Below are 72,089 nucleotides of genomic sequence, written 5' to 3'. Positions count from 1 at the left end.
AGCATAACAATATCATTCATAAGATGCATGGTGAGAGCCTGAACGAGTGCGACTAGACAAAGGTGCATCCAATTTATTGTCACGCAAAGTGTGCACCAGCCATTTTGGAATACCTCTAGCCTGCTCATTATCAGCCCTTTCCTCATCAAGTACCTCATGTACATCTACATCAGTAATAGGCTGATCTGTAACATTTTCAGAAACCCCCATAGGCTGTACATTTGCCTCATTGATATTTGCATTCGTATTTCCACCACTAAAAAGAGGCATCAAGGTGTTACAAATGTCATGTGAGCTTACATTACTGTCTCTAGTACATGACAATAAGGGCTGAACAGAATCTTCCACAAACACAACATGCCGTGAAACCAGAATACGTTTTTTTTGTGGATGATAGAACCTGTAACCTTTGCTTTCAGCAGTATAACCATCGAAAATACATTTGAAAGCCTTATCATCCAATTTTTTGTGTTGTTTTTGTCGCACCAAAGCATATGCCAAACAGCCAGAAACACGCATGTGCTCAATAGAAGGCTTTCTATCATGCCATGCTTCATATGGAGTAATAAACTACAATTCTTTTGTAGGACACCTCTTGTGGATGATAGAACCTGTAACCTTTGCTTTCAGCAGTATAACCATCGAAAATACATTTGAAAGCCTTATCATCCAATTTTTTGTGTTGTGTTTGTCGCACCAAAGCATATGCCAAACAGCCAGAAACACGCATGTGCTCAATAAAAGGCTTTCTATCATGCCATGCTTCATATGGAGTAATAGACTACAATGCTTTTGTAGGACACCTCTTTAGTACATAAGTGGCACACATGATGGCCTCAAGCCAAAAAAATGCGGCAAAGCTTGACTTTTGACCATACATCGTTCCATTTCCATAAGTGACCTGTTTTTCCTCTCAGCAACACCATTTTGTTGAGGTGTGTAAGGCATTGTACATTGGTGTTTTATCCCACAACTAGCCAGAAATGCATTAAATTCATGAGACATATACTCCCTCCCTAGATCGGAACAGAGGGTGCCCATAGTACATTTCAAGACATTTTGAGCCATAGCCACAAATTGTTTGAAGCACAAAAAAACTTCAAACTTCACTTTAAGCGGAAATACACATGCATGCTTGGAGTAATCATCGATGAAAGTCACAAAGTAAAGGTAATTTCCCAAGGACGCAGTTTGCATGGGCCCACAAACATCACTATGCACAAGATGCAACCTACATGTGGCCCTAACTAAACCATCCTTTGGAAACTTAGAAAGTTACATTTTACCCAAGATACAGCCAACACAAACATGTTTGACAGATGCTTCAAGAGGCGGCAAAGAAGGAACCATATTAGATTTTTGCAAACATAGCAAACTGGCAAAATTCAGATGCCCGAAACGTGCATGCCACAGTTTTGCATCTGAAATAGCCCTTGAATCTGCAACTGCATTTGCAAAAAAAATTCCACACTTGTCATACAAAGTGAGCTTATACAGCCCAAGGTGCACAAAAGGCCAGCTGCAACAATTTCATCACCAAAACTGAGTCATGAATTGTACATCTGTCATGCACAAACTTGACTACAAGTCCAAGTCTAGCAAGTGCAATTACAAACAAAAGATTCTTCTTGATCCCTAGTATATAAAGTGCATCAACAAGTGTGAAAGAAATGCAATTTGCAGCAGTAAGCACAATCTTTCCAACTCCATGAACCGGATAAGAGGCATTGTTGGCACAAGTGACTGAATTCCCATGAGGGACAGACTCGAGAGGGGTGAACAATTCACGATGTGAGGTAATGTGCTTTGTAGCACCACTGTCAAAATACCACACATGTGAATCTGTAGCAATTGACATGCATGCATCATGGGGCAACAAGATTGTAAGTGCACTCTTCATTAAAAGACCCTTCTGCATCAATATCAGCATCAAAGTCTCCTTTCATAGAAGACTCAACAATGGTTGCATTTGTAGTGGAACCAACATTTGCAATGGAGCCACCCTTTTTCTTCATAACCTCTTTGGCCTTCAACTTAGGACACTGCTTGATCAAGTGATCATTAGCTTTACAATAATGACAATGCATCTTCTTTTTTCCCTTATCACCAAAATTTCCAAACGAATTGCTGCCAGCAAAAGCATTAGAAAGAGGTGATTTTCCACTCGCAGAATAACCATAAGAAGTGGCTGCATTGTTGCTACCACCCTTTCTTTGAGCAACAATAAAAGCATGTTCAACTGCACGGTGTCTAGTCTTCTTTCTTTTTGGAAACTTACTCTTGCAACAGCAATCTGCATAATGCATCAAATTTGACAACTTCAAGATTTCCTTGGGTCATAAGTCTCCAAGTACTAGAAAAAGTCTGGTAAGAATCTGGTGAGGCATCAAGAACAGTCTACACAAGGGAACTGTCTAAAATCACTTCACCTACATAAATAAGTTGCTCATTGATATCCTTGACACCAGCAAGCAAAGTGTCCATATCATCTTCCTCATGCATAATCTTTGACTCCAGCTCTTTACGCAGCAATGCAATTTTTGCCTCATTACGGCTTGCATAAAGACCAGCCAAAATATCTTAAGCGTGTCTTCTAGATTTCACTGAACTAATGTGAGTGGTAATGGTCTACTTCACAAACAATGAAATTAACGCATGTGCATGTGCATCCTTTACATCCCAACGAGCTTGTTCCATCGTAGGCAAAACAACTCTAACAACAGCAATCCTTGCAACAAGACTTGCAACATCCTGAACATCGCCTACATCCTCAGAACCAGGACGTACATCAATGCCTTAAACAATATTCCAGACGCCCTTTGACACAAGAACATGTTGCATCATGTAAGCCCACATAGGGTAATTGTCCCCATCCAATCTCTCCTCAGCAGCAACATCTTGAACGCATCTGTGTTGTTGTCGACCATTGTGAATGCCTGCACCTGGTGTAAAAACTGCCCAAAAAGAGGATAAACAAAGCGGGAACAACACTTGCTAAATAGCATAAACCTTAGAAGACTGTGAGGGACTTGTTATGCAGAAAGCGGCACTGACAAAAATTCTACACAAAATGATGAAATAGCCTGTGCAACACTGCTTGTAGTGGAAACGGAGGCCAAAATGAGCCCGAACCAAAATTTTGAGCAGACTTAGCTCTACGAGTTCTTCCGAAATTTATATTGGCCTACGAACTCTTGCCAAAGCTCACTGAAATTGGAAAAAGTGAGTAGGTGTGTGCTAGAGCTATTGGCGACTAAGATTGGGAGGACACAACCTACTCTAATATCAATTGTTGGAACTAGGGTTGCAGGAAAACACACACGGCTTGGAGAAGATGAAGGAAGCTCAAGGGACACAACAAAGAGTGTATTACTTAATGTGAAATGGAAAGATGGATAGCCCTAGAATGAATGGGCGTATATACAATGCACAGGGGGGGAAACCTTCTAAAGAGGGAAAAAATGCCCCGGCGGTCCTAAGTGTGTTCACACACATCACTACCACATGTATATGGTAACATAGCCCAACTTGGCTTTGTGCAACTTATCCCTTTTTGTCCCTGGTCAGGTGTCTCAAAAGGCAGGTCTTTGTACCTTCGATCTATGGAAACTGGTTTTGGGTACCCTAAAAGTTTGGTCTAGGTGTGTTCTTTTGATTGCAAGCTTTCTTCCTAGCTATACCTAACTCAATTTTTAGTTGTCTATCAAAAGTTAGAGCAATTTTGATAAATTGTACTTGAAACAACACTCAAAATAGTCTCCACAATAGGACACGAGAACTTTGGCTTATATCTTGATCTCCAAAGGGTTTTTGTAGCTCAAACTTGAGAATTGAGGTGTATTCAAGTATGTCGAGAAGCTCACCAAGTTAGATACTCCCACTATGAAGATTTACATGGATTGTGATCCATGTCCCTCTCTCAAATTCTGACAGTAAGCTAGACAAGGTCATATGCACGCTCTGTATCAATTTTCATTACTTTTTGAGGTTGGGGTACATGGATCACAATCATGTTCCTCCACCACATCTGGAGTTGATCTCTAGGGAGCTTTTTACACTCTATGTCCACAAGCTATATCTCAAATCTTTTTGTATTTGGACTTGTTTTGCTAGGTTAAATGTCAAACCCTAGGTCTGCATTGTGGTTTTGCATCTATCTCTTGTTTTGATGTCTTTTGACCCAAATTTGCTCAATTTTTTCTAAAACTGGACTTGGGGATATATTTCCTTGCATATGCACTACAGTTTGGGAAAGTTTCAGGTCAACCTATCACCATAGGAACATGGATCGCAAGCGTTTTGACCTCTGGATTGGAAATTAGGCCAATTCTTGCACTTCTCACGGTACTTGGGCAATTCTGGGATTTTGACTTGGGTTTTGATGTCCAAATGAGATAAAACTTTGAAATTAGGCTAGAAATAGTATGTAGACCACAATGGCTAAGTTTTGGTTTCAAAATTTGTAGAAAATGCGATCCATGTTTGGAGAGCATTTGAGCCCGAATTAGAACCACGCATAGATGAAGATGTTTCTAAGCTATCCCCAAATTATTTTTGGAATTGGATAAGTATTGGTCAGCCAAATGTGAAATCTTGAGTCTGTTGTGGCACTTTTTGACAATCATATGTTATGGGCTCTTTTGACCACTTTTCAATTTTTTTGCCAATGAGTCTTTTGGAAAAAGTGTTTCAAATAGTCTTAGGAACCTATTGCTCAAATCTCAGCCAAAAATCATGATAAGATACTTGGATCACAAGAAACTTGGTCAGCTTGTAATCCTTGCTATTTTGAAGCTATTCCCCAAAAAAATTTGGATTTGGATCACTTTTGCCTAATCAAAAGTAAATTTTATGCTTGCTTTGCGTTTTTTGACTAGTTTATGATTTGTGGCTATTTTGACCAAGTTTTTGCAATTTCTTGCTACTGTGCCTTTTGGGGAAGTTATTTCAATGGTATCAGCTGCCTACTACTCAAATCTTAGCCCCAAATGATGAAAAGGTACATGGATCGTGATCCATGTTTGACAGCATTTTGCCTTGAAATTTGGTCAGCAGGTTGTATATGCCTTGTAGAGACTAATGCCCAACTTTTAAAAAAAAAATTGGATCACGAAATCTCAAGATATGCCCAATTTTGTTTCTGAAAGTCCGTTTTTGCGTTTTTTGCACTATCAACCAATTTTGTTGTCATTTTTGAATTTGTCTTTCAAACAATATTTATCAAAGCAATATTCTGCTAATGCAAAGTGTCAATGACAACTTTGAGGTACATGGATCGTAATCCATGTTCCTCCACAAAATCTGATGAAACTTTCTAGTTTGCTTCAATTGAGTATTATAAGACCCTCTATCATCAAATTTTTGGTTTTGGGTCAGCTTCTATGTCTCTACCATTCAAAAATTAGAATTTCAAAGTGGTTGTTTTTGCCAAAATATGGTTTTCAACAGTTTTTGCCATGATTTAGTCCAAATTGATGGTATTGGTTACTACTTATCCTACTCCTATGTACTGAAAAGAATCTAGGAATTTAAAAAAAACAAGATGGTACAAAATAAAGTCGTAATGGAAAATGATACAGCACTCTCAAAGTAATGAGAAAATCAAAGTATCAAATTCTTTCGGCGATCTCACTCACAACTCTCTTTACCTCTCGAGAATAGATCTAGTAAGCCCCAACTTCTAGACTCTACCAAGCACTAAATCCTATGTCTAGTTGCTTTATTAGTAAGATGTAAATGGAATCAATAGACAAATCTTTGAAAAAGAACGCTCTAAATATGCACTAGGTCACTCACTATCTAAGGGTCACTCCCCGGTAACGACGCCAATGTGAGCAGATCGTTGCGATTAGGCATTTGCACTATAGCTATCCGCTAACATAATGCCAATACTTAGGGAAGCGACTCGAATGGGGCACGGAGACTCTTTGAGGTTGTCAATCCTCAAGAAGTGAACCTAACAAGCAAACGCAACAACTCAACAAGAAAACCACCACTCAATGATTGCAAAATTGGCCTATGTCCTTTCTCACCGCTCTAGGTCATCACGCCATTTTGTCGGCTAAACGGACTCCGATTGGACCAAAACTTTAAGGGAAGCTTCACTGAGCCTAAAGGGACACATCTACAAAGTCTGGTCGCATTCTAACAAGGTACATGGATTGCGATCCATCATGACTCAAGTCACAAAAACTACAACACAGCCCGAACAGGTTGCCCTAAAGTCGAATACACTCTCCTATGGTCAAAGTGTCAAAACATAGTCGTTAAAGCACTCAAATTTGCAATTAAGGCTCATAGACATGTAGTCATGAACCACAACAAAACTGGAAATGCTTATACTTAATTGAAAGAGCATGAAAAGAGGAACACAATGCAAGTTTCCAAATTGAAATTTGATTACCCAATCACAAGATATGTTGATTACAAGTTGGAGCTGAGAAGTCGCTTGAGTGTACGTACAATACATCTCTTCTTCTTTTTTTGAAGATAAGCTTCCTTTCACAATAAGGTTATTGACTTTTATACCTATGGCTTTTTAAATGGCCAGTGGCTAGCTCACATGGGCCTTTACAGATATCATGATAGAATTATAACACAGGAAATCAACCTGCTACTCTAGAATGAAAATTTACACACAATGTAGCTACACTAGCTCAAAGAAATACAGAGTATAATTTCATTAAAAATGTGTTTTTTGGCTAGGTGGGCACTTGTTTAGTGAATTCGCCAACACCGTGATGGAGCAATGTCTTGGTTGATATGTATACCAAATGTGGTGCTCCTATGGGGGTTGTCGTCTCTTGGAATGGACTGATTGCAGGATAGGGGCTCGACCAGGAAGCTCTGGGCTATTTTCAGTAGATCCAAAGCGAGGGCCTTTCTCTAGACGCTATCACCTTTGCATGCATCTTGAAGGCATGTGGCTCTATGCAAGATGCTATTGAAAAGAGATGCCATGCTTGGCGTTGCCTTGGTCGATATTTATGCAGAATGTGGTGCACTTAAGAAAGCACAAAAAGTGCTTGAGGATCTTACGGTTTAGAATGACGTGCATTGATTGTTGGATACACACAATAGGAGCAGGGCCAAAAAGCTATAGGCTATTTTTGGTGGATACAAAGTGAGGTAACCTATGACACATGGTAGGAAGTGATTGAGCTGCTAAATCAAGAGAAAAATGTGACCATGTCGAAGAGAGAGAGAGAGAGAGAGAGAGAGAGAGAGAGAGAGAGAGAGAACCTGAGATAGGTGCCTTGAGGACTCGCTATTGCCGATCATCAACCAAGCTGCAAACCCATGCATCATGGAGCTAGTGAGAGAGGTCGTGATGGAGCAATGCCTTGGTGAGTATGTATGCAGAATGTGGTGCTCTTGTGCGGACTGTTGTCTCTTGAAACCCATTAATCATAGAGCTTGTGAGAGAGGTCGTGATGGCGCAATGCCTTGGTTGATTTGTATGCCAAAGGTGGTCCTCCTCTGCGGGATATCGTCTCTTGGAACGCATTGATTGCAAGATAAAGATTGGGTGAAGAAGCTCTGGGCTATATTTAGCAGATGCAAAGCAAGGGCCTTTCTTCGGACGCTAACACCTACGCATGCATATTGACGGCATGTGGCTCTAATCGAGATGCTATTGAAAAGAGATGTCGTGCTTGGCACTACCTTGGTCAATATGTATGCCAAATGTGGTGCACTTTAGAAAGCACAAAAAGTGCTTGAGAAACTAACTGTCCAAAATGATGTGCACTGATTACAGGATACGCACAACAGGAGTGTTGAAGATGATGAAACAGGAAACAGAAGGAAGATAGCAACTCAGAGTAGGAAGAAGATGGAGCAGGAGAAGACACAGAGCTTGCGTACGAGATCTCTGTAGTCTATCTCTCTGTATTAGAATAATAGAGTATATACAAACTCAGAGCTACAAAGCTTATATGAGACCCTAAGAGATAAGGTGTCCTTTCACACCAGATGTCCAGGGGGAAAAACCCAGCGGGAGAAAAGTGCCCTTGGTGAAGCGCGTATACACACTAACACTACTACATGTCTACAAATCCCCCCTGTAGTGATAGTGTGAATCTTTACAAGGTAGCAGATCATCATGTGTATGAGAGTAAGCCCAAAGATTTTCGGAAAGCTTCAAACTTTTCTCATGATAACGCCTTCGTAAATAGATCTGCAATGTTATCCTGTGTAGGACAGTAAGTTAGTGTGATCTCCCCTGCATGTAGCCTTTCCCTGACATAGTGGTAGTGAACCTCTATGTGCTTTGTTCTTGCATGAAATACTGGATTCCTTGCAACTGCCATAGCACTCTGACTGTCAGTGAAAATGGTAGTGGGTGCCTGTTGACACTCACAATGATCTGCCAATAACCTGCGTATCCATACACAATCAACTGTTGCCGTGAAAGCTGCCCTGTACTCAGCTTCACAAGTTGATGTAGCCACTGTGGGTTGCTTCTTGCTTAGCCAAGATATACATGCATTTCCCAACAAAAAAACAATTCCCACTTGTGGAATGTCGTGTGTCAAAATCACCAGTCCAATCTGAATCGCTGTAACCAAGAAGCTGCATTGAATTGTGCTTTCCATACATATCTCCCCTTGGAAATAACATGGAAAGATTAGGGGTACCTGAAAGGTAACAAAGTATGCGCTTCACAGCCTTCCAATGATGCATACCTGGGCTGTTCATAAATCTGCTTGCTTGTGAAACCCCAAATTGAATGTCTGGACGAGTGTTGCCTGCCAAATATATCAAGCAATCAACCGCTGCTGCATAAGTATGTACAGGTTCTCCAGCATCGTGCATGCTCAACTTTGATCCAGTTTCTACGGGTGTAGAAATTGGTTTACAATTTTGCATACCAAACTTGTCCAAAATTTTATGCAAATATTTTGCCTGCAACATGTATATGCCATCCTCTGATTGCACAAACTGAATACCCAAGTAATAATGTAGCAAACCAAGATCAGACATCTCAAAGGTTTTTCTCAAAGCATCTTTAAACGCTTCAATTTCATCTACAGTATTGCCTGTAAGAAGCATATCATCCACATAAAGTGTTAGCATAATGAGAACTCCATCTCTCTTTTTGACATACAAAGTACTTTCTGTTGGACTATTCTGAAATCCCTGGCCAATCAAATAAGTATGTATCTTCTCATACCATGCTCTTGGAGCCTATTTGAGACCATACAAAGCTTTACGCAATCTACATACCTTTTTCTCTTGACCTTTTACAACAAAACCACTTGGTTGACTTACATAAACTTCTTCCTGCAAATCACCATTCAAAAAAGCAGTTTTGATATCCAACTGATGCACTTTTCAACCATGATGAGCAGCAATTGCAACTAGTGATCTAACTGTGGACGCACGAGAAGTAGGAGCAAAGGTTTCATCATAATCTATGCCTTTCTGTTGTGCATAGCCTTTTGCCACAAGCCTTGCTTTGTACCTGTCAACAGTACCATCTTGTTTCCTTTTTACCTTAAAAAACCACTTTGTACCAATAGGCTTTTTACCTGTAGGCAAGTCCACTAGATCCCATGTATGATTCTTATGAATAGAATCAATTTCTTGCTGCATAGCATCTTTCCACTGAACACACTCTAAAGCTTGTTCAAATGAATCAGGCTCATCTGCATCACAAAGAGTGCTAAAGCAAGCCAAATCTACTTGCTCTTTGCCAAAAGTAGTACCTGCACGTGTTTTTCGTGGCAACGGTGCATCCAACTTGCTATCCTGCAAAGTTTTTTTGAACCCATTTAGGCAAGGTTCTTTCTTCCCTGAGAACTTCTTGCTCTTCACGCACAATTTCCTCTACATCATGAGGTGTCACATGCTGATCAAAAGATTGATCAAGATTATCAACCTGTTGTGATTCTTGATTCTCCACAAAAGAAGGAAGCAAACCTTCAAATACATCATGTGTCTGCATATGAGGTACATCAAAAGCAACCATAGGTTGAGCAGTAGTTTCAACAAAAATTACATCACGACTTTCAAAAATCTTGTTTGTAGCAGGATTGTAAAGTCTATAACCTTTACTTCCACTACTGTACCCCACAAATATACATTTGATTGCCTTATCATCAAGCTTCCCACATAACTGTTGAGGGATGTGAGCATAAGCAAGACAACCAAAAACACGAAGATAACTGACTGAAGGTTTTTTGTCATACCAAGCTTCATATGGAGTAATGGTCTTCAAGGCACGAGTAGGACACCTGTTCAAAACATGTGCTGCACAAGCAACTGCCTCCATCCATAGCTTATGAGGCAAACTCTTAGCCTTGAGCATACATCTAGCCGTCTCCATTAAAGACCTATTCTTCCTTTCTGCAACACCATTCTGTTGTGGTGTGTATGGCATAGTGCATTGGTGTTTAATGCCTTTCTTTCCCAAAAAAATCCTTAAATGCACCTGACATGTATTCACCTCCTCGATCAGTACGAAGAGTCTGTACTTTGCAACCTATTTCATTTTCAACCATGGCGACATAATGTTGAAAAATTGCAAACACATCTGACTTTGCTTTGAGTGGATACACCCAACAAAACCTGGAAAAGTCATCAATGAAGGTCACAAAATAAAGGTTGTTTCCTATAGATGGCGTCCTCATAGGACCACATACATCAATGTGTACAAGCTGCAACTTTCGTGTCCCTCTAACTGAACCATCCTGCGAAAATGCAAATCTGTGCATCTTTCCAAGAACGCAACCTTCACATACATGTCTTGGTGGCATCTCCAATAAAGACAAATCATGCACCATATTATGACGTTGTAAAGTCATCAAAGGGCCATAACCAACATGCCCAAATCTAGCATGCCACAACTCAGCATCCTGCATGGCCTGAGTCTTTGTTTCTGCAATACATACCTGAATCTGCTTTTCATAACGATCTAGCACAAATAGTCCATTTTCCAGTGTACCTGTAGTGATAAGAGAATAACCATTCTCTCGATCTCGTACAACACATCTGTCATCCTCCAAAATGACCCGAAGACCATTTTTTGCAAGAGAGGATACAGACAACAAATTCTTCTTGATCCCTGGAACATATAAGACATCTGGCAAGCATAAATCTAAACCATCTGAAATGGTAATCAAAATCTTACCAACGCCTTTGATTGGATAAGAAGCATTATTTGCACATGTCACCTTCTTTCCTGCTGGAGCTGCATCCAATGAACAAAACAAATCCTTCCTTGAAGTAATATGCCTGGATGCACCACTATCAAAGTACCAAATCATTTGTGTCTCGTCAACACTGTAGGCAGAAAAATCTGAACATACTATGAAAGCATAAGAATCCTGCACAAAGTTTGCAGACTCTTCTTTAGCTGTAGAAAAATCACCAGAAGCTGAAACAACCAAACTTGACTCTTTCTTCTTTTCTTTAGCAATTCGCTTTTTACACTCACTAATGTAGTGACCAGGTTTCTTGCAGTAGTGACATTTACCTTTCTTCTTGGACTTGTCGGAATCACCTTTAGACTTCTCTGAAGACTGTCCAGCACCAGACTTGGAGTGATGAACACTCTCTTTACCCTTGTTTTTGTTATGTACAACAAGAGCATGATCCATACCATCCACCTGTAAAGACTTGTTCTTACGTGATTGATCCTCCTGCAATAGAAAAGCCACTAACTCTTCAAAATGAAGAGGCTCAGGATTAGCTCGCAAAGACAGAGTCAAAGACGTCTGAAAAGTCAAATAAGATGGTGGTAGTGAATTGAGTGTTTTAGAAACCAAGTCCTTCTCTGGAATCACTTCATCAATGCCAAGCAATTGCTCTTTAAGATCCCTGATTTTTGTAAGATGCTCGACGATATCGTCACCTTCGTCCATCTGTATTTTGTTAAGTTTTTTCTTCAAAAACTCTATTCTGGCAGCGTTTCTTCCTCCAAACATAGCTTGCAGAGTGTTCCAAGCATCCTCAGAAGTTCTGCAAGATCTGATATGTGGTGTGATTTTCCTCTTTATGGTTAAGGCAATCACAACCATAGCTTGTGCATCTTTAGTATCCCATTTCTTTTGCTCTGGAGTGACTTGTGAGAGTCCTGCACCAACAGCTACACCACGACCAGGCGTGGCAGGTGCAATGCTACCTGGACGAACTTCATCTCTAGATACATAATCCCACAATCCTTTACCAACCAAAACATTTTTGGCCATAAAAGACCAAAGAGAATAGTTGGTACCATCCAATTTGTCTTCGGATGTAAACGCACCAAAAATCTCTTTCTCCGTAGATTGAGCCATACTGAAGAAAATCTGTCAAAAAGCACACCCTCTTGATCCAAACGCCTCTGAAAAGTAACTTCTGCTACGCTGCTCAGAACAAAATTCTCAGGGCTCGAACGGCTTCAAAAGGGGGGTAAAACCCCAAGTCACCTACCGAGAATACTCCCGGAACGTCGAGAATGCTCCCACGAGCAAATTTTCCGAAAACTGCCTGAAAACTGCAATTGTGCGTGCGGACGCAAAAACGCAAGTAGAGGCTCTGGAAATCACCTTGCTCTGATACCAATTGTTGAAGATGATGAAATAGGAAACAGAAGGAAGATAGCAACTCAGAGTAGGAAGAAGATGGAGAAGGAGAAGACACAGAGCTTGCGTACGAGATCTCTGTAGTCTATCTCTCTGTATTAGAATAATAGAGTATATACAAACTCAAAGCTACAAAGCTTATATGAGACCCTAAGAGATAAGGTGTCCTTTCACACCAGATGTCCAGGGGGGAAAACCCAGCGGGAGAAAAGTGCCCCTGGTGAAGCGCGTATACACACTAACACTACTACATGTCTACAAGGAGCTAGGCCAAAAACGTACAGGTTGTTTTCACTGAATGCAAAGTGAGGGCCTCTGGCCAGATGTAATCACCTATGCATGCATCTTGAAGGCATGTGGTTCTATGCAAGAGGCTGATTCTTAAAAATTCACTGTGATATTTAGTCAAGGGCAGTGTTAGAAAAAAACCGAGGTCCTGTATATTTTAACCGGCTGAAATCCTAAAATCCCGGTTATATTTTGAGCTTGCCTTGAAGAAAATCGGGAAATTTTCACAAGTTTTAGTGTAATTACTGGCAAAAGCTTCAAATTTTGACCTAAAAATTGGGAGAGTTTCAAGTTTGCCCTTATTTTCTTCGGTTAGGAAAATTGTTTTTTTCTAGCCCTGGTCAAGGGATATCGCAAAAAATTGGTGTGCTTAGCAATTCCTTGGTTGATATGTATGTGCTCCTGTACGGGATGTCATCTTTTGGAATGCACTGATTGCAGGATATGCGCAATAGGGCCAGGGCCAGGAAGTAATTGCAAAGTGTCTGCCACCCAGAAATGAACGGGCACGTGCAAGTCTACGAGCGAGTGGGTTCTCTATGAGGAGGCGATGAAGCATGGTTAACTTCTTTACTGCATGGTATCTAGGGGCCAGACGATCCCATATGGGTGGCCTCACCCCTGCCTTCTGCCAACTCCCAGAATGGCTCCCTCTCTCGCTCCTGCTTGGAAGCGCTCGGCCTGTTGAAACGATTGCAGCAAATGAAGTAATTTTCGATGAGCACGCTGAAGCAATTGTAGAAGATGGCCAAGTGCATGCTCATAGTCCAACACACCCTTTGAGCCTCTCACACAAGAAGACGGCCAACGCGTGATGCAGAACACCACAACCTCTACGCGAGCGCATATAGACCTCTTGCAACTCGACATGGAAGAGGCATATAAAGACAATGAAGACAAAGATGAAGACACTCTTTTATGATCTACCGTAAAGGTCCTCTCTTCACTACAAACACGTCAAGCATCTAACTTCGTTTCCTTGCTTGACATTCATGAAGCCTATGATCATGTACACGTTCTCATCTATGATGATAATGCCAACAAGAAAGAAGAAGATGAAGTTGAACCTGAAGTCCAAGTCTTTGATCCTAGGGGCTCTTATAATTGGAGTTTTCTTCTAAGACTACCATGGCACAACCTCCTCAACACAAGCCTTCAAGAAAGTTCCCATTATCGCTCAATCTTGAAATCCAAGTCCGTCCAATCTATGCAACAGTCTTCCGTTTCTTTCCCTTGAGAAAGTTGATGTCTCCTTCTGAGAGCCTCTCCCTGACATAGTGGCAATGCACCTCAATGTGCTTTATGTGAGCATGAAAAACTAGGTTCCTCGCAACTGCCAATGCGCTATGACTGCCAATGTAGAAGTGTTGCAGTGTCCAGTCCAACATCAAAATCAGCCATAAGACGTCTAAGCCATACAGACTCAACCGTAGCTATGAAGATTGCCATGTACTCAGCCTCACAACTAGAAGTGGCCATAGTAGGTTGCTTCTTGCTCAACCATGATATACATGAACTGTCAAGCATGAAACAAAAACCACTTGTGGACACTCGCGTGTCAAAACAACCAGCCCAATCTGAGTCCAAAAAAGCATGTAAGTCTGGCGGCAATGATCCCCCCTTGGAATAAAACAAGCCAAGATGTAAAGTGTCACTCAAGTAGCAGAAAATCCTCTTGACATCCTACCAATGCTTAGACCCTGGGCTATGCATAAATCTGTTGACATGTGAGACTAAAAACTGAATATCCAGCCTCCTGTTGCATACATAAATGAGGCATCCAACAACAGTTTGGTAAAGAGTGACATCTTTACGATCAGCATCATAAAGACTCAATTTCAAACCTGTTTCCATGGGAGTGGCAATAGGTTTGCAATCCTCAAGTCCAAACTTACATAGCAATGTCTCTATATAACTTTTTGGACACAAGCCAATACCACCATCACACTGCTTAAATTGTATACCCAAGTAATGATGCAACAGTCCCAACTCTTTCATCTTGAAAGTAGCATTCAAATCAGCCTTATATTTAGCATATATCTCTCATTTGGTCCAGTGATCAGCAAATCATCAACATAAAGAACCACAATGAGAAGTACATCCCCCTCACGCTTTACATACAATGTGCATTCTGTTGGACCGTTACAAAAGTCTCATTTGACCAAATGAGTGTCAACCTTCTCATACCAAGCAAGAGGAGATTGCATTAATCCATACAAAGCTTTGTTACATTTGCACACCTTATCCTCTTGTCCTTTCTTGACAAAACCGCGAGGCTGTGTTACATAAACTTCCTCAAATATGTCACCATTCAAGAAAGCAGTAACAATGTGTGATTGATGTACATCCCAACCGAAATGAGCTGCCAATGCACATAGAAAACGCACAGTAGACATGCGACAAGTGGGAGCAAAAGTTTCTTCATAATCTATGCCTTTTTACAGTGCATAATCCTTTGCAACAAGTCGAGCCTTATAGCGATCAATCTCACCATCGGGTTTGCATTTCAACTTGTAAACCCACTACCAATGGCCTTTTTGCCAGGGCCCAGGAGGCAAATCACATATAAAGTCCATGTGTTATTTTCTATAAGTGCATCATATTCTGATTGCATGGCAGCCATCCAATTTTCTAAATTATGTGCTTCATCAAAAGATAGAGGTTCCTCAACATCATGTAAGCTAGACACAGCCAAAGCATAACAATCTCATTCATAAGATGCATGGCGAGAGCTCGAACGAGTGCGACTAAACAAAGGTATGACCAATTTATTGTCACGCAATATATACACCAGCCATTTTGGCATACCTCTAGCCTACCCATTTTTAACCCTTTCCTCATCAAGTACATCATGTACATCTACATCAGTAATAGGCTGATCTGTAACATTTTCAAAAACCCCCATAGGCTGTACATTTGCCTCATTGGAATTTACATTCATACTTCCACCACTGAAAAGAGGTAGCAAAGTGTCATAAATGTCATGTGAGCTTATATTACTGTCTCTAGTACATGATAGTGAACAGAATCTTCCACAAACACAACATCCCGCAAAACCAGAATACGCTTTGTTTGTGGATGATACAACGTGTAACCTTTGCTTTCAGCACTATAACCAACAAAAATACATTTGACAGCCTTATCATCCAATTTTTTGTGTTGTGTTTGTGGCAGCAAAGCATATGCCAAACAGTCAAAAACACGCATGTGTTCAATAGAAGGCTTTCTATCATGCCATGCTTCATATGGAGTAATAGACTATAAAGCTTTTGTAGTACACCTCTTTAGTACATAAGTGGCACACATGATAGCCTCAAGCCAAAAAGAATGCGGCAAAGCTTGACTTTTGACCATACATCGTGCCATTTTCATAAGTGACCTGTTTTTTCTCTCAGCAATACCATTTTGTTGAGGCGTATAAGGCATTGTACATTGGTGTTTTATCCCACGACTAGCCAAAAATGCATTGAATCCGTGGGACATATACTCCCCTCCTCGATCAGAACGGAGGGTGCCCATACTACATTTCGAGACATTTTCAGCCATAGCCAAAAATTGTCTGAAGCACATAAAAACTTTGGACTTTTCTTTAAGCGGAAATACCCATGTATGCCTGGAGTAATCATCAATGAAAGTCACAAAGTAAAGGTAATTGCCCAAGGATTGATTTTGCACGGGCCCACAAACATCACTATGCACAAGCTGCAAACTGCATGTGGCCCTAATTGAAGCATCTTTTGGAAACTTCGAACGTTGCATCTTACCCCAAATACAGCCTTCACAAACATGTTTGACAGGTCCTTCAAGAGGCGGTAAAGAAGCAACCATATCTAATTTCTGCAAACGTAGCAAACTAGCAAAATTCAGATGACCAAAACGTGCATGCCAAAGTATTGCATCTGAAATAGCCTTTGAATCCAAAACTACATTTGGAAAATTCTGCCCACACTTGAGCTTCTACAGCCCACGGTGCACAAAAGGCCAGCTGCAACAATTTCATCACCAAAACTGAGATCATGAATTGTACATATGTCATCCACAAATTTAACTACAAGTCCAAGTCTAGCAAGTACAGATACAGACAAAAGATTCTTCTTGATCCCTAGTACATAAAATGCATCAACAAGTGTGAAAGAAATGCCAATTGCAGCAGTAAGCACAATCTTTCCAACTCCCTGAACCTGATAAGAGGCATTGTTGGCACAAGTGACTGAATTCCCATGAGGGACAGACTCAAGAGAGGTGAACAATTCACGATCTTAGGTAATGTGCTTTGTAGCACCACTGTCAAAATACCACACATGTGAATCTGTAGCAACTAACATGCATGCATCATGGACAATAGGGTTATAGATAATTCTGCACTAAAAGCCCATTCCGCATCAACATCAGCATCACAGTCTCCTTTCACAGAAGAATCAAAAATAGCTGCATTTGTAGTGGAACCAGCATTTGCAGTGGAGCCACCCTCTTTCTTCTTAGCCTCTTTGGCCTTCAACTTAGGACACTGCTTTATCAAGTGATCATTAGCTTTACAATAATGGCAACACATCTTCTTTTTGCCCTTATCACCAAAATTTTCAAACGAATTGCTGTCGGTAGAAGCATTAGGAACATGAGATTTTCCACTTGCAGAAGAACCATAAGAAGTGGCTACATTGTTGTTATTACCCTTAAAAGCCTCTTCAACTGCACGCTGTCTAGTCCTGTTTTTCCTGGAAAGTGACTTTTGCAACAACAATGTGCATAATGCATTAAACTTGACAACTTTAGTATTTCCTTGGGTCATAATTCTCCAAGTACTAGCAAAATTCTGGTAAGAATCTGGTAAGGCATCAAGAACAGTCTGCACAAGGGAATTGTCTGAAATGACTTCACCTGCAGAAATAAGTTCCTCATTGATATCCTTGACACCAGCGAGGAAAGTGTCCATATCATCTTCCTCATGCATAATCTTCGACTCCATGTCTTTACGCAGCAATGCAATTTTTGCTTCATTGTGGCTTGCATAAAGACCAGCCAGAATATCCCAAGCTTGTTTTGCAGATTTTGTTGTACGAATGTGAGGAGTAATGGTGCGCTTCAGAGACAACACAATCAACACATGAGCCTACACATCCTTTACATCCCAACGAGCTTGTTCTATCCTAGGCAAAACAACTCTAACAGTAGCAATCCTTGCAGAAGGACCTGCAACATCCTCAACATCGCCTACATCCTCTCAGAACCAGGACGTACATCAATGCCCTACACAATATTCCAGACGCCCTTTGACACAAGAACATGATGCATCATGTAAGCCCACATAGGGTAATTGTTCCCATCCAATCTATCCTCAGCAGCAAACATCTTGAACACATCTGTGTTGTCGTCAACCATGGTAAATGTTGTACCTGATGTGAAAATTGCCAGAAAAGAGGAGAAACGAAGCGAAAACAACACGTTTGTGCTATATAGCACAAACCATAGAAGACTCTAAGGGACCTGTTATGCAAAAAACGGCACTGACAAAAATTCTACACAAGATGACAAAATAGCTTGTGCAGTACTACGTATAGTAAAAATGGAGGCCGAAATGATCTCAAATCATAAATTTGAGCAGACTAAGGTCTACGAGCTATCCCAAAAAATTTGTCGACCAAAAAATGCTCACCAAAGCTCACTGAAATCGGAGAAAGTGAGCAGGCGTGTGCTGGAGCTGCTGGCGATTAAGCCCGGGAGGACGCAACCTGCTCTGATACCAATTGTTGGAATTAGGGTTTTAGGAAAACACACACAACTTGGAGAAGATGAAGGAAGCTCAAGGCACACAACAGAGAGTGTATTACTTAGTGTGCAATGGAAATATTGATAGCCCTAGAATGAATGGGTGTATATACAATGCACGGGGGGAAAAACCTCCTAAAGAGGGAAAAAATGCCCCGGCAGTCCTAAGTGTGTTCACACACATCACTACCACATGTATATAATAACAATTCTCTAGTCACACTTAGGCACGTGCATGTTTCTCTCTTGAACCGTAATTGGTCTTGAGGGGGATGTTGTAAGAAGTGTTTCACATTGGTAGGGGTTGCAGTTAATAACCAACCCCCGCTCAGCATAATTTGTTTACCCCCACCAGCAGACCCAAGTGTGTGAGCCTTGGCAAGATGAATCAACTCCAATTTGGCAACTTCACCCATTTGGGCGAATTTTAGAAATGTATGGAGCCTTAACCCCAGCCAGTGTGTGTGAATGCATGCTCAATGCTCTATGCAGGGGTGAACCTCAGCCAGTACAAAACACCTCCAAGTTAATAGTAAATACCTATGTCTAAGCCTGGAGGCTAAGTAACACACAACATTAAATGAGGGGAGGGAAAGGGGATCGACTGCTCAGAAGTGGATTGCAGGATCTTGAGGTGGACTAAACCCATCTTGAGGCGGACTAAATTCAACTAGCACGAGAATTGAGGCGCGTTAAACCTAGGAAGTGCAAAAATCAAGGCGACTAGAGGGCTTGACCAACCGGTTTTGAATCGACAACCTCACACCCCAGGCTTTGAGACACATGGGCTAACCACCTCACCTACGCACACATGATGTACCCTCCCTATTTTTATGATCTTTTATTGTGACCCAACATGCTCTGCTCGGGCTTACGAAGTTCAATTTCTGCCCCAGTTTAGTTTTGATGTGACGGATGTGGTTGCAATTGCACTGATTTTTGTGTGTGAACTTGTGAGCCATGGATCCTCTCATCACTCCTCATTTAATGTCATGTGTTACTTACTCATGGCTAAGTGTCCACCGCGTAGAAATGAACAAGAACATTGTCGTGACGCTTTGTGTCCACAAGGTGAATCTCAAACCGGACATAGGATTTAGAATTTATCACCACCGCGGGAGAATTTAATGCATCTGTTATCAACTTGGTTATAGGCTCTTGGGGGAAAATATCATGATTATTGATGTTGTGATTGATTTGCATACCAATGTTGCAAATAGAAAAGCTTTGATCAATATTTATGCTAATTATCGGCTAGCTTCGTTGCTGTTGAAGAAGATTGTGGTGTTTTGATATGCCTTGGTTGATATTCATGCCAAATACAGTGCAATTTTCAAAGAAAAATCTGTGCTCGAAACTACCTTGGTCGATGTCTGGACTAAATAGGGTGATTGGCAATGCCAACTGCGATGTTTGGTGGTGACTGGATTGATGTGTAAGCCAAACATTAAGCTTTGTGGATGATTGGGTTAATATGTATGCTAAAATATGATGCTTTTATGAATGCATAAGGATTCTTGATGGGTTTCCCTCCGGAATGATGGTATTTGGAAAGCGTTGATAGCGGTATAATTCCAACATGGCTTGGCCTTGCGGCTATGGGGGAAACATGTTGTGCTAGGCAAAGCTTTCATTGATACGTATGTTAAACGTGGTGCCTTCAGTAAATCATTGCTTGTGCTTGCACCTTGAAAGAATGTGGCCTTATGCAAGGCCTTCACATGGGTTAGAGAATTCATGAGAAGCTCTTGGAGCTATGCTTGGCAATGCTTTGGTTGAGAAGTATGTTAAATGAGGTGCCTCCACGAATACAACCACTTAAGTTGGTCGGGAATGTCAAGAAAACATGTTCTACTTATCAATACTTTAGCAGATATTTATGCCGAATGAGTCACTTCAAGGAGCACAATAAGTGCTTGAGGAGCTTTTTGATTGTGGGATATGCCCAATATGGCAGTGGTAGAGAAGCTTGAGTTGTTTGAATTTTACCAAGGCTTTGGAGAAGACTGATGTATTTGGCAAGGAAGCTCTAGTTCTTTTAACCGGAACCGGATGCGCAGGGAAAGGACTTCTCCAAATGCTATCACTTGTGCTTGCACCTTGCCAGCATGTGGTTTTTTGCAAGACCTTTGCATGGATGATTGAACTCACAATGAGATTACGGGCTACTAGAGAAACATGTTGTGGAAGGCAATCCTTTCGTCGACATATAGCCAGAAGGGGGTTTGGCTGCCCAAAATCCCAAGAGAAGATTTCCCATCTAATAAACTAGGGCAATGTGTGAATGTGGGAGGGGAAAATACACAAAGAAAAAAAAATTGAGCATGGCAAGCAGCGAGAAGCAAAGGACGGCAATCAAGAGCTCACGATGGATGGTGGGGGGCTCGGGATAGGTCATCCATGAAGCAAAAAAGGCTCAGAAACCCCTTGCACTCCATTCTATAAAACTCACAATTGATTGGGTGTTGACCAAGGTCAAGACTACCACATCATTAGTGCCTTTTCCTGCACCACGCACTGTGACTGATGTGGGGGAAAAGGGGGTGAGCATAACAAAATGAAGGATCTATTGTGTGAAGAAGGATACAAAGAAGCATGATACAAAGCAGGAGATAGAGAGAAACTCGTTCTCTCTCTCTCTCTCTCTCTCTCTCTCTCTCTCTCTCTCTCTCTCTCTCTCTCTCTCTCTCTCTCTCTCTCTCTCTCTCTCTCTCTCTCTCTCTCTCTCTCTCTCTCTCTCTCTCTCTCTCTCTCTCTCTCTCTCTCTCTCTCTTCTCTCGATTGAAAGAAGAAGGCAAAGAAGAGTATCGAGGTAGTAGGGTGTTATAAAGGAGGGATGAGACAGCACAATACAAAGGGGATTCCAAGCCCCTCTCTCTCTCTCTCTCTCTCTCTCTCTCTCTCTCTCTCTCTCTCTCTCTCTCTCTCTCTCTCTCTCTCTCTCTCTCTCACACACACACACACACACACACACACACCTTGTCAAAGGAAGGGAAGGGTGAGCAGAGGAAGCGGATTAAAATCAAGGCAAAAAGCTCACTCTCTCTCAACCTTGTCAAGAGAATAGAATAAGGTGGAATTGGGGTTATCTTAGGGAGAAGAAAAGAGGAGTGGTAGAAGGAACTTAGGCAAGCTGCTACTAGGAAATCCTCATAAGCTTTCTCTCACTCTTGACCTTGGAATTTGAATTCAAAATGTGTCATAAGCCAGGAACGGGGCACTATGAAGCAAACTTCCTTTGCAAATTTATTGAAGGATATTCAAAGATGTGCCTTTGAGATGAACCAATGGATGTTGTATTATTCTAGAATTCAATAGTAGAGGCATTTGATCCAAAATAGTAGGACGTGTATGATTTCCTTCATAATGGAATATTTCTAGATGGTCCATCCCAAGAAACCAAGAAAGCAGTGATCATAAAAAGCATAAAGTTCACCACCATTGGGGGAGCCCTCTATAGACTGGACATTGATAGAGTTTTGAGTAGATATGTACCTATAGGAGGAGCATGCAAGTCATCACAGAAGCCCATAGTGGAGATGTTGGAGGACATTTTCTTCACTCATATCACGTATAATAAGATTTTATAGGCAAGCTTATGGTGGCAGAGTATGATGTCTAATATCAGAATCTCTATAAAACTTGTGTTATCTATCAAAGTATGGGAAGGACAACAACAATAGATATGACACCCTTAACTCCAGTACAGCCACTGGGAGTATTCATGAAATGAGGACTAGACTTCATGAGACCCTTTAAGAAAATCACTCCCAAAAACATCATTATGGCTACATGTTATGTGAGCAAGTGGGTAGAGGCAAAGGCACTACCAAACAACAGTCCTAAGTCAATGACATTTATGATATCATCTGTAGATATGGTTGTCCAATAGAGATTGTTTTCGATCAAAGGTCCCATTTCATCAATGATACTATATAGATACTGATGAAAGTATTATCACTTAAGCATAGGAAATCAATGCCACATTATCCAAGGTGCAATGGGCAGGCAGAGAGCAACAACAAGACAATCAAGACCATTCTCACAAAGATAGTCCAGAAAGAACCACATCAATGGGATACCAAGCTCCAAACAAAGTTATGGACTTTTCAAACTGCCCATAAAACACTAATGGAATGACACCCTTCAAGATGATATATGGCACAGAGGCAGTAGTTCCCATGGACTTTGTCATTCCCACTCTCAGACTGGAAATAGAGCATAATATAGACTATAATGCGAACTTGAAGCAACGGCTAGATGAATTATTAAAGCTAGATGAGATCAAACAACAGGCTATGCTGGAAGAGGAGGCAGTCCAGCAAAGAAGGAAACACTAGCATGATAGCAAAAAATCAAGGTCAGAGAGTTCAAAAAAGGTGATTTGGTACTATTATACCACTCAAAGCTAGGACCAAAGGAACCTAACTTGAAGTTAACATGTCTCCAATGACACAATGAAATTAAGATACTAAGCAAGGTTAGTGTTTCCTGGGGTGTACAATGGGGCCAAGATCAAATTGTATTATGCCAGGTCGGATGAGATTCTAGCAACACTAGTATCAAGAGAGACACATCCAGAATCAAAAGCCAAACCTCTTGACTTGTCTCATATCACACCCGTAGATGAAAAAGGACAAGGATTGCTCAAACTAGTAGAATGTTTGGTCCCAATTCTAGTTCAGACTTAGACACATATAGAACTAGTACAGTCTGACCCTTTCAACGATCACAGGCAAGAGTGAGTTCAGAAAGAGCCAGAGCCTAGGATCAGACAAGAGACGAACCAATCAGAACTGGGTAGATGTCTGAAGGCAAAGGCAAAGAACTAGCAATAGTAAGAGGGTGATGGCATGTATAGTTGGTACCAAAAAGGAGTGTCTTGGACACCTCTTTTGGGAGGAGAGAGAGGGGAATAAGGGGGGTTGTCAAAAGAGATTCTAAATTCAAATATAAGCAAATGGCTCAACCTCCTTTCATTAACTCCAACAGAACATTCTAATTTCATTATGCTCCACTCCTGGTACATGCCTCAGTAGTTATCAGTAGTGTGGTTCTCTCTCTCTCTCTCTCTCTCTCTCTCTCTCTCTCTCTCTCTCTCTCTCTCTCTCTCTCTCTCTCTCTCTCTCTCTCTCTCTCTCTCTCTCTCTCTCTCTCTCTCTCTCTCTCTCTCTCTCTCTCTCTCTCTCTCTCTCTCTCTCTCTCCATGAGTAGTATGGCTGTGTTTTGATGGTCTTCTATGCTATATCATCAGCATCATAACTTGTTCCACATGGAACCTCATAGTGTTCAGAATGGCATTACAGGCACTCATCTTCCTCCAGTGTCTATTACACAACACATCCTGCGGTATCTTCTGCCCTCGATCTATGAAACTACTAGGCTACAAAGAAGAGGGAACAAAGAATCATTGAGAAGAGGATGACACAAATGCATGAGGATGATGACATTGATGAGCGAGAGGCAAAGAAAATCTGTAGGATGGTTGCTAAGTGTTGGTGTAAACAAACAAACGGGCTTTCTGAGCCTCTTCAAATGAGGATTATACAGAAACTCGTCCTTCATCCAATGTTCTTAGTTTTGCATCACATGTTAGAGACAGTTGAGAGAGTCATTTTCTCTAACATTTTTTGTACGTTATGTGAGGTGAAGACACCCCATTCAAATAATAGTTGTTTTTGAAACAGGCTACTATCATGGTATGCATAAATGGAGTGGGTGGTGGTGATGATCAAATGAGCAATAGAGATGTTGCCAAGGCTTTAGGACTGCACCAAAGCAATGTCATTGCTGCAACTTTTTGGCTTCATCATGATGCGGAGGAAGGATCACTTCCCTTAGACGCTTGTCATTGTCAAGTGCATAGAGAAATCATCACAATGATTGAAGTTAGGGAAATTGAAGAAAGATGTTTTTTGAAAGAGAATAGGCAAGAGTACGCATGTAATGCATCCAGTGCATCTACTCGATTTGCCTCAGGTAAATACCCCAAACATGTGAGAGTGTGTCATAATGCTTTATTTTGTGCTTGTAATCCCTTCCAAATGCTTTATCAACCTTGAAGGTGCCTCCAATTCCTTACCTTCTTTCATGTGTATGTTAGTCCATTATATTTTGTTGTACTTTCAAGTGCTTTTGAGTCTTTGAGTGCTTCCAACTGCCTCCACATGGACCCAATGCTTGTTAGTGCATTTCAATACTTTACCAATCTTTATGGTTTTTTATAGAGATTTTTATGCTTGTCCGTGCATTAAAGTGCTTGACCTTGCTCTATGGTACTTGAGAGATGTTTGTAGGTGTTTACATGTGTCTCTCAGTGCTTGTAAGTGCTTTATGGTTCTTGAAGGTTTATAAGTGTTTACATGTGTCTCTAAGAGCTTGTAAGTGCTTTCGAGTGCCTCCAAGTGCTTTAAGTATACTCGTATTTCCAAATTCTTCTGAGTGCTTTCCACATCTGTCAAGTGCTTCAAAGTGCTTATAAATGCTTCTAAATGCTCTCAAGTGCTTCCAAAGGCTTGCTTCAATACTTATGAGTGCTTACAAGAGGTCATAAGTGATCCCATGTGCTTCAGAGTACTCATGGGTGATTTTGAGTCGGTCAAGTGCTTCAAAGTGCTTCAAAGTGATTCCAAGTGCTTTAGAATTCTTCAGATTGCTTCCACATGCTTTGTAATGTACTCCAAGTGTTTTCTAGTGCTTCCAAGTGATTCTAATTACTTTCAAGTGCTTGTTAAGGACTCTATGTGCTTCTAAGTTCCTTTGAGAGAATGTAAGTTCTGTCCAGTGCCTCAGAGTGTTTGAAGTATATGCATATTTCAAAATGCTTCTTAGTGCTTTCCACATCTATCAAGTGCTTTAAAATGCTTATAAGTGCTTCTGAGTGCTCTCAAGTTCTTCCAAAGGCATGCTTCAGAATACTAATGAGCGCTTTCAAGAGGTCACGAGTGATCCCAGGTGCTTCAGAGTGCTTGTTTGTGCTCATGGATAATTCTGAGTCGATTACAAGTGCTTCCAAGAGCTTCCAAGTGCTTTAGAATTTCAGACTGCTTCCACGTCCTTTGTAGTGAAATTCAAGTGTTTTCTAGTGCTTCCAAGTAATTCTTATCACTTTCAAGTGTTTGTGAGTGACTCTATGTGCTTCTAAGTGCCTTTGAGTGCTTGTAAGTGACTCTATATGCTTCTAAGTGCCTTTGAGTGCTTCTAATTACTCTAGGTGCTTTAAAAATACTCCTCTAAGTGCTTTGGAGTGCTTCTATGAGTGATTTTGAGTAATTTGAAGTGCTCTGAAGTGATTCCATGTTCTTCCAAGTGCTGTCAATTACTTTATGTGCTTGTGATTGACTTTGTGTGCTTTGACATGCTTCTGAGGGCTTTCAATTACTTCCAAAAGCATGTCAAAGGTACCTAAATGTGTCTTACTATGTTTGCATAGAGACTTCCACATGCAATCCCAGGAGGCTCATCCTAACTTTGGGATCTCCCTCAGATGCTTTGAGGGTTTGAAGCCATACTTCGTACGCAAGTTGAAGGACCGCAACACTTGCTGCTGTGAATACCATGTTCAGTTTTTCTACCTTAAGGAAACCTTCAATCAAATGCACCAGGGAAGATGTGGGTTACATGGAAAGTCATGTTTTGTAGGTGCCTTGTTTGCAACCCCCATGGTGAAACAGCACAGTGCATAGCATCAAGTGCCACATTTCCAAGTTTAACAGACCTATGGGAGGAGTCTGTATTGTGGCCCAAGCCCATTGACTGTGCTTATCACAATAGAAAATGTCTTTTGGGAACATGCCAACATTGTGGCATTGAAAGGCTCTCATTATGTCCAGGTGAACAGAGTGATGGCATCTCTTTGATGATTGTGAAGCTTTTTGAGGAGGTTACTATACAAGAAGTGGACAAGATACATATAAGAAAACCTTGAAAAGACCTCATGGTTTGCCAGATCAGTTTGATAAGTTTCATTTCCTTGCTTCAAAGCAAATTGGGGAACTTTTTCAAACACAAGTACAAGTACAAATGGCAAGCTCGGCAGTTCAAGGAGTGTTTGGATAACTTTCTTAACAACGTAGTGGTGTCTGTAGTGGATTTTTCAGAGAATTACTCCTTCAAGCTGTAGAATGGGATTCAATCAATGCATTGGTATTCAACTCAGGTCACAATTTTGGTTCACATTTCATACTTATGTGATGTGCTTGGTGCCATTCAAAAGACGACCCACTTCTACATTTTTTATGACAAGAGGCATGACACTTTGTTTGTGCAACATTGTTTTTTATCACACAATGACTGGTTGAAACCTCAAGGCTATAGTGTCAAGCGACATTAAGTTTGGTCTGATGGTGTTGCTTCATAGTTCAAAGCAAGACGGCCATTCTATTTTGTAGCCCTCTACTTCAATATGACTGGCATCAAGATGATGCACAACTTCTTTGCTTCTGGTCATGGGAAGGGTGAACACAATGGGGTTGGTGTAGTACTAAAAAGAGCACTCACACATGAGCAGCTGAAACTTGACGGATGGGTGTTGCATAATGCTTCAACTGTGGTTGCATTCCTCAATGCAACCCTTCAAAAACAAGAACCACAAACAATCAAGAAATTCGATCGTTTATTCTGGGAGGTCAAGCTTTGTGATGTAGACAGAGACACAGAGTGGGATTGCATGCAAAGGGTCTCGATCTTTTCATTGTGTCAATGGCTATAGCCAAGCAAATATGTACGGGCTAAGGTGTAGACTATTGTCTTGCTTTTGTCATGCATCCATGAAAGGTCAATGGAGGAGATGCACAAACAAAGACCATGTGGAGGGGTGGGAGTACTTGCGAATACAACCCATAGTCAAGGATGAAAACTATAGTGTAGCATCTAGCAATGATGAGGGTGAATATGCACCCATATATGTTGGCCACCACAATGACCTCACCGATGCTTTGATGGTTGGTGAGAAATTTGCAGTGGTTGCAGAGGAGCCAGACATAGACTTCTACATCCTCAAGTGCACTAACACAAAGCACTTGACGGAGAGTTGTGAAAGGGATGAATGGCACAACCATAATAAGAACAAATCATTTGTTGTTGAGGGACTATTTTATGACAAGGTAAATGGGTGAGACGATACCTATGTGCTTTCGGACAACAAGCCCACTTCTCTTATCTACTCCCACCTAGTGCGATGCATCAGGTTCCCAATGAGCCCAATGGAAGGGGAGCCTAGTATATATGAACTGCCAACTAATGTATTTGAACAAATCTATAATAGCATGCCCCTAGAGGAGAACTTGTAAGCTCTATCTATGTGATTCAATCATAGGCTCTCTACTAAGCCACTAAACCACTTGTTAGCGACTTTCCACCACTTTTCAGCACTTCAAATCCACTTGACAGGCACTGGCTAGCACTTGTTAGCGACTTTCCACCACTTTAGATCCACTTGATAGGAACTAGGCTAGCACTTGTTAGGGACTTTCCACCGCTTTCCAACACTTTAGATCCACTTGACAGGCACTGGGCTAGCAGGCACTTTCCACCTAGCACTTAAGACTTCATCAAAAATTCAAGAACCAGAGACCACAACATCCATTTCAACAAAGAGAGAAAAAATGGAGAGGGTAGAGGTCCAAACATGCACATTATTACCACTTGGCCATTGACATTTTTCAGAGCACTTGGCCAGCACTTCAAAGCACCTTAAAATAAGAAACAAATAGGCATCAACACAAGTATTCGTGTATATTACATACCAATTACATTCATGTATATTCGACACAAAAGCATTCGTTTATATGTATGAACAGTTTTTCAACCATTATGACAGGGAGATAATAACTAGCTACACAGGGTGTCTATTATGGCCACTTGTGACTACTTGGCATCTTTGGCAAGTCTGGACTATCAGTTCCTTCCTTGCACTATACATTTTTAGTGACAATGTCCCAATTTCATTTTGCAAGTGTCTCATTCCTTGCATCAAATGGACACTCACTGACAGCTTTCACTCTGTCATCACTTTTAACCCACTCGTAAACAAACGCCACCACATCCTCTTTCAAAAACTTCTCCCACTGCCTCTTGTCCTGATTCTTCAAGCCAGGAAAAATGACATGGCATGCAGTATCATTGAATTATATTTTATACAAAGAATCATCGAGCACTAGTGTGTTTGACTTATTGAACCTAGGAAAAAGATACCAAAATGTTTCTAACTTTTTGAAGTACATTGGCCTTAGAGGGTTATCAAACTTCTAACTACTAACATGGCAAGCATCATGTGAGATCCAGCCACTTAGGCATCTTTTGCCCTAGTTCAAGCACTTGTAAATAACTTTTTCCGGTGAGTGCACAAGGTCCACATAAACAACTTTGCTACCTGACTCACTGCAAGTAAGAATACCTCTACATCATTTTGCAGGTAATAGCTGATGTTATCATCTTCAGTTATTTTGTTAAAGTATAGCATTGACACATCCTGGGCAGAGTGGTTTTTTGCATATCATGCACGTATGCAAGCACCTTGTTGAAGTCAACAATGATTGCTAAATCCGAAGCGAGTAAACACTTTGCACTCAATTTTCTCTACCTCATATGTGGATGGTTGGGATTTTGAGCCAACTACGTGAATTTTAACTACATAGCACATGAAATGGTCAAAACAACTAAAATTAAGACATTGCACAGAAATTGAGAAAAAGAACTTATATATTATATCAACGAGTAACAATATGATGGCATGGTAAAAAAAGCTACAAAGCTACAAGAAGCTAAAGCTTCTTACATGCTCGTGTTTTGAATGGGAGTGTAGTAGTACTTTTTTTTGGGTTTGTAGGCCTGTCCATCCTCCACCTGCTTTTTTTTTCCTTTTGCGCAGTTCCCCGGCAACAAATTGGAGTGTTGCTTCCATTTTGGGCTCCAACAACACTTCTTCCTCAGACGGCACACCATGATTTGCATTGCTTGGCTCTACAGTTTGAGCATGAATAGGCTCTTCAATTTTCATGGGAGAACAGATCCCAACAGCAAAAGCCTCCCCCTTCCCGATATTAGTAACTTGATTTTCCATAATAAAGCATGTGAGAAGAGAAACCTAACCTTGGGTGGAGTCCTCTAAGTTCTTGTACTTCCTCAGCATGGCATCCAGGTCAAAGAGCTCATCCACATCATGTGTGAATGATGTGGAAGTTCTTGGGTGACAACCTTGGCCAACCACCACTCACTCACCTGGCACAATCCCGACATTCAGTATACATACCAAAGTAGCTTGGTTCCTATTCTATGAAATCATCAACTTACCTACGGGTTCTTGATACACATCTCCTTGTGCCCAACATTTTGCTATAGCAAGTATCTCCTATTGGCAGTTGGGTACAATGCATTTAATCTCAGTCACGCAGACAATTGAAAAGCAAAAGGGATGTTACTTGTGGCCACACGATAAGTAATAAACCCTGACCACATGCTCGCCTCATAGAACTTGGCCACATTCCACACAATTTCCTCCAATTTATCACAGTATGAGCACCCAACACAGTCTTGGATGATGGGGTAGGCACAAGCAGGGCCCTGCCCTCTCGCTTCACAAAGTTGCAGGCCTCCTTCATGAAAGAGGCCTGCCTTTTAAGATCACAATGCACCCTCTCCATTTCCTGAATGTTGTCTGTACAAAATGAAAAACATAAGATAATTATGGATTGCATAATCAACCATGAAGCACTCCCTGAGCACATCTAAGCACAATTGCACTCCAGAGCACTTTTGAGCACTTCAAAGTACTTAGAAATGCTTCAAAGTGCATGGAAGTGCTTGAGAGTGCATGACTACTAATAAAAAGCCAAGTAAATCACTTAGATGCTAGTACTTTGAAGCACTATACATCTTTTATAAGCACTTTGAAGCACCTGTAGGAACTTTTTAGCACTTCTTTGCATTTGAAAGCACCTCTAGGCATTTCCAAATTGCTTGGAAGTGTTTACAAGTGCTTCAAAGTTCTTTAATATTGATAAAAACTCTTGTAAATCACTTAAATTCTAGCAGTTACGAGCACTTCCAAGCATTTTATGTCATCTTTCAGCACTATAGTGCTTCAAAGTGCTTAACAAGGGCTTTTTGTAGCACTTTAGAGAAGTTAAAAGTGCCCTCAAGTGCTTAGAAGTCCTTATAAGCTTTAATAAGAACTTTGGAGTACTTCTTAGCACTTTGAGGCATTTTGAAGCACTTCTAAAACTATGAGTCTTTTCAATGTGTTTAGGGTGCTTCAAAGTGCCTGGAAGTGCTTTAAAATGCTCTTGTTAAGCACTTTAGAGCAATTAAATTTTCCCTCAAGCGATTAGAAGTGCTTATAAGCTTTAGCACTTCTAAGGGCTGGAGGACAATTTGAAACACTTATTAGCACTTTGAGAGTTTTGAAATCTGGACGTGTAGATTTCGACACGAGGGTGCAGCAAGAAAGAAAAATGAGAAGACCAGCACACCTGTAGATGCCAAGGATAGAATGGGTCTAGTACAATGGGTCTAAAAAAAGTTAAGGCAGTACGTACTATTCCAACTCATACTAGTACACAACAGATTGAAGGTAAAGATCATGCATCTGGTAGCATTGCAAATCAACCTCAACAACAAGCTAAATAAACATCAATGCAATTGGTCAGACTAGACATGTTACAACAACTACAAAAACAACCATTAAAGGATGACTAGTAATGAAAAAGCCAGGTGGAGCCCTACTACCCTACTCTTTTCCTATGACTATGTATGGAATCGATCAAACAGATCTTGATACCATTATGGAGGGGTGTAAAACTACCATCCAAGAATACAATTGTGAATTCCATAGGGAAAATGATGGAGGCCCAAGTGTCAGTTTCCAGTACATAATTGTCTGCTAGAAAAGAAGAACTGCAACAACAACTAAGGCAAAAGTTGAGGCTCTAAAGAAATAAAAAGTTGAATTGGGAAAAGAGATACTACGTTTTGAATTGACCAAAATCAGAGTGCTCGGACCATATCTACCCTCCAGAGGAAGGTAAATGGTCTCATAGCTGAAAATGCAGTCATGGAAGAGAATAAAAAGATTGCTCGGAAAATTTTTAAACAATGTTGAACCTAAAAAGGATTGACTACAGAACGCTTCACAAAATTCACAATCTAATGAAGAAGGCTATCCTTTAAAAGTATATTTATTAGTCCTTGGTACACATTGTGGATGTAGATGGAGACCTGACTTTAAATTTGGTTGATCTGCAAAAGGTCATAGAGTCTCTTCAGTCTAATCTCCAGCACAAGACAAATGAGTACAACATTGCACTAGTCAATGAATCCATGATGAAGTTCCTCAACAACCAAAAGGCTTCAGATGAAGACTATGACAAGGATGAGGAGGAGTAACCTGAGGATGAAGGGATAGATCTAACTAACTAGGATGATGATCATAAGGATGATGATAATCCACCATCTCCTCCACCATCAAGATTTGCTACAGGAGGATAAGAGGCCACTGAGCACCAGGAATTTAAGACCAATACAGAAAGGGAGGTTGGGGGACCAACACAAACAAAGAAACAAACTAACATGGATTCACCCCCAGCAGACACCACCGGCTAAACAGCAATCTAGCATAATCCAAATAATTGATAAAGATAGGACTTTTATTCCATACTCAGATTCTGATTTAGACCATAACTACTCCATTGAGTTGTTGATGCAGCGAGTGAGGAAGTAGAAAGCACTTCAAATCTAGGATTTTCTACATGATGAAACTGTTTACTCAGACCTAGAAATATTTCAGATGTTGTATGTGGTAAACGAATGGAAATCAATCAATTATCATAATTGAGAATTCTACCGGTTGCCTTTGCTTAGAGAGAGCACCAGAGTGGTGTCTTAGCACTGATGATATGGCAGTAAACCCCAACCTTAAGGACACCACTGATAATTTGAAAGCTCTAGATTGCAGCTTGAAATGATGTTAGGAACTAAGACAACCTACCAGTGCAAGAAGGGCATTTGCATTCAAATGAAAGAGATGACGGTTCAAATGCAAAGTGCCATAGGAGTCTTAGATCAGCGGATCAAGGCACTGCTGGAGAATAAGGTTATCAGTAGTAGAGGGCCAAAGACTTGAATGATATGAGAGAACAAGAACAAAATCTTAAGAGTCTCTCTATGATCTGGTCAGGATCATTATGAAGATGATGCATCAAGAAAATCAAATGGTAATGAATTTCCTAGAATTTGTTCTTAAGTCGCCAGTATTGCTATGCCATTCTTGCGAAAGAGGAAGAAATACCTTGGTTCTTTCCTGCATTGTACCCAAGGCATCTTGAGCCTACTCGCAGCCACAAATATATTTGCACTATCAATCAGCTTAGGGAATGGTATGAAACAAGCAAGGCTGAATGGAATGTTTGACGGGATGCTCTAAACAAGGTCCTCGATGAGCTAAAAGTAGATCTCAAGAATTCCTTAAAAGGCACTTGCAAACAAGGCAACCTCTGAGCCACAATTCAAAGAGATGGATTAGGTACTCGTTGAAGCAAGGATTAAAGATAATCAACTATTACCAGCAGGATGGCTACATACATCATCTTTTTGCCACAAATTGGCGAGGGCTTGACTAACCAAAGGGTCAAAAACTCTGTACGATGTTGATACAAAGACTTGGGAGCCCTTGACACCCTATGAGATCGAAATGAAGACTGAGAGCAAAGACAAACTAGAGCAAGAAGCCCTTTTATAGGTTGATTTAGAAAGAGAAGGTTGATTTTGTTAGAGTTCTGGCATCTCAAGTGAAGTACCCAAAGTGATCCCATTACTTAGTTTGGCTTTTAGGTATTTATTTTACTTATTTTTCAAAGTCTGCGTAGGGCAATTTACTAAGGTTGGTATATAAGCAACCCTCGGCCCCCATTGTATTGTACATTAATTATTCATTGCCAAGGTTGATTGGTTCAAGAGACTCTCTCTCTCTCTCTCTCTCTCTCTCTCTCTCTCTCTCTCTCTCTCTCTCTCTCTCTCTCTCTCTCTCTCTCTCTCTCTCTCTCTCTCTCTCATTCTCGTGCTTTCTCCCCTTGGTCTCTACACTTCCGCAGCGTCAACTTTGACATGATATCATAGCTTAATGCTATGTGACCTTGGTGGAGCAAGGTGATATCGTTGATGAGGAGTACCTGTGAGGAGAGTGGGTGGTGCCATCCCTATCCTATGAAAACTACATTCTAAAACGTTGGTGGTAAGTCTCCAATGGCACCACTTATCCCCTCTCCTTATTGTCCCTATTGATGATAGCCCAATGTTAGCGTTTTAAAATGATATTGGGTAGGGCGTCAATTGTGATGGTGGACATCATTGTAATCTTCACTGTGTTTTGAGATCCAACGCCACACAAGCTTGCAGTGGGGATCTCTAGGGAGCTGGAGGTCGTATGAGCAACATCTTTGACTATTTTCTGAAATGCATCCGATAGTGGATTCCCCCTCCTATTCCTTGACGACGACAAGTTGGCCCTGTTTGCAGACGACCCAAACACACCTTCTTGCCATAGTGTTTTGAAATGCAACTTGGATAAAGGTCTTGAGGTCCCTCTTGGGTGGGTCAAACTATCTTGGAGTCAGTGTGACGAGCAGGTTGGAAGGTCTTTGTGGAGCAGCTTGGTGATTTGTGCGACCCCTTTGCAGTGTGAGAAGGACAATGAGTTCTTTCCACGTCTTTTACCCGCAACATGCCCCCCTCCCCACTTGAGTTCCCACAACATTGACCAAAACCAACAAATGGCTATGGACGACAGATCAACCACTTCCAGTTAGGAGCCTATGCTCAACCACATTTTTTCTCAAGGAAATTAGCAAATTGTTTGGCTCAAGATTGTGAAGCCAAAAGCAATCGCACAAGTTTTCTAGAAGACAGAGGCAAAGGCAAGCTTGACAAGGACAATAGTACCAATACTCAATTAGTTGCCTCTGTGCCCACGAGGTCCGACCATAATTGTTATAAATGTGATATGAGGCTTTGTTTGCCTCAAGATTTTGAAGTCAAAGGAAAAATCAGGAACTCACAAAGAGACGAAGGCAAAGGCAAGTTGAACAAAGATAATGGTAATAAAGATTTGACAATGGAGATCGGCATGGCACACATGGTGGACACCACAGTGACCACGACACAAGGTTTCTAGTCAAAGTGTAGATGCCTCCACTAGATTCAACCAAAGAGAGGCTTGTGAGTGGTAGAGAGGGGCAAACAATGCTTCGTATAATTAATTTGGACCCTTGTGTTGGAGCTTAAGTTATTGGTGTTTCAACTAGTGGATCTGAGTTTAAGGCACATACATATGGCAGAGAACCAATCAGACGTATCTAAAACACTATGGATGAGTGCACCAATCCATTGTTGTTGGTCGGCTTATGGATAGGATGTTTTTCAAAGTTTATTGCTTGGAAATTTCTGAACGTGATGTGTTTACACTTCACGAATGGGGATTCTTGGATGTAGTGTGGTCTACATTTCAATTTTCTAAAAGGCAATCGATGCTCAAGCTAGCATTCTTCTAAGGAACAAAGTTGAGGAGGGTAGCAAATCTGAGGTGTATCCAATAGACGAATCCTCTGTTGGGGTGTCCATGGTAGCTCCTTCATCGACTTGGTCTCACTCTTTATGTTCACTATGAGATGCAAAGAGGGTGTTAGAGTTTTGCATCTCAAGTGAACTGCCCAAAGTGATCCCATTATTTCCTTTGGATAGGGTATTTTATGGAGTATAAGCAACCCTCATCCCCCATTGTATTGTACATCAGTTATTCATTGCCAAAGTTGATTAGTTCAAGAGACTCTCTCTCTCTCTCTCTCTCTCTCTCTCTCTCTCTCTCTCTCTCTCTCTCTCTCTCTCTCTCTCTCTCTCTCTCTCTCTCTCTCTCTCTCTCTCTCTCTCTCTCTCTCTCTCTCTCTCTCTCTCTCTCTCTCTCTCTCTCTCTCTCTCTCTCTCTCTCTCTCTTTCTCCCCTTGGTCTCTACGCTTTCACATCGTCAACTTTGATAGATTTCAATGCTCCAGTCAGTACCCCACCAAGAATCCTTTAGTAACCGCCCATGAATAAGGCTCCAGATAAAAGAAAGAAGGTTCAATGGATTGAAATTGCTTGACAACTATTGGAAACTTTGGCTTATACCAAAATTCAAAGAAAATGATGGAGGAATTTAGATAGTGGGAACAATCAAACAAGGGCACCTAGATTGGTAATTAGCAGCATAAGTTACTGTGGTAACTAGTACAGTATGCAGTCACTCAAGAGCTAGTCAAAAGACTATAAGTAGGGCCCATTACTCAGTATTACAGGCTATTGTTGGCTATTGATCTCCTCTCTCTTTTATAAGCTAGTGTTTGAGCTCTATACGCTCTTGCACCTTGTTATCTTAATTAAGCTTAGAGCATACTTGACTCACTTTGTTGTACTGTTTTACTCTAAATACATTCCAGCTCCAGCTCCAGTGTTCATACTCATTTCCAACTCAATTTGTATTCCAATTCTAGTCTTGTCTAATCTAAAGTCTAAATGGATATGAATTAACTCTAACTACCAATTTGGAATAGATGTCATCAGTGGTCAACTCATTCCACAAAAGTTCTCAAAGATGACCATCAACTTTTGTGCATCCTCTAAAGTATGTGATAGAAGCACTACATCATCCACATATAACAAAAGCATGATTACTGCATTGCAACTAGTAACCTCTTTAGTACCTTCTTGTTGCATAAAATCAATTATCATTTGTTTCAATTGATCAATGCATAGACCAAAGAGAGTTGGTGACAATGGACATCCTTTTTTTCAAAGTTCATCTTCCTATGTGTAATTGATATATCACCTTCTCATAAATTTGAGAAACTACAAGCATTAATTCACTTGGAGCTTGGAGTTCTTCCTTCCTTCTCCACAAATGGTACGTGTCCAATCAAATCAAAGGCTTTCTTGAAATCAACAAGGAAACAATACAATCATTTGCCTTTCAACCGACTTCCCTCCATGAGAACATGAAGAGTGACAAGATGATCAATGGTGTTATGAATTTGACAAAAATCCACTTGTCCTTGTGTACACTTGCCATACTTCTCAGCCCAATCACTCAATTTTGTCTCCATTACCTACCCAAAAAACTTGCCATAAGAGACCAAATAGATAGTTATTTACATTCTTTACATCCTCTTCTCTATGCAAAGGCTTGACCCAATTAGTGCTCCAATCACAAGGCAAGGTTGAACATAGCAAGCATCCAATCATATGATAAATCTATCATTCATTTCATCATTTCCAGCTTAATATCTTAAAGATCTCCCACTTTGCATCGGCCAAATTTTCACGCTTGTCATACGCATCCTCAATACTAAACAAAGAAGGCATACATGGGAGTGAACCATAAAAGGGCATCTATCCACTTTCTCTTCAAGTTTCTCCAAAATCTCCCGCATGCACATGCCTTTTCTTGGACTTGAAAAATTGACGCTTTACTTCCCATGTTCTTCTCCTATTTTGAATCAATGCCTTGTATGCACAAATGATTCGATAGTTATCTTTGTCCATAGTTTCATCTAGCTTTAAAGGACTTTTGAGCATCTTGGAATTCTTAGGAAACCACCTTTTTCATGATCTACATTTGTTGGTACCATGGACATGCTTTATGGAAAAGCATTCTTTAACACAATAACAAATAACTTTCTGGAAAGATTTCCATTTCGTTCCCAATGGTGCATCACATTGGTGGAGCTTTGTCATCCATAACTTTTTCTCAACCATTTCAATATCATTGGTGCCCATTTGAAATCCATACAAATAACTTTTTAGTTTGGCTGAGATTTTTATGATTAATTGTTTCCTCACATGTAAGGTCAATACATAAGGTCATATGGTTTGATTTTGGGGTCCATTGACCAAGTGTAAAACTCTTTATGCGATATATGATGGCTTAAGAGAGTAGAATATAGTCAATCACATTATCTCACTGTGTTTTCTACATGTAAATCCATTGGTTCTATTCCATAAAGATATACCATTGGCACATGTGTTAAAATAGCTTTCTATAGTGATCCTATTTTTTCTCATCCATTGAAGTACGATCATACAAGAGAGGTTCCTCTAGGTCCCTTGAAATTTATGGCATATCAAATTGTTGTGTATCATGTTGTAATGTTTTTGTGCGGGCCACCCTAAAGATGATAATATCACCATTTCCTTTAAAATAATCATTATCCTCCTTTAAATCAACAAATGATGAATCTCTATCCATGCAAACATAAAAGGGGACTCATGACGAGGAATGTAGCAACTAGTTACAAAAATGGGTGCTCTTATTGGTGTCATAATTTTTACCCATACGTGAAATTTCTACTTGTCATCTTTTACAATTGATACAAAATCATCCAACCCTTTCTTAATTATACATTCTACCCCTCCTTGCCCTCTTCATTACTTGAGATTCTTTGACCACATCAATGAATGTACATTGTATGTGTCGAGCCGCTAATCCTTTGTGCAGTATCACACTCCCAAGTTTCAATAGAAAGTACAACATTGGCTTTGCTAATTAGCTCATTTATGCCAATCACCGCATTCTATGGGTATCCACTGCAGTTTCAAAATTATACTTTCAATTGTAGCTCGGCCTCATAGGTCACGTGTTCCTATTTGCTCGAGCGACTTGTCTCCTCCTTAGGCAAGTTTCCTTCATGAGACATGTCTTTGTTTGTCTTATTCATATCCTCATATGTCTTGTGATGCACATTTTGTTGCATAATAGTGTGATTTTAACATTTTCTATCTCTCAAATAAGTCTGACTATTATTGAGGATAATGTTTTGCTTGGTCTCATCCAACATGGTGCCTATGATTGGTCATTCTCCTGAGTGAGGGGCCCTTGCTTACCCACTCCATGTGTCCCATAAGTTCCATAACTCTTGAGATTGCAAAGTGGATTTTCAAGAGATCTTCAATAACAATGGCGATAGAAGGAGGTGTCTCTGACTTCTATTCATGAATTCCATGAATAACAACAATGTTCTTGGAACGCCACCCCCATTGTTTCAACTCCTCTACATCCACATTCTTACCATTCTATGTTAGAGTTATAACTTGCATGAGAGAGGAATTAGAAATCACATTGCTACCACATACATAAGCCAACGACTTATTTGTGCATACATTCTTTATCTTGTATATATCACAACTCATGGTGTCAAATTTCTCCTCTTGCAATACACGATCATTCTCACTTTGCTCATGCACTCATTTAAATCATTCAACTCCACAAGAGAGAGAGTTTATATTCTTTGACTTCCTCTTCAAGTTGCATCAAATGTGTTGTTTGTATCTCAAGTTTCCTCTTGAGATTCTCATTCTCAACAACAAGAACCGTTACCATGCCATTCTCCATTATAAGTGCCTATAGATCTTTACCTTGCTTGTTTATGGTGTTGTGCAATGATACCTAGTATGCCATAATCATGGTCTCCAATGTTGTTGGTGGAGTGGTTGTGCTACTATCTCTATACTTAGGAGATTTTGGGAGATTATGCCATAATCATGATCTCTATGTTGTTGGTGGAGTGGTTGTGCTACTATCTCTACACTTAGGAGATTTTGGATCCTTTTCTACAATGGTCAAAGAAAAATAACCCTTGAGAGTTTTGAAAGACATTGTATGAAAAACAAGAGATCCAAGAGTCAACTTCTGCAAACCTATTCACTTCAAGAGATCCAATTGTCAAAGAAAAATAACCCTTGAGAGTTTTGAAAGACATTGTATGAAAAACAAGAGATCCAAGAGTCAACTTCTGCAAACCTATTCAGTTCAAAAATGCTACTATAGAAAATCCTTCCATTCCTCAAAATGTGTTGTTTTTACATCAATCCATAGAGGATATTGTGCTCTTAGATTGAGGCAATATATCACCCAAATTGGATCGCGGATGAAGAAGTTATGATCAAAATAGTGAATTGTTGTCTACTAGGCCAAAAAATGGATGCACTAGAGAGAGAGAGAGAGAGAGAGAGAGAGAGAGAGAGAGAGAGAGAGAGAGAGAGAGAGTATTCATCCTTAAACATCAAATTGACCTATGGGACTCAAATGAAACATGTCGCATACTTTATGTTGATTTGGTCATTGACTCGTGATGCTTGAAGAATACGGATAGAAGGATGGCAACTATCATTCCATGATGCTAGGAGAGAAAGATATGTTGGCAATGGAGGAACATAACGTGTATACATGAAAAGACTTTTCCACAATGCCTCAACATTACATCCTCTATTGAGGGGAGTGGGAGCTACTTTACATGGATAGGCAGTGTGGATAAAAGAATCGGCTCAATAATGTAAAGCAGGCTTCACTTGATGAGAATTTGAACACTCATGTAGGGTATGAAGCTCAGACTCTCAAATTTACAACAAATATAATGTGCAAACACAAAGAGACTTTTCTTAGCACCTCAACATTACATCTTGCATCTAAGAGAGTAGGAGCTAAGCTAAATGGCTCCTATTGTGCAGAGTCACAATTGTGGGTAAGGGTGTAGACTCAATCATGTCAATGAATATGGTCCTTTCTTACATGGAAAAACATACTTTTGGAATTTAAGAGAGAGAGAGAGAGAGAGAGAGAAGGGGGCGGAGGGATCATGCACAAAAAAGGCCTAGGTTTAATGTATACTACCTACAAAGTTTTACATTTACCTCTAAAAGAGTTTAAATTTGAAAGTGGTATAACCTACTAAATTTGCAAAACTTTAGTGCAAAAATCTTCAAATATAGTCAATTTACATCTATAATTTCTCACACAGAGGTTTTTTGAGTTTTAAAACAAAAAGTGTTTCTCTAGCACGAGGGGGGGCGGGCTCCATATTGACACCCAAAACTTAGGACGTTATAAATTGTTGATATATTGAGGAGGAGAGAGCATGTGAGACAATCCTCCAAATAAACTAGGTTAGTGTCATCCCACCTACAAAGTGAGATCTACCTCTCAATTTTAAATGGAAGTTGAGAAAACATATCGTAAATTTAGAGAAATTTAACGTAAAAACCTTCAAATATAGTCAATTCACCTGAAATATTTCTCATATGTAGGTCCAAAAACTTTTTCTAAGCATTGATGTGAGGCATGAGATGATGCATGAGCAAGAAAGCAAAGCACAAGCCTTAAAAGTAGCTTAAAGGGGTGAGAATGCACCTAAAAATTGATTCAAAGAGTATCAATGGACAACATGGAAATATGCACATGGTAGGAGCCATAGAGTTGATGGTGACAATCTAACTAGCTATTGGGTAACAGTAGAAGTGTACAAGTGCTGATGTTATGGATATGGGATCTGTACATTTATTATTCAAGTGCTCATTAGGAGCTATGTTTATTTGTGCCTGCCGACCAATGTTTATTCATTTTGAGCATTGAAGAATCTATAAATAAAATACGTGCAAGAAATTATTACTCAAGTGCTCATTAGGAGCTATGGTCATTTGTGCCCGGCCGGCCAATGTGTATTAATTTTGAGCATTGAAGAATCTATAAATAAAATACGTGCAAGAGGGAAATGCTCACTCTTGCACGGGGGGAGATTGCACCTAGTGTTCATGAATTCTTCTCTCCTCTCCTCCCTTCTCTCTCGTCTAGCCAACATAGCACTCCGCTCTTGGACGTGCGTTTGCATGAGCTCTTTCGCTCTCTCCCACTCTCTGTCTCTCTCTGTTCATGTTGAGCTCGATTATGGATTTGTGTGTATCGTCAGGTATGTAGATTTGTTCGTTTATGGTTTGTTGTGTGTTATTTCGAGTATTTTGCAGGGCTCTCCGCGCTCCCGTGTGTAGCAGCTGATGCAACTGAAATGCCCTGAAGAAGGCATTGCACCAGCTGTGGTGACATTTTCAACTTGGAAAGGGAACTCTGCACCTTCCTTTTTAGTACTATGGCCAACTTTATCTCTTAGCTTTTATACATGTTAGCATCACCATCCATGGGGGACCAACAACATCAATCAAATTCAACCATCACCATGGAGACATGGCCTCTACAATAGAATATCAAATGGCATAAAGCACTTGCTGAGAGAGAGAGAGAGAGAGAGAGAGAGAGAGAGAGAGAGAGAGAGAGAGAGAGAGAGAGATTATATTATTATCATAAAAGGTCAAATATGACATAGGAAACCAAAATCAAATATGCACATGCTCTATGTTAAAATGATCAAGGAATCTTGTTGCTTGCAGAAGGTGGATATGAGCGTGGCAATTGCGATTCCATGAAGTGGATGTAAGAGAAAGGTATGTAAGGAGTGATCTAAGTTGAAATGCTAAAAGAAAGCTCAAATCTAATCAAAAGCTGAGCACTCAATAGGATATGATACAAAGCTTCTTGAACATGCAAGGGTCATAATGTGCATACAAAAAGGGACTCTTCCCCATCTCACATATAAGGGAGTGAGAGCTATGCTAGGTCACTGCTATGCTACATTTTGCAAATAAGAGGATAAGTTCTAACCTAGTTATGATTGTTGTTATTAGTTGATGATGTGCACAATGACCATGCTTGTGCTGAAAACATAGACAGATTTGCAAGCAAGCAAGAGGTCTAGAGAGGAGCATGGATAGTGAATGATCACATATATAATTACATTCCAAATGCTGAAAGCTACTCAAATTTTAGGAACTTGAAACTCTACTTATACACTAAAAACTATGAGCCTCTATCTTTTCACAACCTCATAGCGAGTCTGTATCACCCAAATTTTTAAATTTGTGAGACTAACATAGACCACTGGGAGGATGAACTCTTTGACTATTGTAGATAATGTGATCATGTCAATTGCATTGTACCTTGGAAAGAAAAAAATTCAAGCCAAGCAATCGAGAGCTATATACATATTGGGAAGAATCACATTGTCAATGTCAACAAATCCAAGCAATACAATTACATCATAGCCAACTCCACTCTTCGGCACATAAATCACTATGGTTGCACTAGCAGTGATCCTGCATGCTTTAACAACTTGCTGACTTTACCATTTTGTACCACCAGACTTTGATCCAATTCTACTAACTCTAGGTACACTAAGGGAGGGGTGTCCTCTCTATTGTAGATAAAGGAACAAGATGTATTATTGCCACTTCTTGATCCAAAGCAAGAGATGAGACATAAGAAAGTATCAACTCCACCCTCGACTAAAGATTTGTGACTACATTAATGGTTCTAAGAGCTCGTCCCTTCACACCATAGTGACTTATCCAACTTGCACTGATTAGCTTGGTAACATTTCTAGTCATGGGTAGACCAAAAGTATGTTGCTAGCCTAGGGATACTGCCCCTGGCCGGTGTGAATATGATGGCTTGCATGGTCATATCCTCCCTTCATGTGCCCTTGCCTTGGTCACCATGGCCCTTATAGCCATAGAACTACTATTGTAGCTATTCTTGCCCGATGCTAAAAATTGTTGCTACCTTTGCGACCATATTTCCCCTTATCCCCATCTGTATTGGCTAGGATTCCTACCCCCATCTCCAAAAGCATGCCAAAATGGGAGTAGCACCCAACACTTATTCCCAACCATATAGCTTGCCAATATTGTTGAGTTACAGATTAGCTCTGACGTAAAACCTTGATTGGACAAAGTTTAAGTGTTGGAGTCTAGAGAGATGGTGTAGTTCTCTCTCTCTCTCTCTCTCTCTCTCTCTCTCTCTCTCTCTCTCTCTCTCTCTCTCTCTCTCTCTCTCTCTCTCTCTCTCTCTCTCTCTCTCTCTCTCCCCAAAAAAAAAATACTTAGCATAATTTTTCTTAAAAATTCATAGAAATTATGACTCAGCCTTGAATTACCATTTTCACAAAAATAGCCCTACAACCAAGCAAAGTTGATTTTCAAGTCTTTTAGGACAATGCATCTCTACATTGCACAAGGACATATAGGTTTTGAGCCTTTTATCAAGCTCCAAGTTCTATGGATGATCCTATAGCTGTTATGCCTAGTACTAAGCAATCATGTTGGGATGCTAAGAATGTGCAGGATCATGTATCCATTGTGCATTTTGTTAAGAATTTCATTACTCTCACACATTCTCTTGGCGTGAATAACAAAACAAGCATGGATAGACTAGCTTCTTTGTATGCAAATCCTATTGTGGCAAAAATTGCTTACTTGCGTCACGAGCTAGAGTCAAGTTCATGCACAAGGAGGATGGTATGGATGTATATCTTGCATAGATTAAAGATTTCAAGTAGCATTTAATTTCCATTGATGAGATCATTCTTGAGATTACTACTGCGCATATAGTTATTGATGCTTTGCCAGATTCTTATAAGAATTTTGTCTCCACCTTTAGGTTTGGGACTGTTAGTCTTGAAGGAGACATTGGAGTGATGATTAAAGTTGAACAGCAAGTTAAACACCCAATTGTACATCTAGAATTGGCAACCACTAGAAAAGCTTGAAAACTACTAAAGGGATGTGCATAATTGCAAAAGATTGCAGATCTTTTTCGAGGTTGCAGTGCACTAAAGTCTAATGGATGTACAATAGCCAACGAACGAATAGGGCAAAGGCTTGGATGGAGTGGCCCATGCGACCTCAACCTAAATCCTCACTTCCATTGTGCATAAAAGGTTGCCTCAACTTATCATAGAGCTGGTTGAAAAGCTAGATTAATAAGTTTAAAATCAAGGACAAAGGGGAAAAACCTTATAAAAATAGATCAAATTTTTTGGATATATGAAAGCTTTTATTATTACTTTTGGGTTGCATCTTGATCGATAGGAAATCTGATGGTCTAACAAAAATGGCATTCTTACACGTCACTCACCCCTTTACTTTTCAATCTTTCATGTAACAAAGAAAAAGTTCATCATCCCAATCTCAACTATATCTAATGTACCTTGGAGGCCTCTGCCATGTGGCAAAAGCACACCTGTTGAAGCATCCATGGAGTGGTGGCAAGTTAATTCCTGTGTGTGTGTGTGCGCGCGCGCGTGCGCGTGGCATGATCCAATACTCCATTCTACAGTCGTGGAAACTCGAAGACTACATTTGAATGAGCGAGTCTTAGAGTGAGTTCTTTTTAAATATTGCTCAATTGACCAAATCTAGAAGAAAAAAGCTCGCTCCAAAAAGAGTTCTCAGAGCGAACTTTTCCCCTCTCTCTCTCTCTCTCTCTCTCTCTATTTCTCCCTCTCTCTCTCTCTCTCTCTCTCTCTCTCTCTCTCTCTCTCTCTCTCTCTCTCTCTCTCTCTCTCTCTCTCTCTCTCTCTCTCCCTCCGCAAGAAATCCTAGCAGCACGTCACCCTCCCTTGCTCTATCAACCTCCCCTTTGGCGAGGGGCTGCCCTACGAGGGGGTTTAACTCTAGCGAGTGCTGCCTTGCAGCAGCCGAAGCCCTTCACAGCCCTATTCCCTCATCACAGGCTCGACATTTCTTATCACTAAGCTCATCCTCATCACAAGCTCGACCTCGTCAAAGGCTCGTCCTTGTCAAAGGCTTGTTCTCGTCAAGTTCATTCTCGTCCTCGTCAAAGGACCTCGTTCTTGTTTACCTTCAAGTTCAGTGTAATGGTTAAGAGCCCTTTGCCACACCAAGATTTCTGTATGCTCATTCCTTCACCTTAAGTATTGGCAGCACCTTCTCGAGCTCCACCACAAGAAGCCCGTCCCTGGGTGCATCATTTGAGCAACAGCCATGGCCACTCGTGCTTCATCCCAAGGCAAGCTCACGTTCGTCGGGGTCATAGCAACACCCCTAAAGACGAACAACATTGTCGGCCTCCAAAATGAAGTTGAAAAACTTCACAAGGAGAACGATGAGCTGAAACAAAGACTTGTTGCCATCGAGGCTCGGCTCACCACAGTGGAAAACTGCAAGAAGGAAGAGATGGAGCAAATGGAAGTCAAGTTCAATAAAACAAAAGCGGAAGTAGAGACCACCCTCACAAAGGAGGTCCAAACTCAAGTGCAAGAGGTCATCCTCCGCAAGGTTGAAGACAGTGTGGCATTCACACTATGCGAACGACAATGACAAGATGATATTGCCCTCAATGTTCGCATTGGTGGGCTCCCAAGTGACTAGAAAGGGGAGGGGGATCTCAAGTGTCACGCAAATCTTTTGCTCGTATCCAAGCACCAACCCACATGGTACATTGGGATCCAGCAACAATCACCTCTCTTACACATGAGCATCACACCAACCATGCAATCCTCACTTTCAAGACCAAGGTGGATCAAATCAAACTCCTTGAGCAATTGAGGCTTCTCAAGGACACCAAAATTTGGTTTACAGAAGATCTTACACCTAGCCAACTCAAACAAAAGAAGGTAGAACTCCAAAAAATGTGAGAAGCACACACAGCAGGCAAATGAGCAATCTATCAAAGAGGTAAAGCCATTATCCAAGAGTTTTGAACTCCAAAATCAGCTCCCTCCTCACCTTCTCCTCCTTAGGTTTTTTTCATCATTTCTCCTTTCTACACCTTGTTGGACCCTCAGTCCTTAAGTGAGATGTATCTCATGATCCCCTCGCTTAGAAGGACCCTTTTGTAATGTTTTTTTTTTCCAAGCCCATGGGTCATATCTGACCTCCATGGATGATAGTTCAATCTATCTATCTATCTACCTCTCTCCCCCCTTCTCCCCTCCCTCTATCTACTCTCTCTCTCTCTCTCTCTCTCTCTCTCTCTCTGTTCGCAAGAAATCCTAGCAGAAGGTCACCCTCCCTTGCTCTATTGACCTCCCCCTCCCTCTCTCTCTCTCTCTCTCTCTCTCTCTCTCTCTCTCTCTCTCTCTCTCTCTCTCTCTCTCTCTCTCTCTCTCTCTCTCTCTCTCTCTCTCTGTTTGCAAGAAATCCTAGCAGAAGGTCACCCTCCCTTGCTCTATTGACCTCCCCCTTGGCAAGGGGCCGCCTCAGAGGGGGGGGGGAACTCCAACTAGCACCGTCCTGTAGTAGAAGCCCTTCACAACCCTATTCCCTCATTGCAGGCTCGACATTTCTTATCACTAAGCTCGTAATTGTCACAGGCTCCTTACCATCGAGGCTTGGCTCGCGACAGTGAAAAACTGCAAGAAGGAAGAGATGGAGCAGATGGAAGTCAAGTTCAATAAAACAAAAGTAGAAGTAGAGACCACCCTCACAAAGGAGGTCCAAACTCAAGTACAAGAGGTCATCCTCCACAAGGTTGAAGACGGTGTGGCATATTCACGCTATGTGAATGACAACGACAAGATGATATTGCCCTCAATGTTCGCATTGGTGGGCTCCCAAGTGACTGGAAAGGGGAGGGGGGTCTCAAGTGTCACGCGAGTCTTTTGCTCGTATCCAAGCAACAACCCACATGGTATACTGGGATCCAACAACAATCACCTCTCTTACACATAAGCATCACACCAACCATGCAATCCTCACTTTCAAGACCAAGGTGGATCAAATCAAACTCCTTGAGCAATTGAGGCTTCTCAAGGACACCAAAATTTGGTTTACAGAAGATCTTACACCTAGCCAACTCAAACAAAAGAAGGTAGAACTCCAAAAAATGCGAGAAGCACACACAACAGGCAAATGAGCAAGCCTATCGAGGAGGTAAAGCCAATATCCAAGAGTTTTGAACTCCCAAATCGGCTCCCTCCTCACCTTCTCCTCCTTAGGTTTTTTTCATCTTATCTTTTCTCCTTTTTACACCTCGTTGGACCCTCAGTCCTTAAGTGAGATGTATCTCATGATCCTCTCACTTAGAAGGACCCCTTTGTAATGTTTTTTTTTCGAGCCCATGGGTGATATCTGACTTCCATGGATGATAATTCAATCTATCTATCTATCTATCTCCCCCCTTCTCCCGTCACTCTATCTCCTCTCTCTCTCTCTCTCACCACTTCTCTCTCTCTCTCTCTCTCTCTCTCTCTCTCTCTCTCTCTCTCTCTCTCTCTCTCTCTCTCTCTCTCTCTCTCTCTCTCTCTCTCTCTCTCTCTCTCTCTCTCTCTCTCTCTCTGTGTGTGTGTGTGTGTGTGTGTGTGTGTGTGTGTGTGTGCGCGCGCGCGCCACCAAAAAAGAGTGCTCTCACAATTGCTTGCTGTATATCATTTATTTCCACCATTGCCACTTTTCCTAAGCCTATCTTGGCAAAGATGCCCTTGCAAGCTACATCGGCCGTCACGTCTTTCATAGCCTTCTCTTCCTCCTTTTTTTTCCTATAGAAGCGCCTTCTTGTTCTGGTCGTATTCTTTTTTATCTGCCTTGGGAGCCTTCAAGGGTTTGGCTTTACCACCCGGCATTGACGACATTGTGGCAAGCCTCTGTGTGTGTGTGTGTGTGTGTGTGTGTGTGTGTGTGTGTGTGTGTGTGTGTGTGTGTGGATTCTCTCTCTCTCTCTCTCTCTCTCTCTCTCTCTCTCTCTCTCTCTCTCTCTCTCTCTCTCTCTCTCTCTCTCTCTCTCTCTCTCTAAGCTCAACTGTGCGTTGAGAGAGAGAGAGAGAGAGAGAGAATGGCTCCTGCGGAGGTGGAGAGAAAGAAAGAGGTGGCTTCAATCCCAGCAGGCATTAGATGTTGATGGGTTAAGGATCCTACTCTATAGTTTTTTCCACTGCTCATAGGGGCGAACTGGTGCGTACCTACCTGCCCATCCAACAGTGTGCAGCAACAATAGCCCATGTGCGTTGTGCACATTGTGGAGGCTGCATGATGGTGGCTGCAAGATGCTGACCCCCTTCACATGGACCATGGACAACCAACTCTCTCTCTCTCTCTCTCTCTCTCTCTCTCTCTCTCTCTCTCTCTCTCTATATATATATATATATATATATATATATATATATATATATATATATATATATATATATATATATATATATATATATATATATATATATATATATATATATATATAAAGAGAGTTAACATTACAACAAGAGATCCACAAGTTGGATCATTGAGTCTTTGTTTCTAAGTGTGTGAAGGCAATGGTGACTCCATCATTGTTTAGGTCAACAAGCTAGCTATTTCTTAAATAATTACACATTCTACAAGCTGATGACTTCCCTAATACGTTGGTTCCATTGCCTCTTCATGGGAAGCTCTCTTTGATATGTTCCCCTTCTCCCTTTATGTTAGCACCATAATCTGCATTTGTAGTATCTTCAACAAGGTTCCCTTTATCAACATTGACATCAACATCAACTTCCTCCTTCGGGAAGTTCGATGGACAATCTTGAAAAACACCACCTATCTTGCCCCGCAACCTCCCTTTACTCCATTTGCTCTTGCTTGCCTTAGAAAGTTTCTTACAAGTGTCATTGGCCTTCTCATCTTTCATGCTGCTAATTTGTGGTACCCCATTAGTGTTTCCCGACTATGTCATGGCGGTGGTCGGCGGACACCAAACTTTTCTTTTCATTACCTTCAATGACCTCTTCTTTTTGGTGCTGGGTGGTTGGGCTTACGCCAACAAAGGCACTATCTTCATTAATTCCTTCAATAGTAGTCATTGTTATGTCTAGATGCTTTCGAGATTATTGAGAAAGCAATCCCAAAAGATGGTAACTTAGATGGAAGCGCCCTCGTAGAATTAGTGAACACATTCTGTACTAGAAAGGCTAGTACTACAGAGAGATCAATTGCTCCTAATAAGGGTGGAATTATGCCTCTAAATATGTTGAGGTACGGATCACAAATTATGCTTAAGGGATTAACAATAACTTGTGGCGGCTCTGAAAACCAAGTGAGTATAACCCTCACCACCAACAAGGTGTTGTAGACGTTGAGAAAGTTTAGAATCTTATTTGACACCACGATTGCTGCAACAGTAAGTGACATAAAAGATAAGAGGTCTAGTAGAGAGTCATATGCCTCCCTTCTGCCTAGAGAGCTTGTCGGGTGTTTATGAGCCATTAGCCACCTACAATCTTTCCTCAAGAGGGAGCTCGATGGTTACGTGCGCCCATTGACCCACCTACATTATATCATCTCCAAGCGCTTAGAAAGCCTCAAAGGTGTCCTTATTTGCAATGCTTGTGATGCAGCAGGAGTGAGGTAGCTGCCACACATTGTCAGCTCAATGTGCATCAAATTCAAGTGTTCTGATTTTGTGTTTATTGAGGCAGTCATGGCAACCACATACCAAACTACTACTCTAGACCAGATTGCAGTATGCCATTGCCGCCCACCATTGTTGCCTGCATTTCACCTTCATCATCAACAGTGCATCTACATTGCCACCAATGTCTCTATGGATGTCTACTCACTAGATGCAAGAAGACAACAAAGGAGAAGAAATAGAGGGATATGTTGCGTCACTTCCTCCTCGTACATGGAGCGTGTTGTTGCCAAAGAAGCCCTTATCCTAGCGATAACTTCCTTTGGATCTCTCTCTCTCTCTCTCTCTCTCTCTCTCTCTCTCTCTCTCTCTCTCTCTCTCTCTCTCTCTCTCTCTCTCTCTCTCTCTCTATCTATCTATCTATCTATATATATATATATATATATATATATACTCTCTCTTTAAAGAGAGAGAGGGTATATACTCTCTCTCTCTCTCTCTCTCTCTCTCTCTCTCTCTCTCTCTCTTTATATATATATATATATATATATATATATATATATATATATATATATATATATATATATATATATATATATATATATAAAGAGAGATAGAGAGAGAGGGGGGGGGGGGGGGGGGGGGGAGGGAGAGGGAGGTATATAAAAAGGGGGAAGGGGTAAAGAGAGAGAGAGAGAGAGAGAGAGAGAGAGAGAGAGAGATTGAAGGAGTGAGTGATAGAGAGAAATAGAGATAGGAAGAGGTAGTAAGAGACAGAGTGGAGTGAGAGAGAGGAGATAAAGGGAGGGGAGAGGGAGAGGCAAAAAAAAGCCCCAGAAGCTTTCTTCGAAAACCTTTTTTGAGGCGAGCCTTTTTTTTTAGATTTGGTCGATTGAGCAATATTTGAAAAATCTCACTCCAAAGCTCGCTCAAAAAGCTCACTCCAACCTCAACTCTATGCTTACATGGATAGAGATTATACATTTTTATATTTAGAGGAGGACATTGCTTATTTAAAAGGCAAAGGTGATGTTATTGTCTTTGGGGACATGAATGCTCGCACAAAAAAAATTGTAACATGACACTCAACAATTTGATGCGCCGCACATTTTAAGAGAGTTGGAGGAAGTTCACTTGTATGATCGTACTTCAATTGATGAGAAAGAGTCGGATCACTATGGAAAGTTACTTCTACACATGTGCAATAGCAATGGTGTGCACATTGCCAATTGCCAATGGTGCATCTTTGTGGAGTGGTACCGATGGATTTATATGTAGAAAATACAATGGGCATAGTGTGATTGACTATAGGCTACTCTCCAAAGCCATCATGTATCGCATAAAGAGTTTTACGCTTGGCCAATGGACCCTAAAATCTGACCATCGGACTTTATGTATTGACCGTGCATGTGGAGAAACAACTAAGCATGATAACCTCAGCCAAAGGGAAGAGAAGTTATCACTTTGTATGGATTTAAAACGGACACTAATGTATATTGAAATGGTTGAGCAAAAGCTATGAATAACGAAGATTCAATATGATGCACCATTATAAACTAAAGGGGATTTAACATTTGCGAGTTTTTCATTTCAAGTTTTTTTGATAATTTTAGCAATCTTTAGAGTTTTTTTAACCAAATATGTGTCATAGCATAAAGTATCTATTTAATGTAATTTTCAATCGTCATAAGACTCCATATATGTGTGGTTGACGGAGAGAGAAAGTATAAATTCTAGAGAGATAGTATTTATGCGAGTTACCATTGGAAGAAGAGATCATAAATCCTTGAGAGAGAGAGAGTGACTTCTCTTCTAGAGAGAGAAAGTAAAATCATAGAGTTGTATATCACTACGTAGAGAGAGAGAGAGAGAGAGAGAGACCGAGAGGGCATAACGACGGAAAAAATGTAAACAAATAAAATCACCATTTCACAACTCATGCCATTAGAGTCAAATATGATCGCAACGCATGTGATCATAGTCAAATAATCCACAGCATATAAACATGCGATAAAGTAAAAAATCATGCAGAATAGAGACAACACTAATTCCAGAGTTAAATATAATCCACAACATATATAAATGTGATGAAGTCAAAAATAATGCCAGATAGAGACAATACTATTTTTCCCAAGCAATTGCTTTTTGAAACAACATAAGTTTGAGGATGTAAGTACATTCGCAAAACTACCACAGGATAAGATCAAAATTAGAGTACAAAAAAGGATAGTCGCCATAAATGTAATGGTCACTCTAAAAGGCAAGTAATTTGCTCCCAAATAGCTTGCAAGATGCTTCATATCTTTTGCTTGAAATTTGAAATCCTTTGCTGCATAAACAATGTTTTTTCAAGATAAATAATCACAAGTATAATAAACCAAAATAAATACAGAAAAACACTTTCATATCATAGATCAATATTCTAATTGAGTGAAAGAAGCATACCAAACCAGTTGTAATTAAATGGAGGGAGAAATCATCCTTGGTTGTCCAAGAATAAAAGCGATGTCCATTGGTGAGAGGGTTGGCTGATGAATAATCATGTGCTCCTTAGGTTCAAGTCCGAGCACTTTTGTGTACACATAGTACATATGTTTGCATGCCAAAAAGGATTTGTTGGTATTCTCTCGCTTCTGAAAATCCGGACACGTGCATGCTGGACTCTGTTTTATATGAATCTCATAACTATTTTCAGTGAGAACTCGAAAAATTACATGCTCTTGAGACCTTTTCACTTCATCCAAAAATATAATTGTCATACTATTACATGCTTCCAATTTCTTCATGGCCTCTTTAGAGATTCCATGCCTCCACTTTTTCTTCCTCGAGCTGCCACCACCTTCTTTGCAGTCGCCAGCAAGAGGTTGTGGATTTACCATTGAATTCTCTGTCTGAAATCCACTCTGATGCAGCGCGGCAAGTTCCTGTGTGGAGATATCTGTCCCTCTTGCTACTGGCCAAACATTTGGAGCAGGAGGTAAATCTTTGACTTGTCTTTTGATTGATTGGGTATGCAAAATATCATGATTACAAAACCATAACCATTGCTCGATTGTTTTACCCTTGAACATTCTTTCGGACCATATACATGGAGCAACAAGACCAATTGAGCGACTATGCAAGATATTGTCACAATTTTTTCTCCCTACTGTTCCAAAACATTTTCTTTGACTTTGAATGGGCATTCTCCTGAGGGCCCACTGAGTGCGTGGCACATCACTCTCAAACACATTGTTTGTTTTAGATGACAAAGGTGTGGTTGTTTCTTTTTGAGATCCAATATCATCATCACTGTCACTAATTTGCAGCGGAATGTTAGAAATACCTGGTCCTTGGGTATCAAACTTGATTTTTTTTGGTCGACCGCGATGGTTTCGTTGCTTAGATTCCATGACATATTCCGGCCGATGGGAGCTACTTGTTCCTGTTCTGCCCCTCTTTTTGCGTTGTACTGTTTCTTTGTCTCCATGCAAAATTGGCTGCGCATACATGGGAGTCCCTGCAACAGCCTCGTGTAATAGATGGGCCACGTTGGTTGGAGTTGGAGTTTGATGAGATTCAACTCGAGAAAGCAAGGTCTCCATTGTGGGACCCGTTCCTATATAACACCCAGTAGTATATCCCAAACGCTTTGCACATTGAATATATGAGTTTATAACATCTGTTACACATGCATCATACAAGGATATTTTTCCCTTTCCACCTTCACCTGCTAACCAACTGGCATGTACACTTTCTGATAAATTAACATTGGGAATTTGTGCCCGCTCCCACGCACTTAGACCACCCTATGAAATGCAAAAAAAATATAAATTAAAATTTATAAATTTCATGTATGAAAAGAAATTTTTCTAAAAATATAGATTGTCATAAAGGTACTTACATCTGTTCAATTCCTCCCCAGTGTGAAATTCGTTGCTCCCACCATTTAAACCATCTGCTCACTCTTGTGATGCTCTCTGTAGATAGATGTTGTCTCCACTACTTTTGAATTGAAAGTGCCTTTTGAGATGCAAGCACAATGGTCTTACAAGCTCTCCAGTCCTCACACATATCAATGTGTTGATTTGTTAGATGTTGAGGTATCCACTTTTTAGCATATTTGTGGAGACTCTGCTCCCAATGAAATAGGCATGATCGTTCACGTCCCTCCATGATATTATCTGGCCCGCCATTGAAGACTGTTCGAATAGCATTCCAATTTGCACCAGCTTCATCAGACATAAAACCTGCAAAGTCAGTTGCACCATGTCCGTACTTTTCCATTGTTGAATTAAGGCTCTCCCAAAAAATAACTTGAGTCTTTGCATCCTCCTCTTTAGTTTCACATATAGCAATTATTTGTAGTGATCGTATGCTGCAAGATATTCAACATAAACATTTTCACTTATCTTCTTTTATTTAATGATAAAAAAATACGAGATATTTAAATACTTAAAGATTACCTTGGATCATAAACTGAGCATGACATTGTTGCCCATCCATCTATTATATGGGTAAAATCAAAATGTACCCACGCATTTCTCAAGTCACCAGTTTCAGTTCTTTTCATCCGATTTACTAGATCAATCCCAGAACCTGGTCCTTTAGTGGACATTTTAAATAGGAAGCACTTGTCATCCTCTTCACCCTGTCCAGGAAATCTACTCCCATGAAAAAAAGGAAACATGCACTTTTTTTGAAGCAATAAAATATTATCATATCCATCCCCAATAACAGCACCTTGACTCTTTCTCTCCTTTGAAACAATTGAAGAAAACCTACACGATGCATCACAAGAAGGCTAAATTTATAATAGTTAAAAAATTAACAAATTCAAGGAACCAAATTGAGTTTTCTTACCCTTTGGTTTGAACCAGTGGCATCATTTCTTCCAAAAAATCATTGAATTGTACATCGGATGTAGCTTCAGCTTCCCACCAATCAAGGAGTGAAGAACAAGTTGTTGAGCCACCAACATTTGAATTTTTCTTGGGCCACCCTTTTCTATTTTTAGTACTGCACCTACCAGTTTCCGCACTCTTGAAATAGCAGCCCTAGAGGTTCCTGCCTTAACATTATGACAATGTTTACCAACATGTATTGCCAGTCGCGACATTGTACCATCTCTAGGCAAAACATAATAGATTTTGCAAGGACAAGCAGCAACACAAGTAACAACCTTCTGACAATAATGACAAGTTATTGTTGTATTCTCTTCCATTGCAAGGTAGTCCTTTTTCACCTGTCTGTCCAAATATCCATGAAAATCTCTACTATTGAATTCTTGTTCCTTAATATAATGAGGACACGTTGAATAATTACACTGCATGAATCCCAAACAGTGGCTTAGACGAATTGTGCATGCTATTGCCATGGTTGTCACAGATGGGCGAGTCCACAAGTGACCATCAAAGCGTTGCTCCATCCCTGTCATTCGTTTTGTTTTATCCAGAGTCGCAGGTAACTCAAAACACAAATTTCCATCATAATGTTGTGGAAGTTCAGCAACTTGCAAAGGAGCTCCACATAATGTTAACAGATCACTTAACTTTTTTGCCCCTGGATTTTGTTGAATCCAAATGACGATTGACTGAGTTTTGAGCTGTCCTATATTGTCACCACTACTTTCAAGATGCACAATGCTTAAAACATCTTCAGATATCTCTTTGTCATTTCCTTTCTCATTGTCAGACACCTGTATAAATGTGTCTGAATGAAGCATCTCAAACAAGCTCGAAAAAGAACCATCTATTAAGAAATGCTGATGACCTTCTATATCCCACTCTGGTTGCAGCAAGACTTTTGTTAGGCCACAATCACTTTCAATAAGAGTAGATAGTGACTGAAAATGGCAAGATGGAGGCAGCAAACTCTGCAATAGTAAGCACTAAGCAACAATGAGTTTCCCTTCAACTGAATGTCGCGGTTGACTATCTGACCACCAACCTTCCAAGTTATTGTTACTTTCATGTTGGACATATTCTCTCAAGCAACAGATTACAGGGTGGAGATGCGAGAAAACTATGGTGGATTAAGTGAAGGTGGTGAAGGTTAATGAAAGTTAAAGATAAAGTGAAGGTTAATGAAACTGGTGAAAGTTAATGAAAGATGTGAAGGTTAATGAAAGTGAAAGATTGGTAGGTAGACGAAAAGACAGTTGCATAAGATCTTGTGACGGCTCAAAGAATAATGAAAATCATAATTGAAGAAGTGCATTTAATATATGACGGTTCTGAATGTATGTGCAGTGGAATATGTCATCAAATTTGAGGGGCCATTTAATTTCTAAATGGTGGTTCAAGGACTGCATTTAATGCAGTCTAATAGTGTCTTCATCTTTTGTGTATGTGTGTGTGTGTGTGTGTGTGTGTGTGTGTGTATATATATATATATATATATATATATATGATTGTGTGAGTGTGTGTATAAAAAACGTAACATTCTATATGACTGACTTTGTATAAAAAACGTAGCAATTTTTTTAGTTAAGTTATATATATGATTCCATCTTGCCATTTTATATATATGTGTGTGTGTTTTTGGTAGTGTGTATGTATAATTATTTTAGTTAAGTTATATACATTATTGTGCGTGTGTATAAATGATTTTGTGGCATTTTATTAAGTTAAGATATTTAAGTTAAGTGTATGTGCACATAGTTTAAGTTAAGATATTTTTAAGTTGAGTGTATGTGCATTTCTTTAAGTTAAGATATTTAAGTTGAGTGTATGTGCACATAAGATATTTAACTGTGCACATAGTTTTTACATTTTGTTTGTGTGTGTGTGTGTGTGTGTGTGTGTGTGTGTGTGTGCATGACTTAACTTTAAGAATGCTACGTTTTTTATACACACAAACACATACAATCATTTTTTTAAATATATGGTTGTGTGTGTGTGTGTGTGTGTGTAAAAAACATAGTATTTTTTTAGTAAAACTATATATATGAATCCATTTTGTGTATATCTTTGTGTGTGTATATACATATACATATATATATATATAAATGAATGTGTGTGTGTGAGCGTTTATACCACAATATCATTTTTGTAATATATGGTGTGTGTGACAAAAGTAGTAGTTGAGATGAAAGTGGAGTGAAGTTTAAATGGAGTTTTAATTGAGATTGAAGTGAAAGTGAAGTTTTTCTGTGAAGAAGGAGATGAAAGTGGAGTGAAGAGAAAGTGGAGTTTTGCTGTGAAGAAGAAGGAGTAAGAGAAGACAAGGTACTGTGTGTGTGTGTGTAGATTTTCTACTCACGTGTGTGTGTGTGTGTGTGTGTGAGTGTGTGTGTGTGTGTGTGCTTACCTGCGCACGCTCGCCCGATCCACCGGAGGAGGTCCAATGGAGCTCCTATTGGAGCTCCCCCATGCCTTGAAAGGCATGGTGATTGGAGCTCCTCCGGTGGATCGGGCGAGCGTGTCCAGGTAAGCGCACACACACACACACTCACACACACACAGTGATACACACACATCAAAACACTTGCATACATAGCACAAACACACACACAGTCATGTATACGCACACACATTACACTTGCATACACACACATACATACATACATACACCCACATATATAAACACTTGCATTCACAACATCAACACACTTGCATACATACACACATACACATATAAACACTTGCATTCACAACATCAACACACTTGCATACATAGCACAAACACACACACAATCATGCATACAGACACACACATATTACAATTACATTCACACACACACACAATCATGCATACATCCACACACACACACACACATATAAACACTTGCATTCACACACATCAACACACTTGCATACACACATATTAAACACACTTACAGTAACAATTACAATGATGTAAGAACAGGTCGTTGTAGAGAAGAGGTATACAAATGTCAAAGTGGATTTGTATTTTTCCTTGCCATGAGCAAGTTGAGAATGGTTTTTTTTGTAATTTGCATTTTACGCCGTTATGCTACCGAAATTTAGAATTTTATATTTGTATTGTCAAGCATATACACACATACACATATATAAACACTTTTATTCACAACATCAACACACTTGCATACACACACATATTACACTTACATTCACACACACATAATCATGCACACATCCACTTGCATACACACACATACATACATACACCCACATATATAAACACTTGCATTCACAACATCAACACACTTGCATACATACACACATACACATATATAAACACTTGCATTCACAACATCAACACACTTGCATACATAGCACAAACACATACACAATCATGCATAAAGACACACACATATTACACTTACATTCACACACACGATCATGCATACATCCACACACACACACACACATATAAACACTTGCATTCACACACTTTAACACACTTGCATACACACTTACAGTAACAATTACAATGATGTAAGAACAGGTCGTTGTAGAGAAGAGGTATACAAATGTCAAAGTGGATTTGTATTTTTCCTTGCCATGAGCAAGTTGAGAATGGTTTTTTTTTTTAGTTTGCATTTTACGCCGTTATGCTGCCGAAATTTAGAATTTTATATTTGTATTGTCATTGCTAAGAAGATTTTTGTTGTTTGTGGTTAATAGATTATGGCTCATACACCATCTAAACGTGGCAGGACAGGTATCTCTCAAAGTAAGTTCAAATACATTAAGCTATTTGTTTTCTTTTCTTTTGTCTCATCATACTCACTAAACTATTTGTGTTCTTATTGTTTTTTGCTTGTAGGAGTAGGATACACATTAAGGTCTAGCACTACAGGGCATAGGGCCAATGCACGATCTTCCATTGCTTCTTCCAATGTCCATCGAAAGGAGGATATTTTGGGTGATGTGCATGAAGAAGAGGATATATTGAGTGATGTGCATGAAGAAGAGGTGTTCATAGATATTCATGCTACACAAGGTGAATTGGTGGCTCACAGCGTGTCTGAAGCAACAACAATTGTTGTTAAACCTCGCGATCATCCAACAGTATTTGGAAAGGATGTTCATGGTCGAATATTAGAGGAGATTGTAGAGGGTTTTATTGTAAAGAGAGGTGGGGAACCTCCTCGAATTCCTCTTTGTAGATTGATGGAAAATGAAGCCATTAGAGCGGTGGGTCCAGGCACTGAGGGCTTGGTGAAAAGGTTTGAGATGTCTGGATACAGTGTGATTGGAGCTCCATTTCTTGTGTCATTTAAGAAGCCCGGCCATGATCAACATTATGTTTCCGACTTAGACAAAGATGAATGGGGGCCTATTTGGCGAGAAATAAGCGATGATTTTGATGATTCCCTTCCCCTTGAGTGGGAAGACTTAAGGGGAAAAAAATTTATCGTTTGGGATGGTAATCACCGTTTGAAAACTTGGATGCGCTTAATAAAAACACGTAAGTGATTTCTTTTTTGTTTAATGTAAAGTTGACTTGTATTACTCTATGCTTTCTAATTTTCTTTTTTGTTGTTGTAGAATTTTCAATGATAAAGTGGAGACATTGTTCTGTGAAATGTCAATTTGTCTTTGTTGATAGAAGTGCAGAGGGGGAGCTTATGCTAGCTTTGCGCTCTCAAAATGAGTAAGCACATTTGTTGTTTTGAACGTTATTGCTATTACTTTATCGATGTCATTCTACTGCCATTTAATTTAAGATATTGTGGTTTAGGATTGGTAGAACCACTGTGAGCACAAATTTTGGGCAGGAGATCTTCTTGTTCCAAAAACTGGCTGTGGCAAGCAAAGATTCTTTAATGAAAGACTTTCCCCAAGATTGGATTCGATGGATAGAGGTAGAGCTTGCTTGTGAGAAGAAGGCATCTAAAGGGAGTTGGTACAACGCTCCTGCTCTTTTGTTAGCAATGCTCATATGGAAGGTATATTTTTTTGCCTTAAAGTACACTTTTTATGTAATTTCTAAAGCTTGACATTATTTTGTAAAATCTTACTTTTTTTTTCATTTGCTCTACAAAAGGAAGACTTTGACTTGTCTCTTATCAAAGAGATGCAAGAGATCAATGATCCCTCGATTTCACTGCCAGAAAAGGAAATGGTTGCTCGAGGAAGAGTAGAAAAAATATTCAAAGAAAGAGCTTATAAGGTAAACACTTTCTCTTCTCCCCGTTTATGTTTGAATTTCTACAAAATTGTAAGTTGACATGTCATTTGAATTTGATATATTTGATTGAAAAATTGATTTGATTTGATCTCGTGCTAATGTAACATAGATGTTGGCCATTGCCAACCCCGCCAATGGACAAGGGTTCTTCTCTTTATTATTTAACTTCAATTGGATAAGAGAAAAGGATCAAGTGGGCCTTACAAGAGACAAAGTCCACTCTTTGGCAACTTCTAAAATATCACCAGAGAGGTAATACTTTTTTGGATAAAAAATACATATGAAATCATCAAATGAATCAATGCATTTATGGTTTGTTTATTGTTTGCTCTATAGGAAAAACGAAATATTGCACTCTTTGATGCATTGCCGTGTAGATGATGTTACTTCTGAGCGTTATATTAGTGCAATGAAATTTAGAATGTACTTGCATAAAGAGTGGTATTGGGGAAGTATCTTGAAGCAATGCTTGAGGATCAAAGGGAAAATGATTGAAGAAATTCCGGAGGGCTTTGAAGCATGGTTTCATCACCAATTGAGGGACCACATTGATAAAGCTTTTGTGGAGCTTTGGAGTAAGCTCAACACAAAAGAGTCGGATGAAAAAATTCCAGAGCTTATGGAATCTTCAAGGAGAGTATTATTCAGGTAATACAATTGATATCTTTATGGTTGTTATTCTATTTTTTACTTAGAGTTTGTATAATAAATAAGTCACTTAGGAAAGGAGCTCAAATAAAGTTAACTGCATTTTATGTAAATGGCTAATTCAGCTTTACGATCAAACTTTGTTGGAGAAGTTGCCAATTGCTGTTGAAAGTTGGAGGGACCTCTCTTGTGAGGAGTGTATGTATCCACTATGAAGGAGAGATTATGGTTTGATTGCTTGGGAAATTGAGTATTGCCCTTGGTGGCTAGATTACACTCGAGGCACCTACCCACGTGATGAAGGGAACTTATATAAAGGTTATTTTTGGCATTTATAAAAACTACAAAATTGTTAAAGTGCTCATACTATTTAGATTATGTTTGTGAGAAATATATTTTTGTTTGCTTTAGAGCACGTTCTTGAAAGAAATGAAAATGGTATTGAGGAGATTGGCTCAGCTTCCAAGAAAGCCACCTCTTCGAAAAGAGTAAACAATAGTACAATCTCCTCTATAAAGAAACGATTGGATTTTGTTAGATCCAAGAAGCCCAAGAAGTCTCCCAAAAAGAACCAAAAAGGTGCTCAAGGCTCCACAGGTAAACTTGCTTGTATAGATATCTAGCTGTCACTTTCTTTCTACTCAACAATTCTTGATGAAATATTTTATTTTCTGATTATGCAGTGCCTTCCATAGATTGTGATGTGAACGTTATTGGGAACATGCTAGATGTTTACAAAATTTCTCTCGATGATGAGAAATGGTAAACACATGTGAAAAGAAAGACTAACTATGTGTGGTGTATGTTGTGAATGTTTGAAATACATTTATTTGATCGTATGCAGGATCTTGGATTTTCTTCATTCAGCCCATGTTGATGGGGAAAAGAGCAATGAAGTGGTCTCTCTTTTGTTTGTGGATTTTCCAACAAACTTTAAAGTTGAAAATTTTTCAGAGAACGAGGTATGCATCCTTCAAAACCACAATGGACAGTCTATGATAGTTTTGGAACTTCAATTAAATTAACAATGCGTATTATGCAGGTCCCTCCATGGAATCAATTCTCTCGAAAATTAAGTAAGAAAGTGGCCGTAATAGCTTCAAAGTATGTGGCAGACAATGGGTGGTACATCACCCTAAGCTCCACTGATCACTTTGGCATTGTGTCTAGCCATGCCATCGAAATGGGATTCAAAATGATGCACACCATCCTTATTTTGATCCCCGATGGTTATGTGCGAAAGACCATTGAGATTGAGAGAGTAAGTAAATTTATGTGTTTGATTGAAAAGCATGATTTGTAGTTTTCTTCAATTAGATCACATTCTAGTTGTAATTTGTAGGTGGAAAACACTATTGCTAGGATTGTTTTTTTATCGTAAGGGTCAACGTCCTATCTAACGATCGACGAGATGGAGAGAGAGCGTGGAAAACAACTCTTTCGATGCCAAGTCCGGAATAATGGTGAGGTGGAGCGCGTCGACGGAGACGGAGAGTTCATTGGAGGACACGCTCTTAGAGGTGCCGCCGAGCGTAGCCTTGACTTCTTTCGGTAAGAATATATGCTTCCTACTATGCGTTATTGGACTATGTTACATAAAGTAAAAATACGCATATTTTTTGCTTTTTTTAGCTGGCTTGTGCGGACATTTACTGCGGAGCACACCTACATTGTTGATATGTTTTCTGAATGTGGTGGCTTAGGCAATGTTTGCGTTGAGTTGTCTAGACATTGTCTCTGCATAGATAGTGATCTAGAGGTCTTCCATTAACATCTTTCACGCTTCAAGGCTCCATGTGTACGTGCTATTTCAGTAGTTGATGCAGATAGTGATGAGGAGACTGATTGGCAACAATATGAGCCCGGATCACATTGCCCTTGATTGACATCAACATTGGTATTATCTATCATTTTTTCTAGTTTGTGATTTTTATGGAACGACGTGTGACCATGGTGTTTGGGTGCCACTTTTTTGGTATTACTGAAGACATGTTGTTGGTGTTGATCGTCCTTATCAATTCAGCCATGATTTCATATTTATTATACTAGATAGAAGTTTGTTGAGAGCTTTGGATTTACCAAAGTAATATACCAACATATGCTTTTTTGCTTATGTAATTTCTTCTTCCCGTGAGCATTCGCTACTGCACGGAAGCAAGTATGGAATGGGAATTTTTTTAGTTTGAATTTTCTTACCATTATGCTACCAAAATTTTGATTGCTTATCAATATCATCATGCTTTTTGTTCATGTTTGAAAACATAATCATGATTTCACGTATACAGAAAAGTTAGTCAAGCTTCCACGGAAGCAAGTATGGAATGGAAAATTTTTGTTTGTATTTGTATTTTCGCGCCGTTATGCTGTCGTGTCAATTTTTGATTGCTTGTGAATATAATCATGCTTTTTGTTCATGTTAGAAACATAATCATGGTTTCATGTATACACAAAAGTTAAGGCAAGCTTCACGGAAGCAAGTATAGGATAGGAAAGCTTAACAAAAGTTAGGCAAGCTTTCACAGAAGCAAGTATGGAATGGTTTTATTTTTATTTTTCACGTTGTTATGCTGTCAAAATTTCATTTGCTTGTCAGTATTTCTTTACACTGTCGGTCTAAGAATATATATAGTTTTATATATAATATTTATATTATATATATAATATCTTTTTATTTATTTATTTATATGTGTGTGTTTATGTACGTAAGGAGATCTTCAACTCGGTAAAGTGTTTTTAAGTACTTGTTTATATACTATATATATAGTTATTTATACGTGTGTGTTTTATGTACGTATGCAGTTCTTCAACTCAGTAAAGTGTTCTTAATTACTATTTTATATGCAAGAGTCTATGCGTGTTTCATTACTTTGAGGTCTTCGCCCAAACAAGTACAACCATCAATATTTTTTAGATTCCTAGTTTCAAATTGGCTTATTAGGCATCCATCCTTGTTTGCAACAACACCTACATGGACAGGAAAGTATATTCTACTAAAAAGTAGGTAAATACTAAAGACATGCTCATCTTTTTCTTGCATTATATATAAAAAACTCACATAGATTTTCTTTACATTTTTGGCTTTCAAACAGCTTGTAGTTACATTTGACGGTTCAGTTTAGCTACAAGATATCAACTAACCCTAAATTATGACAGATCTTGAAGATGTGTTAGTAGACCAGGCCGATTAAAAGTATCACAGCTACTTCAATAATAATAAGTCAGACAGAGACATATGAATTATTCTCGCCAAGGCACTGAAGAGTGGAACACCATCATATAGTTAAAATAAGCATCATATAATTAAAATAAGTTGTTTACATGATTACGTAGGGAATCAAACCTGCACACACACACACACACATACACACACAGTACAACTTGCATCACACTAGTACAATTTATCATGTGCTAGTGCATATTTATTTAACTATATTATTTAGTGCATAATTATTTAAATCTTGCCTCAATCTTCTACCACATTAGAGCCAGAGATGTCGACCAGGTTGATTGTGCGTTTGCAGACAAGCAAATGGTCAATCTCCGCATGTAAAGCGGCCCTTCGAGAGCTATCTATGTACCCCCATGTCTCCCACTTGCCCAGATCTTCTCGCATTGTCTCAAAGCCATCATTGAGTTCCTGGTCTCCGGTGTTGCGAGCGCGATTAAGGTGGTTGAACATCCGGATCGCCTCGTTTGTGTCACGCTCTCTTTGTGTAAACGTCTTCTTTTCTTCAAGGCATGCGTTGGGGGGGAGTTTGTGAAGCTCTTCATGGATTTTTGCAACTACCTCATTACCAGTACTAGCATATCCTATAGGCATTGTATAAGTACAGGGAAAATGAAAAAATCTCTCTTGATTAGCACCTCCGATTCACTTGTGCAGCATATGGTGCTTGCCTTGTAACATTTATATAGGCTAAAGCACCATGCTCTCAAAAAGCATTGATAGTGATGGAAGAGTGGCATGTGTTAGTGATATGAGGGGTCCCACGCAGCATATGCTAACTGCTAAATTGGAGCGTGCAATAATATATGCATGATTTTTCAATATGAATATTATAATCGTCTACTACTCCACCACTAACTTTTAAAGTGGGGTGTGCAATAAAATATGCATGATTTGTCACTACGATTATTATTCCCCTATAAGATTTATAAGCATCTAAAAGTGCAATGAGTAGACAACACTAATTGCCTCTCTAAGGGCTCGGGAAACACTATGATTATTATTCTTCTATGAATACTATAGGCATATAATAGTGCAATGAGTAACCACCACAAACTGCCTCTCTATTGGCTCGGAAAACATTATTTGTGGACCCGGCTTTGGAACCTTTTCACACGCATATGAACAGGAAAACTCACTCTCTCTCTCTCTCTCTCTCTCTCTCTCTCTCTCTCTCTCTCTCTCTCTCTCTCTCTCTCTCTCTCTCTCTCACACACACACACACACACACACACACGTGAGTAGAAAACGTGCACACAACCTCCTTCTTCACAACAAAACTCCACTTTCATCTCAATTAAAATGTGGGATATTTATAAAATATATAAATTAAACCAACACATAAACAATTCTATACCAAGATACTGAATGAAATAATTTGAACCGGCTTGAGAACCTTCTTGCCCAAACTTGAGCCGGACTTTTTTCATTTTGAACCTATCTTTCCTCTCTCCCCCTCATCTCCCACTCTCTCTCTCTCTCTCTCTCTCTCACACACACACACACACACACACACATGTGAGTAGAAAACGTGCACACAACCTCCTTCTTCACAACAAAACTCCACTTTTACTTAACTCCACTTTCATCTCAATTAAAATGTAGGATATTTATAAAATATATACATTAAACCAACACATAAACAATTCTATACCAAGTTACTAAATGAAATAATTTGAACCGGCTTGAGAACCTTCTTGCCCAAACTTTAGCCGGACTTTTTTCATTTTGAACCTATCTTTCCTCTCTCCCCCTCATCTCCCACTCTCAGGCTCTCTCTCTCTCTCTCTCTCTCTCTCTCTCTCTCTCTCTCTCTCTCTCTCTCTCTCACATTGTCGGTACTCTCACACCCCGATCCTATCTCTATTTCACAAGTATGTTTTTCTCTCTCCGTCTAATCCTTCTTCTCTCTCCTTCCCTCGGTACTTATTTAACATACCACAACGCCACCTTAGAGAGCATACATATGAGTGGAATCCATGCTTCTATAAACTCGAAAAAGCATCACCTATAGCAAAAAAACACGAATTGATTAACTCGCAAATAAAATTAACCCTAAACTAAATGGGAAGCTTTTAAGAAAAGTATTTTTTGTTGTGCAGAAGAATGCTTTTCCATAAAGCATGTACATGGTATCAACAAAGACAAATCACCCAAAAAGTGGTTTGAAAAAGATTGTCAAGATGCTCGAAAGTCCTTGACAAAGCATGTACATGGTATCGACAAAGAAAGATCACCCAAAAAGTGGTTTGAAAAAGATTGTCAAGTTGCTCGAAAGTCCTTGATAAAGCTAGATGCAACTATGAACAAAGACAACTATCAAAGTCATTTGCGTACATACAAGGCATTGATTCAAAACAAGAGAAGAAGGTGGGAAGTCTAGCATCAAATTTCTAAAGTCGAAGAAAAGGCACGCGCATGTGGAAGATTTTGGAGAAACTTGAGGGGGAATCTGGCTGAGAGTTTTGATAACTTGAGACTTGTAGATATGTACACACATTGTAGGCAACTATATGAGCAACCAAATGTTGGAAAAATGCTATTTTATGGTTCACTCTCATGTATGCCCTCTTTTTTTACTATTGAGGATGTGTACAATAGGCTCAAAAAGTTGGCCACTCGCAAAGTGGGAGATCATCAAGGTATCAAGCCAGAAATGATTAAATGGACCAGAGATTTTAGGCATGAGTAGATGTGTGATATGTTCAACCTTTCACTTCAACATGGTAAAGTATCAAGCCAAAAATGATTAAATGGACGAGAGATTTTACACATAAGTGGATGTGTGATATGTTCAACCTTTCACTTCAACATGGTATGGCTTGTGATTGGAGCACTTTAATTGGATCAAGCCTTTGCATAAAGGAGGGGATGTAAAGAATGTAGAAAACTACTGGACTATAAATATTGGCTCTCTTATGGCAAAGTCGTTTGAGTACATAATGGAGATAAAATTGAGCAATTGGGCTGAAAAGAATGGCAAGCATGCAAAAGGATAAGCGGGTTTTTTGTCCATGTCAGAGCACCATTGATCATCTTGTTACTCTTTGTGTTCTCATGGATGAAAGTCAGATGAAAGGCAAACGATTGTTTGCTTTGTGGACTTTAAGAAAGCCTTAGATATGATTCCACAAAACAATTTGTGAAAAAGGATGCAGAAATTCCAAGTGCCAAGTGATCTTATGCTTGTGATTTCTCGAATCTATAAGAAGGTGAATTGTCAATTGTGCACGGGAAGAGGAATTTCAAAATTTCTTGCAAGCACTATTTGGGTTAAACAAGAATGTCTATTGTCACCGACTCTCTTTGGTCTATGCATTGATCAATTGGAACAAATGGTACTTGACTTTATGCAAGAAGAAGGCATTGAAGAGGTCACTATCACCATTTGCAATGCGGTAGTCATGCTTTTGTTGTCTGCAGATGATGTAGTGCTTCTAACACACAATTTAGAGGATGCACAAAAGCTTATGGTTGTCCTTGAGAACTTTGGCTTGCATAGTGGGTTGATTGTGAATGAATCCAAAACAAAGGTTATGCTTGTGAAAACCAACCATAAGGAAAAGCCATGCATTGTGTACAAAAATGCAACACTTGAAGTTGTTGAGAGCTTTAAGTACCTTGGCCTTGATGTTCCATCCAACAACAAGTAGCATGAATGTGCTATGTGTCATTTGGAGGCTGAAAAGAGAGCGTACTATGAATTTGAGAACATGTGTAATACGGGAAACATCAAGTGTTGGGTTCTCAATAAGTACCTTTTTGACACAATGGTAATAGCAATTCTTCTTTATGGAGTTGAAGGGTGGGGCGAGAGTATCTCAAACTTACTTGGAAAGAGTTTTAGAATGTCCAATAGCATTTCCTTACAAAATTTATCCAAGTTAAGACACAAACACCATATATGCTCCTACTTCTTGAGTCGAGATCTCTTCCAGTTGAGATTATGACCATGGAAAGGGTTGTGGAGTACATGATAAAGATGCATCACAACCCCTCATATCAACTTCCTACAATTGCATGGGAAGCAAGAAAAAAACTTGCTACATGATGCCTCAATAGACTCCCAAGTAAATGAAGCTTTTCTACAATGCAAATGTATTTGCGGAGGAATCCAGTGGGTCACACTTCATACATTACACCACCCATATTAATACAAAACCATGTTCTTTATTGAAAGAGGAAACGTACTCACCCTTACATGCTTTAGCCTATCCTCTTGTCAGCAATATGCACTATCATAGCCATTCGACTTAGCTCCCACTCCCTTCGATGCGAGACAGGGCATTGGGGCAATGGAGAAGAGTCAAATTGATTGTGCACATTATGCTCGCTGCAAGTTCAAGAACCATGCATTACTAGAGTGCTCAAGTTTTGTTCATATCTAAACTTGCTTCCCTCACATTTTTACCCATGAATCAGACCTATACACTTTCCTCTCCCAGTCACAATGTGGGCTCTCCGTTCCAACTCTCATCACCATAATTTTGTAGCATCAAAAATCACTCATCAACCACACACATACTACATCACATGTAACTTTGGTCACATAGGTCATATTTGACCTATGAGGATGATAAGAAAAATCTATCTCTCTCTCTGTCTCTCTCTGTCTCTCTCTCTCTCTCTCTCTATATATATATATATATAGAGAGAGACACACACACACACACACGCCCTCGCTCTGACTCACTCTCACTCTACCCCTCTATCTCTCTCACACACACACACACTCTCACTCGCTCTCTACACACATGCACCCTCTCTCACTCTATCTACCCTCTCTCTATGTGCACACACTCTCTCTTTCTACAAACACAGACCCTCTCCCTCTCTCTCTCTCTCTCACGTGGCGATGCCGCATGGCATCGGCAAGCTGACACGTTGGAGAGGGGGAATGGGAGACGACACCCGGCACAACCAGAAACGCCTATCTATAGCTCAGGGTCAACACAGCACCCCAATCCACTCGAAAACACCTTCGAAATGACAATTTACACCTAATCTGCTTCACCTGCCCAGTTCCCAAGCGTACACACGCTATCCAGGACCGCAAAAGGAGCCGACACCTCACTACACCTGCTCTACCTCCCTCCACACATATACTTACTCTCTCTCTCTCTCTCTCTCTCTCTCTCTCTCTCTCTCTCTCTCTCTCTCTCTCTCTCTCTCTCTCTCTCTCTCTCTCTCTTTTTGCAATGCACCAACGATTCAGGCGTACACACGCTTCACCGGCACCACGGCTGGCAACAGACGAGACGACAAAGAGGAAGGGGGAAGGGGGTTGCGACACAGCACCATAAACCAAAAGGGTTGTGCATTAATGGCTTCCAAGCTCCATTACAATCCCTCTCTGAGCTTCTCTTTCTTCTCCTTTCATGTACAGTGCAAGGAAAAAACTAAAAAAAGCCCTTAGTTACAAAAAGTTTTGCCCCCTTATTGGGCTCGTTTTTTGAGTTTTTAGGCATTTTCCATGGTAGGCCGACATGTGGCACTCCCCTTGGGAGGCTCAGCTTGACTTTGACTAGCTTGGTGCTCATCCCGAGGCTTCACACTTCACTCTACACACAAGCACCCTCTAGTGAGCAACGACGGCGCCGTCATTGCCCCCCTAAGGGTTCACATTGCCTTCAAAAAAGGTTAGGACCGAATTTAGTCTACGAGAAACGGCCCCCCCATGGGCGGGGGGCCACATCATCACCTTCCTCGCGTGGGCGGAGCCGCCCAAAACCGCCGCAAACTGCCTCCCGCCGCCTGCGCAGCGCCGGTGGCACCTTCCGCCATAGCCCACGAGCTTAGAGCTCTCCTCGCCACCTTGTATGCCAATGGGTGTGCACGTTCCAGCTCGTATACTGCGGTATCCGGCCCTCCTCATACGCATGTGGGTTATACCCTAGCCACGTGGCATCATCGGAATCCTTGAGCCTCAAATGCTTTCAAAAACCCCCGTATTATTTTTTCTTAACAAAAGCCTTTTTGGACCTGCCTTCCATTTCCTGCTCCCACCTCCTTCTGCCAAGCCGTAAACATTGACCGAACCTCCATCTTGCCGGCTACAATCACCCTCTCTATACCTGCACTTCGACTTCTCGGCATTCTCAAATCAAGGCTCTCAAAAAATGGAAAAATCATCTGCAATCCAATCCGGTCAAATGCTCCAAGTTTTTCGACGGCCATAACTCCTTGTTTCGGACTCCGTTTGCCATGCAGTCACTTCCTGCTGGTTCCGTATATTGTACGCTCCGCTCTAGAACTTCGTCGAGGCTCAAAAGATGCCAGATGGCCCATTCTGCAATGCGGCCTAGTGGGATCAGACCCTGCCCCCGAAAACTCCTTGTTCCGGACTCCGTTTGCCATGCAGTCACTTCCTACTAGTTCCGTATATTGTACGCTCCGCTCTAGAACTTCGTCGAGGCTCAAAAGATGCCAGATGGCCCATTCTGCAATGCGGCCTAGTGGGATCAGACCCTGCCCCGAAAAATCTTCAAGTGGTCATAACTTGCTATCCAGAGCTCCTATTCACAATCTGAGAAGACAGGCATGCTCCATAACTCGAGCACTACGCACATATGCATTGACATCAGCCCGGGCCACCTGTCCCAGCTGCCCTACCCGTCGGGGATCTGCTACACACCCTTTCTTTAAACTGCAATATCTAGAGCCCCGGGATTCCGTTTGACGAGCCGTCTGGATCGGCTTCTGGAGCGCACTAAGCACTACCTTTCAGGACACGGTTTTGGCATTTTGGACATCTTGACCTGTCATCTCATCTGGACCATTCCCCAACACTTTTGGCCTAAAAAATCGTATCAGGCATACTTTCCCGCTATCCTTTGGCTGCCAAGGGCATCGGCCACTGCCCTAGCCTTCTACACCGCACTCGATTGCACCCTTTGCCTGGCATAGACCACTACTTAGCTCTAATCAACTTTAGCTGCACCATCATTGCCCAACCCTCTTGTTGAGCATTCATGCTCAACTAAAAGCACACTTGTGAACCTGAAAACTGCAACACTTGACAAGCATGGAATGAAGTAAAAAACCATAGATGTATGTACATGCTATGTACATAGTATGTACAAGGTGTTCTCTCTCTTCATAAGCTCCCTCTGTCTAGGTTGGTTGCCCAACCCTCTTAGCTACAATCTGGTGTACATCAGGCACTAACCCCCTGTCAAAGTATAGCTTGAGCCGTACACCATTTACCCTATGCCTCAAATGTTTGCCATTGGCTCTCACCAGCTGATAGGTTCCATTCGGAAAGGCTTTATGCACTTTGTACGGACCCGTCCATTTCTTCTTGAACTTCTTTTGGAAGGTGAAGTCCAAGTAGCTTTCATACTTCATCACCAGATCTCCCTCTTGAATCTCCTTGTTTGGCAAGCTCTTGTTGAACTTCGCCACTCGCTTATCCTTCTGTTTCACATAAAAGTCTGTCGCAGCCTCCCTATCCATCTGTAAAGCCTCCAAACTAGTGATCCGATCCTGCAACACGCCCTGTTGAGTGGCACTGACACGCCACATACCCTTCAATGCACCTAGTTATGCATGCACTGGCAAAACCGCCTCTTTACCATAAACCAGATCAAATGGAGTGAAGTTTGTGGCCACCTTGTAGGATGTGCGGTAGGCCCACAAAAACTTCTCCAAGTTCACCTCCCACTCTGTCACCTGCTTATAAACATACTTGGTCAACATCTTCACAATCTGCCCATTGGCACTCTCCACCAGATCATTGCACTGCGGGTGATATGGCGAAGAGAAGCGGTGTTGGATACCCAGCTTTTCCACTAAAACCCGCATCAATTTGCTTCGAAATCCTTGGCCTCTGTTCGAGATCAGTACCCATGGAACACCAAAACGGCAACAAATGTTGTCAAACACGAACTGAGCTACCACATTTGCATTTACCTCTTTGACAGCCTTGGCCTCAACCCACCTGGTAAGGTAGTCAATCGCCACTATAATGTATTTTTTACCACTTGCTGACTTCGGGAGAGGACCAATGGCATCCAAACCCCACTTCTCAAAAGCATCCTGGGCAATGATGGCTCCCTGCGATTCGGCTATCAGCCTCCTCTCACCCATAGTCTGACATTCATGGCAGGTTTTGCAGCAATAGTGCACATCCTTCACAATGGAAGGCCACCAAAAGCCTGCTCTGAGCACTCGAAACAGAACCTGATCTTTTCCCTGATGTCCGCTCTCTTCATGGCATTGCTCCATCACCATTCCTATCTCCTCTTTGTACAGCACCCTTCTAAGCACTCCGTCACGCCCGTAATTCATGAGATCTTCACCTACCAGTGTGAATTTGTGGGCCTTTTGCACCACTCTTCTCTTTTGCAGCTTGGACAAACCCTCTGAACATTGCCCTGTACTCAAAAAGCCTTCAATCTCCTTTAGAGTCTCTCTACCTGCATAAGTGGCTGGGGCCACATATAGACCTGCAACATGTACCTGTACTTGG

At 40.4% G+C, this 72,089-nt stretch overlaps 1 pseudogene; it reads right to left on the bottom strand.

The window, feature by feature from the left end:
- Positions 1 to 48,614: 48,614 nt before the first annotated feature.
- LOC147442556 (uncharacterized) lies at positions 48,615 to 69,796 on the bottom strand (annotated as a pseudogene).
- Between the last annotated feature and the right edge of the window lie 2,293 nt (positions 69,797 to 72,089).

The sequence above is a fragment of the Adiantum capillus-veneris genome, chromosome 14 (genome assembly GCF_014529385.1).
Source record: "Adiantum capillus-veneris isolate H3 chromosome 14, ASM1452938v2, whole genome shotgun sequence".
Lineage (NCBI taxonomy): Eukaryota > Viridiplantae > Streptophyta > Polypodiopsida > Polypodiales > Pteridaceae > Adiantum > Adiantum capillus-veneris.
This window is presented reverse-complemented; position numbering and strand designations above follow the sequence as displayed.